The sequence below is a fragment of the Tasmannia lanceolata genome, unplaced genomic scaffold (assembly GCF_043159265.1).
Source record: "Tasmannia lanceolata isolate RefF3 unplaced genomic scaffold, GAP_Taslan_0.1 ptg000012l, whole genome shotgun sequence".
Taxonomy (NCBI): domain Eukaryota; kingdom Viridiplantae; phylum Streptophyta; class Magnoliopsida; order Canellales; family Winteraceae; genus Tasmannia; species Tasmannia lanceolata.
Genome location: NW_027518689.1, coordinates 37,795,712 through 37,865,296, shown reverse-complemented (window position 1 = coordinate 37,865,296; position 69,585 = coordinate 37,795,712). Strand labels below are relative to the sequence as shown.

The window sequence follows — 69,585 nt, the reverse complement described above, 5'->3', positions numbered from 1 at the left end:
GGACACCCTATCTAGGTAAGGGACTTTCAAATGAATTGTTTGGATCACCCAAACAATGTGGGCCCCCACTATATTTAACTCGACCGAGTAGCAACACTTTTCCGTAAATTAAATTAACTAATTTATAAACAAACAATTGGAGTCTAAAAGACATGCACGCTAACGTCATCAAGTGTCTCTAGTCTTTTATAGATCCCAATCGTTAGGTCATATTTGAATTGCAAGAAAAACTTTTCTTGAGGAAATTTTTTCATATGAAAAGTTATTTATTTCCACAATTTAGAGGGGATTGATAAATTTTAGGGATATCGTTATAATTTACAGGTCTACGTAAATAAAAGTTGTTCAAATCACTTTTTCATATGTAATCAGTATAAAATTTTGGGAAAGTTTTCCATTTGGAAATTGCAATCCAAACAGGCCTTCGAGATTAGTTTATGTTGTTTAATCTTTATAGATGCCTACAAAGGGTCCAATGCATAATCAATGATGGATTAAAATTTTCACAAAATACAAAAGGCAAACATAATAGTACCTTATCACTGAAGACACATCACATGAAAGAGGTCAGATAAGAATTTTCTAATAAAAGTTTTAAAACCATTAAAAGATACGCTAATACTAAAAATACCATCGCTAATAGTAATAGCGACCTTTTTTTTTGTCGTTGTGTGGTCGCTAATTCGAGGGTCGCTAATAGTCTGTAGCGACCCAAATTAACATGAGCGTCGCTAAATGTTACTCATTAGCGACCAATCAAACCGTTGCTAACGACATCATACAACCGTAGCTAAAGGTTTATAGGCAACCAAAAAAGACAACCAAATCAAGCATTAGCGACGAAATATGTTGGTCGCTAATAGTGATTATTAGCGATAAGAATAAATTCGCGACGCTAAAACTTTGTTAGCGACCAACATATTGCGTCGCTATTAATAATTAGATCTTTTTAGCAACCAACTTAATTTGGTCTCGACTATCTTCAACGTATACATGTTCTATTAGGGACCAAAGCAATTAAGTTGCGAATAATATTTTCACCGTATATGTTCTTTCTACAACCGAATTAATTGAGTAGCTAATACTCAATTTTAAGATTTCTTTTCGAAAATTTTATTTCATTATATACATATAAAAAAAACGGTTCCTACACATATGTGTAGAGAACTCTCTACACACTAGCTTAAAATACAGTGGGGGCCCACATTGTTTGGGTGATCCAAGCCATCCATTTTAAAGGCCCTCACATAGATAGGGTGTCTACAAAAAATCAGATCCATAGGATCATCCCAACCCTACGATTTGTGGAGGTAAAATGGATGTCTTTAAACCTTCACAAATTATTTCATTTTTTGCCTCCAAAGTTCGAATGGTTAGATGATCCTATGGATCTTATTTTTTGTGGACACCCTATCTATTGAGAGGGCCTTAAAAATGAATGGTTTGGATCACCCAAATAATGTGGCCCTCACTGTATTTTAAGCTAGTGTGTAGATCACTTATCTACACATGTGTGTAGGAACCGTTTTCTCTATAAAAAAAACGGTTCCTACACACACATATATATATATATATATATATATCAAAACTTACATAAATATCCATAGTCATAACACACATTCAATATTAAAATTGAAATGACATAAATCAAAACTTACGAAAATATCATTACTCGTTACATAAGTTCAGTATTTAAAGTAAAAATTAATTGTAGCCATGTCCGTACACCGAACACCCTTTAAAATTCCAAAAAACAAAAAACTGTCATTATTCATGTGTGTGTATTATGAGCTCTAGTACTCATCAACTCCGTCAACATTTTCTCCATCAACATCTTCCCTGTCACCATCCTCATCATCAGCATTTTCCCCTTGCCGAGTTATCGGCTGCAAACAAAATGCGAGAAATGAAGTATGCATATAATAGAGCTAAAAATAACATCAATTCATAAATGCAGTAGCCACTTGTTAAAGCCCACAGAGATATCTAAACAATTTCGGAATTAGGTGCAAATGAAATGAAAAGATATAAAAGCATTTATACTACAAATAAATAACTTTTGAATAAAAGAAAGCAAAGGTGATCACATTAAAAAAAAAACCCAACGACTAACCTGTAGGTAATATGTTGACACGCTCTTAAACATAGATCTTTCACTCCGAACATCTCTTCCATCTATCGCTCTTAGTAAGCTGCATCACTATTAGATCATCTCTTGATCCTCTGTATAAAATTATGAACTAAAATCAAGAAACAAATAATAAAAGAAGGACATTGATAGGCAAAGTTATTACAATTCCCAAAAATGATAGTGCCCATATCCAAGCAAACAAATGGTCCCTATGAATTATCCCTGGCAAAAAAAGAAGCAAATAGTTCAAGAAACCAAGAGATCATAAATAAAAAAGAGAAAAGCATGGGAAGAGGGTACCTTAAAAAATGTACTCACAGACAAAATAAGAATGTATTACCTGATTATCAACCCACAATAACATAACAATTTCAAATTGGGAATCAACACATCGTAGAACCAAAGTGGTTACAGCAGATCAAATTTTCACAGTCAGCATTAGCAATAAGGTTACAATAGCATAATTTCACAATTGGTTAAGCGCACATCTCAACTGAAGTCAAATCCGAAGCACAAAATTCACACAAATACTCCATCAAACACTCAAAAAAGTAGAAACATAACATACCAAATAAAAACATAAACATAAACTAAGCGTATAAAAAGAAGCACCAATCTATAAATAACCTTTTGAAACCATCAATCTGTCTAGTTCTACTTCTCAACATTAAAAATTGGGAATTTGAAGTCATATTACTCATATCTGCTCAATAAAGCATTAAATTCTAAAGTCAAGTTAAAATCATATCACGTGTCTAAATCAAAGGAAAAAAGTTAAATTTAAACAAAGTTGTTGAAATAGAAGAGGCCCTCCTCTTCCTTATGTCAAATTAAACATGCATAATTAAAAAACATCTACTGCAGCCCATCTCATATGCCAAAATCCCATTTAACTTGTTATTATACAAAGAAAGCATCCACTGTAGCCCAATCTGGAAAAAAAGAAAAAAAATCAATCAATACATATAATTGTTTGCAAGAAAATTTTGAAGCCGAAGTAAATAACTGAGAATGTTTTGAAAAAGAAAACCCTTTGAATGGATTTCGATATTGAGAAAGAAAAAAAAAAGATTTGGTTTCCTGGGTTTTAATCTGCTTACACAGATTATGGGAGAGTCTCTTGGGTTTCTTATGTTTCCCATAACATCGAAGAACAAAAAATTAAAGCTTGGCTGAAGCAAATGAGTTTTGGCAAAAGAAAAACCCATTTGATGGGGTTTAGACACCCAAAACCCCATCACGTTGAAAACATGCTTATTTTTTTAAATTCTTATGCAGTAAAAGTAGAACTAATTAAAGCTTGAAAGTGTAAGGTATTAAATAGCAACAAAGAAACTTATAGGCCATGTCTGGTGAGCATGAAAAATTATTCCATGGAATAGATGTAGACCCAACTGTGAGAGATGGGCAAAGGAGGGAGAGGAAGAGACATGAGGGGGAAGAGGAGAGAGCAAAAGATATCCTCAAAAACAGTGGAAAAAAAATTAAGCTACTTCAAATTTGAGTTTTTTGCCCTACTTTTCAAGGCCTTTTCATTCTCCCTTCAATCCCACCCTCTTAAGGCGTGTTTGGATCACTGGATTAGAAAACAAGAATCAATTTTGGTTCTTTTTTCAGATTCAGGCGTTTGGTTCCAAACTTAGTAAAGGAGCCGGCAGTAAAACTCAAGGTTGCCAGAGTGGGAATCAAAAACGGGAATCGAAAGCGGGAATCGAAGGCTCCCAGGGAAGAATCCTACTCAAGGTCGCCAGAGTGAGAATCGTAAGCGAGAATCGAAACGGGAATCGAAGGCTCCCAGGGAAGAATCCTGCTTCCTTGGTAAAACTCCCCAAATTTCGGGCGGCTTTTGTTATTCTCCCAAGCTGGTACCCCGTCTCTCTCTCTCTCTCTCTCTCTCTCTCTCTCTCTCTCTCTCTCTCTCTATTTCTTCAAGCCTCTTCTAGTGAATTCTCACCGGTCCCCTTTTTTGTTTGTTAGTTTATGGGTGCATATTCGAGTCTTATTATGAGATTTTTGCGAAAGAATTTGTGGGTTTGGGTTTTTCTTAGGGTTACCTATCCTAGTTACAAAGATGTCAAACAATTTGTGGGTTTCATTTTTTCGTAGGGTTTGCTCTCCTGTTTACAAAGATGTCAATACTGATTCCTCCTTTTCCCTGCTTACCCAAACACTACCATTGGAATTCACATTCTTATTAGCAGGGAATTGGAATATGAATGGAATGGAATTTCATCTCAATACCGATTCTTTGATTCTTGTAATCTAATCTAAACGCACCTCTCTAACTCCTCTCCGCACATCTCTCGTAACCATAGTTAGCAAAGCATAATTTTAAACGGCGTTTTTTCTTTAAAAAAAACACATGTTTTATTGGTTTGTTGTTTAATACTTAGAACACGTTTTAAACACATTTTAAATGTATTAAATGTTTTTGACGAAATTTCAAATTTTGATTAACCATGCTATATTTTGCAAATGACAAATTTTTTTGGAAAATGATACCCCCCGCACTCAAACCTTATTTGTTAAGTTCCTTGCCCCAGGGTTAGATGCGATGGGCATGTTTGCCAACCATGAAATAATATGCTCCTTGGAATATTATTAATGGGACCAGTTACGGGCATAGTTAGCAAAACATGCTACGGAAGAGGAGAGATGATTCGAGTCTAATACGGTATTGATAAAATATCCTCCCCCCCGCACCCTCAAACCCAAAAAAAAAAAAAATTGCGGGTTTTGGGGGGGGGGGGATATTTTATCAATACTGTATTACATTCGAATCATCTGTCCTCTTCCGTAGCATGTTTTGCTAACTATGCCCCTAACTGGTCCCATTAATAATATTCCACAGAATTATTCCATGGAGAATATTATTTCATGGTTGGCAAACATGCCCATCGCATCTAACCCTGGGGCGAGAGATATTTTTTTGTGGGTTTTGGGGAGGGGGGGGGGGCGGGGGGGCGGGGGGGCGGGCGGGGGGAATATTTTACCAATACCGTATTACACTCGAATCATCTCTCCTCTTCCGTAGCATGTTTTGCTAACTATGCCCCTAACTGGCCCCATTAATAATATTCCATGGAGAATATTATTTCATGGTTGGCAAACATGCCCATCGCATCTAACCTTTGGGCAAGAGATATTGGATTTTCTAATAACGACGGTTGGAGTTATGTTAGGCGATTTGCTTAGGAGACTCATTTCCCACCTACTATATTTTTATAATAAAGGCACCACTCACTTTGTTTTACTCTTTTCTGATTGGATGTTGATAGCAGCTTTAGTATTGTAAGGAAACTACTATAAAAAAATTGTAAAAACAGAAATGAGTTTCTACATGTGTACATGATGGTCCAGGGGTGCAACTCGGGTTGGGTCGGGTTGGGTGACGTTGAGGCCAACCCGAACCGAGGAACCCATTTTTCCAATCCGAACCTGACCCAACCCGATTTCCAACCCTACCCGACCCGAGGAACCCATTTTTCGAATCCGAACCTGACCCAACCTGATTTCCAACCCTACCCGACCCGAGGAACCCATTTTTCCAACCCGAACCCAACCCGACCCGACTTCAACCCAACCCGACCCAACCCAAGTTTTTAAGCTTTAAAAAATAAAAAATTATAAAAAATGTTGGGTTTCACTCTGGTCAGGTTGCCAAACCCTCAACCTGAACCCGACTCGGGTTGGGAAAAGTCAACCCGAACCAGACCCGAACTCAACCGGACCGACCCGACCTTTGTTGGGGTTCAACCCGACCCGAGTTGCACCCTCACTGTTCCCAGCATTCTATTTTAGTTCCTCCGGAATGATGTATCTGAAAAACTTACATAATCTTCTTAGTTAGGGGTTTGGTAGGCAATTTCGCAGAAAAGCCATTTCTTGGCTCACTTTTGCAGGAGGGAATAGCCGCACATGCTCACTCTTTAGTAGATTTCTTCGTTTCGTTTCTCGTGCAAAAAAGTTAAGTCGATTGCTTTCCGTAAAAATTGCTTAGAAAATCAAAATCCCTCTTAGATAAGAGCAAAGAAAAGTACAAGCCAAACATCGAAACTCCATCTCATTACCGGAGTGGAAGCGATTGATTAGAACATGAGGTGGCAAATGAGGTGTTTAGGGAGGAGGGTTGGAGGTTGTCAACACGTTTGTACAACGGCTAAGATAAGGGTCTCTTGGCTATTCTATTGGACCACATGTAAAGTGATCGAGCCAAGTTAGCAAACTTTTATCTTTAGAATATTCAGCCTCTCATCGTGTTTAGTTGTTGAGAATTTGGAACTTTCTGATTGGTTTGTAGGAATTTTCTGGAAATTTTCCTCATAAAATATTAAGTTACTTTTCACACAAAATGCTTATCCCTCTTAGCCTACTTCTAATGCGTATTACAAGGAGGAAATTGTCTTATAGGAGCATCACTCACAAAAACCCAACTGGAACCAAATCAGTATGATCCAGACCGTTCATTCAACAACATACATCATGGATTGGCCTGCAAAGTAGACTAGTAAAAGGAAAAGGAGCAACAACCGACATTCAAAGGGAAGCAGGTACTGCAACTCTCTGCTACCAAGCTTTCAACTTGACAACAACGGGTGATGGTTCTTCATCAAATCATCATCCACCTAAAGTTCCATTTTCAGTTTTGTTGGTGTAAACATAATCTAGAGTTTTTCAACCTAAAAAAGATCAGGGTGTATTGCATTTGCACCATTTAAAGAATTCACGCCACATCTGCCTCCCAAGTACCACCAGGGAAAAAAGGTCTATCATTTGAAATTTCTACTTGCAATAGTTTTCCTTTCCTTGATCCCATCACTACAATTACTAGATTTATACTGTGATCAACATACAAGAGTACAACAGCCATTACAGAGGATCCTTCATTTGCAAGGACAAGTGGTTAGCCAGAAGTTCCTCACACCCATGTTCAAGTTTCAACAGATGATAACCTTAATGAAGTTTCATCATGAAGAATGCTTAACCCAGCGTAGAATGTTGACACTAGCATATTGTTGGATTCAGTAGGGTGAATGCAAACTTGTGTTACGGTGTATTTCTTTACAACTGGCAGCACTGTAAATACTTGATGTTTTTGTTAGCATACAAATACAATTCAGTGATTAGCGATGTAATCGATTATAAGATACAATTCAATTTCAAGCCCTGCAACCAACTAGGATCTCTCCTCTTTCTTCTCATCAACATCCACTGTTTCTCTCTTATACATCAGACTATGAAAGATTTTGCATGGAATCAGAGCAAAGCTGATCAAAAATTTAAGACGAAATTAATCTGATAAGTACTTGCAAGATAAAGCGAGGAAGAAGAAAATTCGGTTTGTTTGGGAAACCAGTCCCTCGTACAATAGCACGAAATTAGGTTGAAATCTTCTCTACGTTTTCATTAAGATATAAGAAGAAAATATAAACGTCTACAATGATCTCAAGTTTCAACACAACTAGGACTCTACAACCAATCAGAATTAAGAATAATAAAAAGAAAACTAAAAGATAAATTCGAAAGATAGCTAAAACTAACTAGACATCCCTAAAAATTGGGGATTCAACATTCCCTTCCTGAGCAAAGGACATACTTCTTTCTTCTCCTTCCAAAACCCCCTAAACCTTTTGAAACTTTGAAACCCTAATCCATAATGCAGTTGCTCAAGCTACATTTTCTTTCTTTCATGCAAATTCCTAAATCTTTCACAGCAAAATTTTGAAACCCTAATTCCCCTCACCTATTTGTGAAATGCTATTCTCTCTTCTACCATAATATACATATGTTAGCCCGAAACCATCAAAACACTGATTTCATAACCCTAACTCCTCCTCATCTCTCACTCCAAAGCCTAATTTCTTATTTCACTCTATTTACAATTTGTAACAGTCCACCCATATGACTTCTTCCACCAATACCTTCTCTTTCTCATTTGTTGCCAACTTGTGACTGTTAAATTAGTTCATGATAACATTCTTCTATGGAAGGGGCGCATTACTCCAATTGCTTGTGCCCAGGCATTTAGGTCACTTGAACAGGATCTTTGTATCTCCTACTGAGTTTGTAAGAAAGGCGGAGGTGATTCTAGCTCATCTACTTGATCTAGTGTCGGGGTAAAATCCACACTTCCTATAAGCGCACGACACGTGGCACCTAATTAAAATAGGAAACCGAACTTGCCTCTTAGAGTATGAGTGCAAGTGGGATTCCCCATTTCTCCGGATTAGCAACGCCGCCCAAACAGGAAAGTACTCCAAAGGGCCCTATTGAGAAAGGCCACTCTCCTATAAGGTCGGTGGAGCAATGTAGAAACCAATTCTCATGAGGAAACATGGTTTATCAAGATAAGAATTGAAATTAAGGGAAGTTGACCACTAAGGCTCCAAGTCTCCTAAACTGCCTTGAACTCCTCCTCTATGAAAGGACCCCCACGCTCAAAGGTACGCATATCGAATCACCTTCCTCTTCATTATTTTCAATCACTCCCATTGTTTTCTAGTTTCAATGCTTCGTTCTCCTATGCGCAGATTTCTGACTTGAGCGTCGGAGTCGTCTTCCAGAGTCCACACTTCAGGGCTCCTAACGTGTGTTCTGTGAGCACAAGTCAAGCACAGATTGGAGCTTTAGCATCCATCAGCCCTTGAATCGGATTTTGGCATCAACATCAAGTACTTGATTTCATCTTCATGAGAACTTTGGAGAGCACTACATGAGTCTTATTCGCAACAATCTGACTCTCGAATCATGCAACTTCACGAGTTTCATAGTTGTTGCAGAAACAAACTCTCTATCTCGTTATGAAACAAAATCAAGGGTTTTTTTTTAAAAAAAAATTTGACCAATTTAGTGCCATTCGGAAGTCTCTCTAAAACATGATAAGGATCATCACACTATCAATTATTATGCGATGTTCAACACTTGGATCCTCAGAAGCCAAACTCCGCCTAAGTTTGCTGATTTGGGCATGCTTCTAATTCAACAGGAGGGCCTTCTACTCGCTACCGAAGGAATCTGTGAAGCCTCCCACACCACAAAACAACAGCTAGTTCGATAGCTCAGAGCACTATGAAAGAATGGAGCTCCCCCGGTCACAACCATAATTACCACAACAATGAATTATTATTAAACGGTGGGTGAATTCCAGTCGGTCCAAATGTAATTACAGGTATTAAATGGTGGGTGAATGCCAGTCGGTCCAAATGTAATTATAGGTAACTTTTTTTCACTATTTTTTCGGAGTTTTCTATGCTCTCTCTCTCCTCCACTCCGTGAATGGCTGAGATTAAAAAACACTTTTTCTGTTAGGCTAATCTCAGCCATTCATGATTTCGGATCGACGCACTTTAGTCGCGATGGAGATGAAAGGAGTCAAACGTCCAAAATCCAAAAGCTTTGCTTCCAGGGTATTTTAGTAATTCGGTACGAACCCAAAAATATCAATCCACGGTGCGTCATCCTCACCTTTAAACGATATTCGAGCCCAAAAATATCTGGAAACAACGTGGCGACGCCTCAGATATTTTATACCGGGGGCGGTGAGAGAGAGAAAAAAAAAACAGGCAAAAAGCTCAACGACTTTATAAAACGTGGAAGAAACAAGAAAAAAAAACCCCAAACTCTCCACCAAGAAGACCGAACCTGGATATTTTTTTTTTAATTTTTTTTTTTTTGTGATTTTCCATGGATTTGAAGGCGAATGGTTTTTGGACGGACGAGAAGCACATCTCATTCCTTAACCGGATTGAGGCTTTGTTCGTTCAGAGCATGCTCCAAAACGACCCACGTTGCTCCTCGCTAACGTACGCCCACCGCCTTCATCCTCCTCTTGACCGTTATCTCCCTGACACTGCTGAATCCACCCTCGATTTTAAAAATACAAGACATGATAGATTGGAAATCCACGTAAAACGAGGTAAAAGTCTCTCTCTCTCTCTCTCTCTCTCTCTCTCTCTCTCTCTCTCTCTCTCGTATTTGCTAACATACGCCGGCGGTGCTGTGCCGGAGTTGCACGATCTGAACGGTTAGATGCGTGTGGAACACGTGGCAGGTAGAGCAATAGTGCAGATCACGGTCTTGGCGCATGTTAGATAAAGTCTACGGTTTACTATTGAAATAATAGAAGTATTTTCGAAAATTGACTTGAAATGACGAAAATACCCTCAGATATTCCCACGCGTCGGTTAGTGCAGATATTTTTGATTTATTTATTTTTCCTCTTTTTCCTGTTTGGTGTTCTTGTAGAAATTGGGGAAACGAAGGTCTCGGGCTATGTTCGATCCAATAAGAAGACGAGGAGAAGTTCACCTCCATCGTACAATGCTTCTCAAGATCAGGTTGGTAACCAATAAAGGCTCAAAGATAAACAAATTCGGGTTGATATTTGCACCCCTACCTTGCTTCTTTTTTTTAACACTTTTTTGAGACTTTTCTCGTGTAGTTGTTAAAGAGCCAACTAAGGGAGATGATTTTTTTTCGCCCCACTTTAGGATTATGCGTCCCACTTTTAACGTGAATTGTGGCAGACTTTTACGCTTTTTCTCGTCAAATCACGTTAAAAGTAGGGGCGCATAATCCCTAGGGTTGGGGGCGAAAAAATCATCGCCCCAAACTAAATAGCCCCTTGTCCATAATTAGGGGATGATAGTCTCACCCCCTTGTTTTGATAATTGCGTCCACCTTTAATTGCATTTTAATTTGCAGTAAATAGCTTTTTTGTAATTACAACAGCCTCTAATGCTAATTAAGGGATTTTTGCTGATTAGTCCCTGCATGGCAGAATAATTGCTTATTAGTCCCTAAGAAAAGCATATTAACGTAACGGTCCTACTTGTAGACAATATTTGCTAAAAGGTCCTTAAAACTCACGAACATGACAAAATAATTGCTTATTAGCCCCTAAGAAAAGCATATTAAGTAAGAAATTTTAGGAATATTTTTTGTTTCTAAATTTTCTAAGAAATTCCTATCTCGTATGGATTGCAAGAAAATATCTGTGATAGAAAATTATTTTTATGGAATTTTTTTTTTTTATTGAGGAATTGTCTGATTAATTTAGAGGAATAACATTATAAACCGAATGTCCCTAATTGAAAAATTGAATAGAGTTGTTTTACTTTTTTTTTTTTTTTTTTTTTTAAATGTGTATGAAATAAGTGATTTTAGATTTATTTTTTTTCCTTTCCGAACTTTTGTTTTGGGAATAAGAACCAGGGTTTGACTTCTAATCCTAGAAGAAGAAGTGAGAGTGTCAAAGGGAAAGTCAATATTAGAAGAGGTAAAAAAAAAACGCTAAAACGGATTAAATGGGTTGGGGGAAATTTGCTATTTTAAAATTTTTAACGGAGAAAAATAAAGTTCACGACTTTCAGCGACCTTTTAGCTAATATTTATTTTCTAAAAGTAGGACTATTCAGCCAATATGCTTTGCTTTTCTCAGGACTGATAAGCAATCATTTTGCGAGTGACTGATCAGCAAATATCCCTTTAATTTATTAATTATTTATTTCATGCGTGTGGAAAATGCTATTTCCACTACCTTGTTTTGCTTTATCACCTTACTCTAAAAACTCATTTGTTTGGTATGGCCACTTTCAAAATGAGTGAGACTCACATTAAAAAACAGGGGATATAGAACGTAAACAATGACGGAAAATGACCAAAAAGGGTCTCTCCGCCCGGGCATTACGTTTTTTTTTGTCTTCTAGGCCACGTGTCGTCAAATTAAAGCACTGTTTTTATTATGGCAGGCTGGCTCTTGACGTTGGGGCCAAACAAATATCTAGAACTGCAACTATTTATTTTGTATTTTCTGAAAGGGATTTGGTTTTGATTTAGGTGGTCCCAGAGCTTGGAATTAAAAAGGGGGATAAAGATGAGAAAGAGGAAGTTGAAGTGAGTGGTGCGACCACGAAGCATGACTGAAGAGACTAGATGAGTCTGTGGGCATCTGCTTTTTCCATGAGGCTTCTTTTTGGCTGATGTGAAGAAAATATAAGCAGTGGTAATATCCATGTTGCCCGTTGAATTTCTGGTGCCAAGTTTGATTAGGTTTCTGATAACTGCTTTTCCATTGTTGGTTGTTGCAAATGGTTTGCTTATTCAGCTCCAGTTAGGAGAGGAGGGTGAGGGGTTCCAGTCCCTTATTGTTGTTGGGTTTTAGTCAAATGAGAAAAATAATGGTTATTACACCTTATTTTGACAATTCCTTGACGGTGGGAAAATCATATTGATTTTGAATTCTTTCTTAAAAATGCCTTCAATGAATATTTGGTGTTTAATGTGGGAAATGATTTTAGCACTCCGCTCTTTTGATATGCAGCGAAAACTTCTTGTCTTTTAGTGTTTAAATGGCTGTCGAAACACCAATTAAAAAGTAAAAGACAAGAAGCTTTAGCTACATATCAAAAGAGTGGAGTGGTAAAATCATTTCCCAGGGGGTTGAATTTATCACCATGCTCACAGAAACCGTTATGGGGTGGGAGGATTTTATCCGCTAGGGGGAATATCAATATCCATTAGGGGGGATAACGGATTTTATCCGTTTTATGCTCTGTTTGGTTGCCGGGTTTTTTTTTGGTCCTGAGAGTTATGTGGGAGAGTAAGTTAAATTTTGGTCCCATCCCATGTTTGATTGCCTTTTAGCACTAGGTTTTTTTTAATCCCACTCTTGTAATGATTACTTGTGGGGTGAATTTTTTAATCCCACTTTTGTAATGATTGCCTTTTTCATCCCATCCCAAGATAACCCCAGGAACAAAAATAAACTCAGGAACCAAAAATAAGCTTGAGAAGAAATTTTTTCTACCCAACAGTTCAAGCAACCAAACAAAGGTTTTTTTTTTCCCACCATATCTCCCAGGGTATTTTTTTTCTCCCACATAACCAAACATGGGATTTTTATTTTACCAGGATACTTCTAGGACTTTTTTTTTCCCACCTATCTCCCATGGTATTTTTTTCTCCCACATAACTCCGAGGAACAAAAAAAACCCGGCAACCATACAGAGTTGGGGGGGGGGGGGGGGGCGGGGTGTGATATCATTTCCCTTTTAATCCGGTTTTCCTAACCGAAACACATTACGTTTGGTTGTCGGAAGTTTTTTGATTCTTGGGACTTTGTGGAATTTCCGTAGGAAACCTACGTTTGGTTGGCGGGCCCAAAATAATCCTAGGAACCAAAAAAACCACGCGCGAAACCCCAGGGCAAAAAAAAAAAAAAAAAGCTCCCATGAACCAAAATAACCCCAGGAACAAATAATAAGCTTGCAGAAGAAATTTTTTTTTCTTCACGACAATTCAAGCGACCAAACAAACCAAAACATGGGATTTTTATTTTACTGGGATACTTCTAGGGATTTTTTTTCCCACCAATCTCTCAGGAAGTTTTTTGTTTCACAAAAATCCCAAGATCCAAAAAAATTTCGGCAACCAAATGGAGAAAAATTTCATGAAGAAGGTGAAAGGAATCTACCCGGCTCTAATCCTGACTCTAGTTGGGTTCTTCTACGTGGATCATTTTCTTCCATTCTATCCTATCCAAGGTCATGTTCTCTCTTATGTTCATTTAGCCGACCCCGACTAGTTTGGGACAAAGGCTTTGTTGAGTTGTATTCCCATAGGTGATTCTTGCATTTTTTATGTCCCTGTTGGCTATTTTTTCTTTTGTGAAAAATAAAAGGCATAGGAGCCACGGCCAGTATAAGACGAAAGAGGACAAATCCGTATAAAGCAATAAATACATCTTGAAGGTCAAATCAATGGTCTTGTCACTCAGTTTTTATTTCCCACACAGAATCCCATTTTTGAAGTGTTTTCCGAAAAGGCAAAATAAGTTTGTTCCAAGGTTTTAAATTTCAGTTTCGGTATGCATTTTGGCCTTCACCGAAATCGAAATTTCGGACGAAATCCAATACACCATTAAAAAGGAATATTTTATTTAATACGAAATTTCCACGGAAATTACCAAAATTTCAGGAATTTTGGTCGATTTCGGAAAATATTAACAAATCTGAGACCATATGCATCGAAACTCTATTGAATTCACGCGAGTGCCCATGGGCCCACGTTTCACGTTTGAGCAATCTTTTCCCCGACATACACGACTAGTCTCTCTCTCCACGTCTCACCTTTTAACCATCTGTCTCCACGTTTCACCTTTTTACCATCTTCTCTTGACATACACGGCTTGTCTCTCTCTGTCTCTCTCTCCTCTTTAATTTATTTTAATTATGACCACCCACTTAAGGCCTGAAGCAATACAATCTAGGCTTAGCTGAATTAAAATCAATGATATGAACCTTCCTCTCCCTTTCAATGGCTTCTAGAATTGCTTGGTTTGACAACATAAATGCTAGAGGCTGAGGTTCATGTTCTCAAGGTTGCCAGCAGCAACATGATTTGCACAAGAAAGGATGAGCCCACCCGTCAAGAACCCAACAATCATCCCTAAAATTAACCTGATGAGTGACGACGACAAGGGTTTGCAACCATTTGAGAATCCATCAGTCAAAAACATGCTCATTCTTCTCCGATGGAAACTACGGCTATTAATCTGATGAATATGAAATGAAGAAACTCTGCTATTAATATGAAACAAATCATTGAATTCAACACAACCATTGGGTTTGGCAGGGTTTCTTTATAAATTTGTGTAGCTTCCGATGACATCTTATGAAAACGAAATTTCAGCCGAAATCCGAGACCATTTCGGATATTGGCGGTTTCGGTTTCGGTGTTGACCGAAATCCAAAATTTCGGTCCGAAATTAGGGATTTGCTAGCGTCCATAGCAAAAGGCATTTCGCAGACCATCCACGAAATGCCTTTTGCGATGGATGCTAGCAAATCCCATAAAAATATGGTAGTCTCTATATCACTCCCCAATCTTAGGCCATGTTTGGCAACCATGATTTTTTGTTTGGTTTTTGCTAACCCGTATCCTTAGGGCAACTTTTGGAAATGATATTTCGCACATCGTTTGATAATAAATTCAGAGAATATGAGTATTTTTATCAAAAAAAATGGGTAAAATAATTGTAAAATATCATTTCCTAAGCATCTTAACGGGTGCCATAACGCGTTAGCTAAACCCCTTTTTTCCCTTGGAATATTAGTATAGGTGAGAAAAAGTGCAGGGGATGGTGTGTTAAGAGGATCAGAAGTGACTGAAAAGCTGGGAAAAAAAATAAAGGATTACATTCCAATAACCATGTTTTGATAGTGATACGGAGTTAACTTGTCTTTTATTATTTAACCCGCTGTCAAAAGCTATTACAATTTTCAAAATGATCTGATAAAGTAATTAAATAAGAAAAAAAAAGAGAGTTTGTGCAATTATGAAAACATGATAGTGCCCTTATAAGTATCCTAATTAAATAAACAAATAAAAGAGTAGATTCAAAATCAGGACAAACTTGCAATGAGATCCTTCATAGTTCAAACCCAATTCGGATAAAATTGCATGGCTTTTTCATGGTTTAGGAGCTTTTCATGCTCGCCTTACTGTCACCCTCTAAAGTCTCTCCCTCTCCACCCATCTCTCACTACAGGCACCATTAATATTCTATTGGTTACCAAACGTACTCTACAAGCAAACCTCAAGGTTGAGAAACAAAACCTCAACCATTGAGCCACAGGCCCAACCTGTGAGGGAAATGATATCAACAGAACCATGTTTTGATATTTTCACTAACTCATCTTGTCTTCTATTAGTTTTTGATATTTGCACTAGGTCCTGTTATCTTTTATTATTTAAAGAGCTGTCAAAGGTTATTTTAGTTCCCAAAAAGTTCTCACACGCCAATGAACAGAGAAAAGACGAGCTGGGTTTTTGCAATCATTGAAACGTCGTCGCGTTGATATCATTTTCCTTTTGGCAATGTAAGATTGATATAGTCGGAGATTTTGATAAGGGCGATGATATTTTCCTCCCCCTTTCAGTACGCATGCTCCCCCCCTTGTTAAGGTGATTTGACGCCAGATAGAGTTAAAGTTGGTCACTGTTCACATCAAATCACTTTATAATTATCAAATTAAAGACGTATGTGAAAGGGACTGATAATGGCACTAACTACTTTGTTTTACACTTATTTCTGATTATCTGTTGATAGCTTTTCTTGAATATCGTAAGTGGCCCATATTTTGATAATGGCACTGACCCACCTGTCAAAGGCCTAATACAATTCCCAAAAAGGTCTAAGCCGCCAGTTAAAAAGTTAAAACAAGTGACGTTCGCGTCATTATCATAATATCATCGTGCATATATGATTTATATTTTGGGGAGTGATTAATCGCCCCCTATGCGGCTATCTCGCCTCGACCAACCACAGACTTTTTCGTAGTTTTCTGAAAGAGGAGGGATATTTTGGTAATCTGCCTTACTGCCGAGGTAAGAGATATATGGCAATGTAAATGTTCCCCAAAAATCGAAAAAAATAAATGGCTTATCCTCCTCCCATTTCCTCCTCTCTCCCACAATCTTCTTCTAAACTTCATTCCTCAATCTTTTTAAATCTCTCGCGAAATCGTTTCCCTCCGACGACGAGAGCGAGAGAAACCGGAATCTCCCGCTTCAGATGTTCTGCCGGTCAGACCGGGTTTTTCACAAGGCTGGGCCGTTTGATAAAAGAGAAAGCCAAGAGCGATGTGGAGAAGCTCTTTTCCGGTTTTTCCAAAACCCGAGACAATCTCGCCGTTATCGACGAGCTCCTCTTGTATTGGAATCTCTCCGAAACCGACCGTGTCTTAGACGAACTCGAAGAGGTTTTTTTTTTCTTTCTTTCTTCTCTTCTTATCGCATTTCTCTTGAAACCAGGGTTCCGGATAAGGAGGTTGTTGCAATTTGGGAATTCTTTGCCCTAATCATAATTAGAAGCTTTTCTTTCTCTAATCAAGTAATCAATGAATAAACAAAGAAAAAAGATAGAAAGGGTTTTGGTTGCAAATTCTCTACCTTTTTTTATTAAGATACAACTCCTTAAATACAAATACACAAGGGTGTGCCACCCATGAAAAAAAGTAAATGAGAGTCGCCCTATTCCTGTGCAGGCTTTATTGGTGTCTGATTTTGGGCCAAGGATCTCAATCAAAATCGTTGATACCTTGCGAAATGATATATTGGCAGGGAAGCTTAAATCTGGAAAGGAAATTAAGGTTTTTTATTGTCAATTTTCTATTTCATCTTAAATTGTGAATGGTTTGCTGGGTTAATGTTGTTAACGAATCGGGTGGGGATTTGTTTTCTCCAGGATGCTTTGAAGAAAAATGTTCTTGATTTTCTAACAAGCAAAGGAAACAAGACGGAACTTCAACTAGGATACAGGTTTAGTTTCATAATTTTATTGGTTTTGGATTTTTTTATTTTTTTATTGGTACTTCCGACTTTGTTTGTTTTTTTAACTGTCAGAAAACCAGCTGTGATCATGGTTGTTGGAGTAAATGGGGGTGGGAAGACAACATCTCTGGGTAATATGTTGAAACACCATCTTTCTTAATCATTTCCCCAAATAACAAACTTAAGACCACACTGCCAAATCATTTTGTTGAATTGGAGAAGATGATTTCTTCTGATAATTTTTTGCGAATAATATTTGATGATTATGAAAAATGATATCTTCATGTTCCTGTGATTGGAATGTAAAGGTAAATGGTTTATAGTCTGCATATTTTGGTTCTTCTCTGAAATTTTAATTGGAAGGGAGCATGAAGTCCTTTGATAATCTGTGCAGGAAAGCTCGCTCATAGGTTAAAGAATGAAGGGGTAAAGGTGAGACACTCTTAATTATATTGCTTCATACTTTCATGTATAGAAAATTTAGTTTTGATATTTCATCATCTTAAGTGATGCTTTATTTGTATTCTGGTCATGTTAATAGGGTTCTCAGTTTGTTTAGCTCGTGTTATTCTTTACCGTGTCTAAAGGCTAATTCTTTTCCCTCAGGCGTGTAACCAATAGGAATTTATGCATCCAACTCGACTCTTATGTTGTTGGCTCTTTAGTCCTTTTTTAGCTTTGCAATCCTTGAGAAGCGAAATGCAGCGCATTGAACAGATTATTTACAAAAAATGTCCATCAAACCTCATTTGTTCTGTTTTTTTTGGCAATGCATCTTATCTTCTTTGTTTAATGATTTCCTTTCTGATAACCAAGCACACAGTGACTTTGGAAAATATGATTTATTAACCTGAGTTTCAAGGCCTAAGAAAAAAACGGCTCTGTGATATGAAATGCATTGAAAGATTTAGTGGTATATAACATGTGATGATATATTGTGTTTGAAGAAATGCAGCATACAAGTCCATCAGGACATGTTCCTAACATATGCATTGACACTTGAATTATATGTGACGATATATTGAATATAAAAAGTTTCTACTTTGTCCAAGTTTTCCTATACTTTAGTGGTACACACATGAGATTTGCAAGTTTGGCTTATTGTCACCAAGCCAACTGGAAAACTCCTTTCCCTTGTGCCGTCTCACATCATGCTTGCAAATTTGGGGTCGTGCAAGTATGGCAGATTAGGGAAAAGATTAGAAAAGAAAGTAAATAAGGTATTCACTCAAGCTGGTGAACCAAGCGTGCCTGAATGAAGCTGTCATAGAAGCATGGGGAAACAACAACTCAAAAAAATATTATACTCACTAGGTACCAGTCACATGTATCACTCTGTTTTTTTTTTTTTTTTTTTTTTTTTTTTTTTTTTTGAAATGCCAGTCACATGTATCCCCCCCACCATGAAAATCTACAAACAATTGTGGTTGGATCTCATCTTATTGGGTATATTTTATACATATTAATTCTCTGATATAAATGCACAACAGAAAGACTATATTGAGTGAAATAAACCTTTATAATTCTTGTTTTACTTTGCCTAGAGCTATAAACGTGTTCCAGTTCATGCACTACTTCATGTTTAAGGGTCAGAATTAGGAGTTAGGGCCATGCACCATATAATGTGACATTATTTGGTATTCCTTATGTAATTTCTGCTGTTGAAACTATACCAGATATTAATGGCAGCAGGTGACACATTTAGAGCAGCTGCTAGTGACCAGCTGGAAGTATGGGCTGAGAGGACTGGGTCAGAGATAGTTGTTGGCGAAGGAGAGAAGGTTAAAGCATCGTCGGGTATACCACTATGTTACAAGATAACCATGAAATTGTTTCATTAACTCTTTTGGAAATAGGATAATCCTTGTAGGTTTACATAAAATGGTTGTAGGTTTACATAAAATGGTGATGATATGCCATCTTAAATTGGTTTATGGACAGTTCTTTCTCAGGCTGTAAAAAGAGGGAAAGAAAAGGGTTTTGATGTTGTTCTATGTGACACTTCCGGGCGTAAGTATCAAAGAATTCACGGAATATGAGTTTCTAGGCTCTTGTGTCCTCTTATTGTTTCCTACTGGCATGTTTTCAATGTCAAATTTATTTCAGGTTTGCATACTAACTACAGCATGATGGAAGAGTTGGTTGCATGCAAGAGAGCTATTACTAAAGTCATTCCTGGGGCACCTAATGTATGCCCTTAAGCTATCAATTGATATGCATTTCTTACTTTTTATTTGCAATTGATGTATTGCATGCCCCCTAAATTGATACTAATGACTTTATCACTTTGGCCCAATCTGGATGATATTTATAAGCATGCTATTTTCAATTGGTAATATGATTTGATGACTTGTTGATTGCTGGATTCCATTCCTATGAGGCCAGTTCATCCATGAATCTTTGAGAGAACTATGTTATTGGTTGATAATTTAAGAAGAATGAGTCCTAGTTCTCTCTTATCTGATTGTCCCAACTATGTTGCATTACCATCCACAGCGCATAATGGCATATACACTGGAAGCTAGTTTTGACTGATCACAGTTGTCTTGCTAGGAACGGTAAAAGCCTCAGCATGAAGGAAAGAACTGTGAAACCCTCACTGAAAAATGAAGTTGTTAGATGTAAAGTGCTACAGTCAATGGCTTAGAAATGATCTTTGCAATAGCATCTTCTAAGATACAAAATAAAGAGCAATTGTTAAACATGATAAGGGAATGCAACAAGGTTGGACTTGTTGTTGCCCATCATACAACGCGGAACGTGGCCAAGGAAAAAGGGCGTCGACTCGGGGGAGTCGATGCAGACAGACACGGGGGAGTTTTAAAACTATGATTTAAACCACAGAGTATAGTTTATAATAAGGCATTTGCTAGGGACCATCGCAGAAGGCATTTCGCGGTTGGGCTGTTGCATGTGAGAGAAGCCACACGGGCTCACTTTTCAGCAGATTTTGTCTTGTTCATTTAATCTATATCGTATAAAAAGATTTACATTTATAAGTTTGTAAATAACCTAGGGGCCTGTGCATGACAACCAGTTTTTCCCATTTTATTTGATTTCCATTGGTATTAAATATTCTATGGTTGATCATGCATTATTCATTTATATGTTACCGTTAAAGAGACAGTTTAGTCTGGAACTGTGGATAACCATCAGCCACTAACTAAAACATACAGTTAGTGGCTGATGGTTAGCCAGATCTGATAATTCTATGACCTTGGTGTGGATACATCGGAGCATATCTTCTGTCTCAATTTTCAGTTTTGCTGTAGCTAATTTTAATTCTATGTGATGCATTGAAGTTATCTTGTTTGTTTTGTTAGGAGACATTATTCTTGAAAATTAAGTTTGCCTGAATATTCCTCTTCTGAGTTTGAATGAACAATAAGTCTTTGTTTCTGTTGTTTAGAACATAGTTATTTGTGGAATGCTGCTGGTATAATAGGACATTTTTGGTTTCTAATCAGATGGATGGATTCAATTCTGTTCCTTGATTACCAAATCCAAAACCTTCACCTTTAGGAGTATTCCTAATAGTCTCTGTTTATCTGATACAATTTTACAATCTTTATAGGAGATTTTGCTTGTTCTGGATGGGACTACTGGTTTGAATATGCTCCCGCAAGCAAGGGAATTCAACGAAGTAATATTTCTTCTGTGAAAAACTTACTATAAACTCTCTTTTCTTTTCTTCTTTCTCTAGAGCTCTCATAATTGGTCTCCCTTATCTTCCTGTACCATCAAAAGCTTTAAACACAGACAATTTCTGTGATTTTTATTAGTATCAATAACTTGCTTTTTACTTTTGGGTAAATAACTAAGCTATTTGTTCCATGTTACTGATTGATTATTAATGATTCTAAAGATTTAAATTGGAAGCCCAGAAGTGTATGTTTAATTCAATGAAGTAATCAACTGTCGATGAAAATTGGCTTCATCTCTTGTTTCTCTATCTGGTTTCTTTCTTACTTGTCTGAGAAGCTTTTTGACATGTTTATATTCTGTGGAATTATTTTAGACTAGAAAAATTTTAAACCCTGCAGATTAACTTTTGTTAAAGATATAATTCAATTAATGATGCACTTCAGCTAAACTCTCATTACAATTGAAGAATACATGCACAAACATGGTCAATGATACTCTAGTCTGAAAAAAACCAACAATTGAAAATATCCTTTCATTATGTGTAGAATAAGCAGATCAACTACTGAAGTGCATTGCATTGACGAATATAAATATTTCAAAATTTCTTCTCGTGTAGATATTGTGCCAAAACTTGGCCCCATTTTTCTGTTTGAGCCCTTAAGAGACTCTGTGAAGGTCTCAAGTAGCTAATAGGCACAATGGATTTAAAACTCTGCTTTGAAGAACACATACCTTCATTCAAATGCAGTGATAAAATACCTTGATTTGATCGAATTATTGCGGAAAGCTATATAAACTTCCAGGTATCATATCTGTGTTTGTTTTATTTAATTAAGTCTTTGTAAGCTTGTATTACTATCTTGTAACAATTAGAGGGTGTCATGGATCTATCTCTCATTAAGGGAGAGCACTGAAGTAGTCACCTAAGTAGTTATATCCTACAAAAACCACACATTGCTACACGTCGTTCCCTCTATTAAAGAAAGTCCCAAGTAGTTATGTAACTACCATAATCTCCTATCTCTTAAAAGAGAAAGCCTTGTACATTTTGGGAGGATGATGGAATGTGAAAAAAAAATATTTGTGCTCTTGCGTGGATGTGAGTTCCATTGCTCTTAGGTATGGTTGTGATGCTCATGATCTAGGCATTGGTGTGATGCCTTTGGTTAGTTAGTGGTGTGATGCCTTAGCTCGTATCTTTTCTTTTTAAGAAGTTTTAATTTTTTTCTTTAAATTACTATTTCTCTTGTATTTCACGCATACAATCTTTGTTCATCAATATACCCTCAAGCTGCCCTATGTCGGGGGCGCTGGTTGACTTGCATCAAGGGAGGGGACTACATTCATATCTTTTCCTTGTAATATTTAATATGCACGCATGTGTTCATATAATTTTTGCTTTATTAGTATATAAAATCAGAAATCTGATTTACGTCTTCCTGGATTTTGTTCTCAGTTGATTTTCTTCACAAGCATGGTTATTTCCAGCTTCATATGTTATCTTGGCTTCATAACAGGATTGTATATACAACCCTTTTGCTAAGAAACTTATGGTTTTACTGTAACTTCTGGTTTGAAAAATTCTACAACAGGTCGTTGGAATCACTGGTTTCATCCTCACAAAGCTCGACGGTTCTGCTCGAGGTGGTTGTGTGGTAGGCCTGGAATCTTTTGATGCATTTTCTTTTCATTTTCCTGTGGGAAATGCAACACTTTGAATTCCATCTAGCATATCATAAAAAGACGAGTCTCTGATTCTACTTGCAGGTGAGTGTGGTAGATGAGCTTGGGATTCCTGTAAAATTTGTGGGTGTTGGGGAGGGATTAGATGACCTTCAACCATTTGATGCCGAGACCTTTGTGGATGCCATTTTTTCATGACCCCTTAAACAAAGTTGCGATTCCATTACCATATCCCTAAATATTGCCATGTACAGTTAAGTATCTAGGAAAATGGATTTCCATCATCTCATTCACTTTGTTCTTACCGCCTCCTTCAGAAAGTTTGTTTTCCTTGTACAGTCCATACAAAACAATCCTGGAATACTGCTTATCCAAGATTTGAGGGTGATCGACTGCCGGCAACATGCTTGTGAATTTGATCAATATATCAGTTGGTAAGTAGATTTGGTTTGAGAAGGGGCATGGGTGCATGTTTCAGATATAGAAGAACCAGATTGATGAATCCAATGTCAAGCGGATGACATGTCCTCAGGCTGCAGACAAGGTAGTTGTATCTCCTGACTGCTCGAAAGAACAGTAACAGCAGGAGCTAATTTTGAGAAATGCATTTTCTTTCTAGATGTTTATTCTTATCAAAATGTCATGTTGAGTGTTCCCAACAGGAATTGAACCTATGAATTTGCCAAATTCGACTACAGAAATCCTCTGATGTGATCAATTTTTTCATAATGATATTGAAATGGTTACAAGTAAACTATCCGTGTGGGATAAGGTAATATCTTATTTTCAATGTGTTACTTGTTTCTCAAACATTAGATGGAGCTGCCTTAAGCCCTGTTTGTGCTACGAACCTGAATCGGTTCACAATGGAATTGAACTTCTTAAGAGGGAAGATCAGCAGGGTCGGTCCTCATTGTGCTCAGCACACAATTTCTGGGGTAAAATTCTCCATTCAATAATCCTATTCCAATTACAATCAAGAAATATATAGTGGACTCTATAGCTACCAATAAAACAGGAAACAATCCTACCTAATCCGTCGGAGAACTTCTAATTAATAGCAACAATCAATTCTTATAGAAACTTACATACCAACTTTATTCTTCTAATTAATAGCAGTAACATGTCAACTTTATTTTCCTAATTAATAGCAGCATTCAACCGAAGCAAACCTTCTAAAATTATCATGCCCAACATAACTTCTCCATCTTACGCCTTAAGTGGCATCTTCCATGAAGGTAACAGGTTGTTAGTCCAAAACCTATCACTGGACTCAATTATATTTAGGCTATATCTGTTCTTTCTTGTTCATGAAAACGGCTTTGAGAAGGATTTCACAATGAGAAGTGAAAGTTACTAGTGTGGGATTGGGTTAATTCTTTTGCAATCACTTGTCCTTTCTTCGAAAGCGAAAAATCGGTTCTCGTCCGGTCTACGTGAGAATTTCTGCCCGAACTATGTAAGTAAATCTTGTATCTGACTACATAGACTGGGTTAATCCCCTTGTAATATTGTTTTCTATCTTTAATAGTAAAAATTGGTTCTCGTCCTGTAGATGTAAGCATTTATGCCGAACTACTGCGATAAGATCTTAATCTTGTGTTTGTACATCTGCTTCTTTTCATCATATCTTTTGCTTTACGCATGATCGGATCAATTTTTCGCACGAAAGGTTAAACCAAAAGCAATAATAAGATCCAGTTCTTTAGACTTTGATGTTGGAAAAAGAGGACACGTAGTGTCTCATGGGCGTGGGAATATCAGTACTCTTCTTTAGGGACATGACATATTCGCCCCTTTTTTCTTCCCTGTGCCACCCACTTGTTGTGTAGGATAGTAATAAATGCACTAGAAGAGCTGGCGAGGGAAACAAATGGGGTGAATATATCTTCTTACCTATTTCTTTTCAACCATTTTTCCCCGCTTTTCTACTGCATATTCTCTTTGTTTAGAACCTTCTTTATTTTAACAAATACGTTTTTTTACCGCATATTCCGTTTGTTTAGATCCTTCTCTCTCTTTTTTTAACAAATTGTTTACATTGTTTACTCTCTCTCTCTCTCTCTCTCTCAACTATTATAATTATTCTGTTTATGCATAGAAGCACGGTAACATTATAAAGTTCATTTTAATCCATTTCCCTTGGAAAATGACATATTTTTGGTTCCAACTTCCAAACATGTGTATCTTACGGAACTTGATGGTGCAACCTACGTAGTAATGGTCATTCCATGTGTAAGATAAAAGACTACCTAAATGAGGCTTGATGGATCAACGGCCTCGATGACCCAATCAAGGTGCATCTGGGCCGACTTTTTTTCGGATCAACTGATATGATCATTTACAGAGGCACATGCGAGGTCCAATGGCCGTCTATTAGGAAGTACCGTATAACCACTTTCAGATTATTTTTATTTACAAATCACTAATTTATCATCAATTACTACATCACTAATATCATTACCCTATAAAATGCATGTAATTTTAGATAATAAAACACAAATTTTCCCAAATCCAGAATTAGTAATTATGCCTAGTAAGTAATTGGTAATGTAACAACAACAGACCAAAAAAAAAAAAAAAAAACACCCAGCAAGCAACATTTTCCTTTTCCCAAACAAACCCACGAGGCAAACTTTTTTTGGGTAGTTGTTGTAAGACAGACAAAAAGTAATACCAAGTGAGTAGTCATCTTTCTAAAGTCCAAAGCAGAGAAAGCTAGAACTAACCTTTCTTTTCTATTTTCTTCTAAACGTTTATTCTCTCCTCGCTGTAGAACTTGGGCCCCCTATCTGCAGAAAAGGAGAAACAGGCCCTCAGATCGTATTACAGTCATTTAAAATAACAAGTAACGGTCAACAGAAATTTGAAAATTCAAAGTCCAACACAAAAATGCCCGGGAATATTGTTACACGATTTCTTTCATAGATAATTTTATACATTAATAACAAAAACAGTCTATCAGCATAATTATCATGACAGACAGTAATTTTGAAGATCAATACCAACACAAGGTATATAGATTGAAAGGAAACATAAAAAGTGATTACCTAGATCATTACTCTTCTTCAATCCCTTTTAGAAACTTCAATACATGAAGCATTGTGGGCCGATTTGCCGGATTACCCGACAAACAGATCAATGCAATCTGCACCATTTGCAGCATCTTCTGTGTCGAGGCTGTGTTAACTATCGCAGGATCAATGACGTCTGTTGCCTCCCCCTTCTCAACCTTCCGAAACACCCAACCCACCAAATTCCCACCCTCGACCTCTTTGAAGTCGGGCCCCGTCGGTTCTCTCCCAGTAACTAGTTCAAGTAGAATCACACCGAAACTGTATACATCGCCCCTTGTTGTAGACTTCCAACTCTGCCCATATTCAGGTGGAATGTACCCAAACGTGCCCGCAATGTCAGTACTAACATGGGTCTCATAAGCACTGATCAATCTCGCAAGCCCAAAATCAGCAACCTTAGGCTCAAAATCTGCATCCAATAGAATGTTGCTGGCTTTGATATCTCTGTGGATTATATGGGGGATGAATCCATGGTGAAGAAATGAGAGTCCTCGAGCAGCACCCACTGCAATCTTGACGCGCTTGGGCCAGTCTAGAACTTCAAGAGCACCAGCTCTAGATCTTAACCAGAGATCCACACTCCCATTTATCATGTACTCATAAACAAGAAGTTTTTCTTCACCGAAGGAGCAGTAACCGAGTAAGGGGACAAGGTTTCGGTGCTTCACTTTCCCTAAGGTTTCCATCTCCGCTAGGAATTCCCGATGACCTTGCGTTTTTGCTTCGCTTAACTTCTTGACGGCAACTGTCCTCCCATCAGGAAGGGTAGCTTTGTAGACAGTACCAAACCCACCTTCACCAATGATGTTTGCATTACAAAAGTTGTTGGTAGCTTCGAGTATGTCCACCAAGGTAAGTCTCAGAAGTGGCTGTTCAAACGTTGCCACGTTGATGCTGAGGGGTTCTTTCGATCGGCTGGTACTGAGAAAACAGATGTTAGGTTCAATTGAACTATTCAATTTGCTCTCATCTTCAGCCTTTGTAGAAGTTCTATTGTCACCGCCACTGATTTTCAACTTTGAAAACATATAAACCATACTAATAGCCACAAACAAACTCCCACCAATGACCAGAACCAGTCCCCACACATTTAAGATCCGTGGTCTTAAACTCTTCATTTCACAATCCAATCCTGAAGTCCCTCCACAAAGATCTTTGTTACCCAAAAGTGACATCTTTGTAAAATTAAGGCAAATTCCGCTCGTGGGTACCAAACCTCCCAACCTATTCTCTGCCACATCAAAATAATCCAGGTTGATAAGGCTACACAACCTCTCTGGAATCTGCCCACTAAGCCTATTCTCCGAAACATCAAAGTACACCAGCTGGGATAGGTTTCCAAGTTCTGAAGGGATCTCTCCTGAAAACTCATTTCCATGAAGATCTAAATACATCAAGTATGAGAGATTCCCGAACGAGCTTGGCACCTCACCATTAAAAAAGTTTCTACTCAAGTTCAGTGTCTCAATCCTCCACACCACAGAGTCCGAAAACAACTCATCAATTGGACCCGAGAGCCTATTCTGCTGAACATAAAGGCCTACAATGTTCACCATGCTAGAAAGAGACGCTGGCAGCTCACCGATCAACTCGTTTGAGCTCAAGTCCAAATGTGTAAGCCCATTCAAGTTCCCAAAACTAAATGGGATCGAACCAGAGAGCTTATTGCCAGTTAAATTGAGCTTAACTAGACTAGTTAAATAACCTAAGGTGTCAGGGATTGTGCCAGTAAGATGATTATTCGCGAGATACAGACCTTGTAGCTTGATGGATGCTCCAAACTCGGGAGGGATTCGACCCGTAAGAAAATTATGTGACAAATCAAGCGTAGTTAAGTTTATAAGATGTGAGAGGGATGTTGGAATTTCACCTGAGAGCTGATTGTTGCTAATCAGCAGATCAACTACCACCACGCAGCTACCAAGCTCTTCTGGTATCGGCCCCGTTAACATATTATAAGAAAGATCGAAGACGCCATGGTGTTGAACGAAGCTCGATTCGGGGATGGTGACCTGTTGAAAGTATGACATTGTCTTTGATGGAATCACTCCAGAGAGCTCATTGTGAGACAGAACAAGGCACTGCAACTGTGTCAGATTGCCTAAACTTTCAGGGATCGGTCCATTTAGACGATTGTTACCAAGATCCAATGTCGTCAGTCCAGTACATTCACCGAGCTCGAGCGGTATTTCACCTTCCAGATAATCCGAATTCAGTGACAGAACAGAGAGAGCTTTGAGCTTCCCTATCTCTTTGGGTATCCTCCCTTGCAACATATTGTTACTAAGAACTAGTCTCTGAAGCGCCACCGCATTGCCAATCTCAACTGGAATTTCACCCTCTAAAAGATTATTTGCTGCAGAGAACTCCATGAGATGGATTGAATTCCAAAGATTCAGTGGTATTTTACCGGTGAAATTGTTCGAATCGAGGTCAAGTACCATCAAAGGAAGCTCTGATAAGTACTCCGGTATCCTACCGCCTATCTGATTATTCACCAAAACTAACTGAGACAGCTTCCTACAGTTTAAAAACGTGTTCTCAATAGTCCCCCAAAGAAAATTACTATCCAAATCGATTTCTTGGATCGATTTTCCATTACAAATCTCCGAAGGGATCGACCCACTAAACAAATTGTTTCTCAAACTAATCTGATTAAGCAAAGAACAATTACCAATCTCTGGAGGGATTCTTCCAGTAAAACTGTTACTGCCTAACATAATCGAATTAATTTCCCGCCATTTCCCTATCCATGCTGGCAAATTCCCAGAAAGCTGATTCTTTTCCGCGGAAAAAGAAATCATAGGAAGGTCAAAAATCTCTTTTGGAAGAGACCCAGAAAGGGAATTAAAGGAAAACATCACTGTCTTGAGATTTTTACACTTTCCAATCTCCGGTGGAATCGAACCGTTGATCTCGGACTGCGCCAAGTTTAAAATCGTGAGATTTTGAAGCTTTCCAATCGATTTAGGTATTGAGGATTTTAGAGGGTTATTAGAGAGGTCTAACATTGTTAGAGAAATAAGGTCCGAAAACTCTTCAGGTAAAGGTCCAGATATTGAACAAGAAGCCGAGAAGAAGTTTTGAAGCTTCGAAAGTCTCCCAATTTCTCGCGGTAAATTGCCGGAAAATCGGTTGATACCGATAGAAAGATCGGTGAGATTCAAAAGCCGGCCGATTTCCGGCGGTAAAGCGCCGGAAAACGAGTTATTTGAAACGTCGAGAGAGGTGAGGGTTACGAGGCTAGAAATAAGGTTGGACGAAATTACCCCTGAAAGAAAGTTATTTGCCAGGTCAAGGAGTAGGAGGTGGGAAAGATTTTGAAATTCCACCGGAATATTCCCAATCAGAGAGTTCCCGCCGAGGTCTAGATATTTTAGCCGAGTCAGATTTCCGAGCTCCGGTGGGATTCTTCCGGTGAAAAAATTGGGCCCGAGTTCGAGAGACTCCAACTGGGTCAACTGACCGATTTCAGGTGGGATTTGTCCAGTGAAATGATTATCACCCAATGAGAGCTCTCGTACACGCCGGAGGTTGGAGAGTGTGGAGGGGAGTTGGCCGGAGAGAAGGTTTTGGGAGAGGTCTAGGAGAATGAGGTTAGGGAGGGAAAATAAGGTGGGAGAGAGGGGGCCTTTTAGGGAAAGGGAGGGGAGAGAGAGGGAAATAATGAGGTTGTTTTTGCAAAGGATGCCTTGCCATTGACAGTGAGGGGTGGATGGGAGCCATGAAGGGAGGAGGTCTGGGTTTTCAAGGGTGTTTTTGAAGGAAAAGAGAGAGGTTCTTTCTGGGTTTTGTTGGTCTTGGGTGGGAATGGTAGGATGGATTGAGGAGAGGAGAAGAGAGGAGACGAGGAAGAAGAGTTTTGTTTCCATGGGTTTTGGTGTCAATGGTGAAATGAGAGAGGAAGGGAGAGGTGGGTCTTTGTTTTTTTATTCTGAGGATTGAGGAAATCTCTCTGATACCAGGCGGTTATTATCTTCTGCAGGTCTGGTAGTACTTACCAAACACCTGCCACCCGGGCTGGGTTCCTCTAAATTTACAATGACCAAAATGCCCTTATAACAAACAGCCCTCTCTCTCAACAAAGTTTTCTGCAGACTATCCAACCCTACTATTTGTAACACTCCCCAACAGAATGTGAAGAAATCTCTACAAACACAAGCCAATGGTGGGGATTGAGTGAATTTGCTGATTTTGTTCTAGAGACAATAAACCTGTGTTTTGAAACACATCCAGCGGATGTGGGTCAGAACTTGACTGAACCAAATTGTAGACTCAGCACAAGATCGTCATAAATTGGGAGAGTCAAGTGAGTTTTGATTGACTCTGTAGGGCAAAATGCGGACTTGTAAAAGAGAGCGGATGTGGGTCAGAACTTGACTGAACCAAATTGTAGACTCAGCACAACATGGTCATAAATTGAGAGAGTCAAGTGAGTTTTGATTGATTATGTAGGGCAAAATGCAGACTTGTAAAAGAGAGTCGACTCGGGAAGTCTAGGACGATAGTTTTGAAACTATGCAACCCTACTATTTAATAGTTTATGATGGAGATTTATGGAAGTGGAAGAATATAATATTGGGTGGCTCTAAATCATAGTCTTTCGGCTTGGAGTGAAAGTGGAACTAGATGTTGTTTTTGTGTAATCGAATGCCTAGACTCTAGTGACTTTTTGTTCTTGATGATGGGTTTTTTTTTTTTTTTATATCGGAGGTACGACTACTTTGAAAGGGTGTTTTGGGGATTTTATGGTTGGGGTCTTCGTCGTTTAGAAAGGGAGGAATATGTAAAGATGTCTCTTGCTTTCAAAATTTTGTCTTTTGTGCATATAGGTGTTGGGCTCTAGGGATTGAGATTGTTTTAGCCGGTAGAGAAAGCGAGGAAAAGATGGGAATAAAGGTACGTCCAGTGGAATAAAGGAGGGCTTTTAAACGTGAGCAGGAGGTTCCTTTCACGTGGGCCTGGTATACGCCCCCCTGTTTTACGGAAGGAGAGAGAGAGAGAGAGAGAGAGAGAGAGAGAGAGAGAGGAGTTTTATAATGAAAAGTTCGAGCACTATCAAAGAAGTTCGATTCTGCATTCGTGCCATCCTCATTATCTTCTTCAACAGATTTTAGGAAATGGATTTCTTGAAAATTGCTCTTTTTTTTTCTTCCTAGTACAACTATCTCCATTGAAAAACTATCCACATTGGGAGATTTTATATGGTGTAAGCACTTATAGTCCCTTATTTTTCAAAAAATCATTTCCATGCCCTCCTATCTTTAGAGGATATAGATTGGAGGGCGGGGATTATCCTATTGAAATGATTTTTGGGGAACAGCCTATTTTACGATATGTTTCATCTTATGGACGGTTTGGATCATCCCATGATGTGGTCCGTACATTACTTTTTGAAAAATAAGGAACTATAAGAGCTTATAGCCATATAAAATCTCTCTACATTGGAACCGTATGCTCGATTGTTTGGAAGAAGAGCTGCTTCTGAATAGCTTCAAATCAAAAGTGCCCATGTGATTAGCATGGGAAAATGTCGATCATATCAGACCTTGTTCTGAATATAGCTTGAGATGAGGTTTTCTTTCTATTGTTTTAGTATTATATTGATAGGAAATAGTGCTGAAAATCCCAAAAATCTACCAATTATTATGAAATATCAGCCTTTGACTTGAGACTCCTGAAGAAGGTAAATGATGTTGCCAACTGCACTGACTTCAGCTCCCAAATTATGACTCGTTTTTGCTTGTTTGGGTCTTTCATCTCCATCCACCATCATAGCGATTAAATTGGGACCAGCTACCGTATCACTTTGTCCTTGAAATACATATATTGCTTGTAAATCAAGTACAAGGGGTAGCAACTATTTTGGGCATCTTTGGATAGGGGTCTCAACGGATCTATATGTCTTAGTCATGAGTCAGGACCCGTTCAAATCTCTTATTTGTTGGATTTGATTAAGAAGTATTCTTCAGATACTATTTCTTACTTCTTGGGTCTATGTGGCAATCCATTTCAAATCCGACTGTCCATTAGAGTGTTCTAGCAGGTCCTACTTACATTTTACACAATTAAAATTCTCAAAAGAAGGCAAGCGGGTAGCTGCGAGAGTGAGCCATAGCAATGACGAAGCAGAGGGCTAGGGACTTAGGGTTAATGGTTAGAGAAGGAAGAGAAGATGCTGACTCGATATTTGAGAGAGATGATCAGATGAATGACAAAATACTAAATGTAGGAATAGTTAGAAAAAATGAAAATGACTTTTTTTTTATACTAAAATACACCTGAAAAAATACTAAAATTAAAAAAAAAGAAAAAAAAGATGGTACTTCTGCAAAATAGCATAGTAAAATCGGATGTAAGACTGTCACATAAGCTTTTGTTAGTTGTCTCGATCTTATTGCTAATAATTCCGGATGCTATAAAATGGTTAGGTTTGGCAGTTTCACCCGTAAAAAAGGGGATCAGCCTCGCATGGGGTGGGGATCCTCTGATTTGGGCAGGTATGGGGATTTAAAAAATTCCCCGGAGTGGTGACGGGGATGGCTCTAGGCCCACCTGCCCCAATTAAATACCTTGCATTATGCCATTATCAGTACATAATTTGAGTTATCAAAAAAATTTATATTTTTAAAATTCCAAACTCCCCTTCGGCCTTTGCCTTTTAGTGTGCGGGGCGGGGATCGGGATTAGATATTCTCTGCTGGGAGGGGGAATGCAACATTTGTTGCGTCCCGTCTCGTTGCTAGCCCTAAACCGGGTCTTGAAATGTGTCCATAAATCCTAAAAACATGTCTAGTTCTTGTCTGTTCAAGTTCGGATTCGGATGGCCCATCAAACTGTCGGGTCCATTGACATCTCTATCTTTGTATGTCACTAAAATTGGTCTTTATTTGTAAATAGTATTAATTTTAATTTAATCTTTATTTGCAAATGGGACCCTAAGGCCTCTGAGGGACTTATTTACTAAAATGATATATTTCCCCCTTTTTCTAGGTTGGGCCATCCACTTGTTGTGTAAAAAGTATGGTTTTAAATTTCGACCGAATCCAAAATTTCGGTCGAGACCAACACCACCAAAACGTACCGAAACCGAAACGGATGAAACTTACCAATTTTTTGCCTAAATTTCAGAAATTTGGGTCGAAATTTCGTAAAAGGCAATTTTGGCAAAATTCGGGAAAAAATATTAATTTTTTATTCCTTTACCGATTTTCAGCCGAAATTACCAAAATTTCAACCCAAAAATCGACATTTCATGCGCCTATACCAAATTTCGGCCCAAAAATGACATTTCATGTGCCTACATGGGATTTCAGCAAAAATTTCGGTTTCAGTTACCATCGAAATTTTGGCCCAAACCGAAATTTAAAACCTTGGTAAAAGGTAGTCATAAACACACGTAGGGTGCTCGTCCAGGGAAAAAGGAGGCAAATATATCACTTCCCTTTATCATTTTCAAAATTAGAACATTTTCTTTTGCAGAGATCACACTTAATTTGCTTCAAAACCACTGGGATATAAGATTATTACTAAGAAACACACCGGGTAACAAATAAAGTGTAAATAAACAATAAAGTTTGCTTTGACAGAGAAAACGTGAATGAAGCTTATGGATCTTCAAAAGTTGAGAAAACTAAGTAGATGCAGCCATGGTTTTAAATTTCGACCGAAATTTCGGATTTCGGTGGAGACCGACACCGAAATTGACCAAAACCGAAATGGTCATTTATTTCGGCCAAAATTTCAGTTTTTCTGAAATTTGACCCAAAAAATATGTTTTTTTAATATTAATTTATTATTTCACCGAAATATGGTATAAAATTTCGGGTAAAGTACCAGATTTATACCAAAATTTCTAAATTTCGGTCGAAATTTCAAAAATTCACAGTCCGAACCAAAATTTTAAACCTTGGATGCAGCTTCTGAAGGATACATAATAGGGAACGGCAGTTACAGATTTTCTGCGGCAAATTGCAGAATACAATTTCACTTAATTACATTACTCAAAACACAACTTGTGACATCCTTTCTAAGGAATTTGCTAGGACCATCACAGAAGGCATTTTGGGGGCCAGCTGTTGCATGAGAGAGCAGCCACATAGGCTCACATTTCAACAGATTTTGTCTCATTCATTTATTTCATCTGATGTTGCTGCTCTCTCATGCAACAGCCCACCTGGGAATCCCCTTTCCAATGTTTATAGAGTTAAACCGAACAGTACTTTTTTTTTATGAACAGTACATTGAAGATGGGGATAGGGACGGAGCCACGTATAGCGTGGAGGGGCCGCGGCCCCCCAATGACTTGCAAATCTGTAGCAGAGAAAGGGTTTTTACCCGCGTTCATGAACACCGCTAAAAGAAATATTCCATTTACCAGCGCGTTCAGGAATGCCGGTAATATTAAGCGGCTCCCCAAGACCAGTGCACTATTAGTTTGGCCCCCAAGTGTAAATTCCTGGCTCCGCCCCCATGGGGATCTCTTCTGATGGGTCAGATAAAGCCACAGCTGGAATCTACTGTCTCCTGCAGAAGGCCATAGCGCCATACCAAGAAGGATACTCCATGAAAGCCTTATAGGCATCAAGTACAAGCTGATAGACCATAGACCACCCCATTCCTAATCCTAATCATTCATAAAACCTTCATCATTACCTATATAGTGCTTAGGCCAATGTACATGGCCAACACTTTTACAAAGGGGTGAGCTTTCTAGTGATCTAGGTCAATCAACTTGTTGGCCCTGATGGATCATGCGCCCAACTTCTCTAGCCAGCAGATTGGGGTTCTTTTTCTTGCAAATAAGGATTTTGCAATGCATTTTCAATTGTCTGATAGATACCCATAAACAAACAAGAAGAAGATGAAATAGTGGTTCGTTTGGAAACCAGTCCCTCGTATACGAGCGCGAAATTTGGTTGAAATCTTCCTGCTTTATTTCATAAAAGTTTAAGGATATAAATAAGACTACAAAAGACCTCAAAGCCAGGACTCCTCCATCAACACAAAATAGATAAGAATAACTAAGCAACAACCCTATGATTGAGGGCTCCTAATCTAAACTAACTACTTGCTTGTTATCTGGGATTCTAATTGAAGCTAACAAATCTCTAAAAATCTAGAGCTTAACATTGTCCATTTGCATTCCACCAATATCAGATGGGCAACATGATCAGGAAGGAGGGATTTTTGAAGTCATAGTGGGGGGCACCACAAGGCCCCTATTATGTGCCCCCGAGCAGGAGCGTCATTTTGATCACATTCCTATTCTCTTTCACGGCCGCGGTGGAAACCCTTCACATCTATCCCGGTAATCTCCCCTTCCCTCCCTCTCTTTTTCTCAACTGGTCCGAATCAAAACATATTTGACGAGATTTGCGTTTTTTTTTTTTTTTTTGCTTATGGATTTTGACACCAGAGATCCCAAAACCCACTTCAGTGTCGGCCTCTCTTAGGTTAGAGATTTTTGGGGATTTCGTAGGGCTCCGAGCAAAGTGACTTCTATTGCGTCTATCTCTCTCTCTCTCTCTCTCTCTCTCTCTCTCTCTCTCTCTCTCCTTATTTTAATTTGCTCTGTCAAGCTAGGTTTTCTATCCTCTCTCTCATTGTATTCATGAAAATTTTCCTCTTTTCGTCTATGTGGAATTTCTTTATTATGTTTAGGGTTTCATGCGTCATTTTCCTATTTCTCACTGCACCATTTTATGTTTTTCTGCATAGGCTACAATGTAGATTCTCAAGATGCAGAATTCATACTTACGAGTTGTTTTAGCTATTATTGGTTCTAGGGTTCTGGGTTATAGGTTTTTTTTTTGTTCGCGTGACAAATTTATCAAGTTTTAGAGATGGTATCTCACAGGCAAGTTGGAATTTGTGCTATAGTTATTGAAATGTAGGTTCAAATTGTTACAAACCCAAATCGGTTTGTAACGTGATTGATCTTTTTAGAGGGATGATTAGCTTCTTGACCCACTTTGAGGGAAGGGTCGGTCCTCCTTTGTGCTAAAAACACAATTACTCAGCTGCATCAACCGAGTACTCGACCGTGTGCTGCTGAGTCAACTAGGGTTTTCTTCCGCCGCGTTCTGCTCTGCATCCGTGTTTTTAAACACTGAAGTGAGCCATCCAAATAGGGCAGCAATTAAATTACAATCTATTTAAACAGTGCTTTATTGAATTCCAATTTAATCACAATTGCTATTAAAATTCACTCGTGCATCTGTTCCGTTGGACCAAATTGTAACCCCCTCTCTCTACATAAAAGTATGTGTGCATCCACACGTGTGTGCTTGTGTCATACAACTGTTATAGTACCCTTGAGCTTTTCCATAGTTGTGTTTCATACATCTGTTGTATTGCCCGCTTTTTCATGGGTGCCAGAAAATCCCTAGGCTTCTTAAAACCGATTATATATGCTTGAAATGATGTGAATTAGGTTTTTTTTTTTTAAAAAAAATTCTTTGCAGAGCTAGTTGTCTATATCGACTTTCGATTTTTTTGCTCTTGGTATGCTCAAGATGTCCGGAGAAGAGGAAGAGAATGCAGCAGAGCTAAAGATCGGCACAGGTGCGAGTTTTGTTCCATTTGTTTGATGCTTGCATGTTAATATTTTTTGTTCTGTTTTCTATATCAGTTCCCTTATATGATAGTGCATATCTGATTCCCCCTAGTATGACTGTAGTAAAATTCTTATCAATATTGTGACTGTTGTTAAATTCTTAGTTAGCAATTTTGTGTTCATAGTTACGTTTGATATACTTAATCATGTTGTAAATTCTCCCATTTGCTGACTTGGGCTACCACTTAGCTACTAAAGAGGGGATTCAAATACTTGCTAAGTGCTCCAGTGCATGAACAGGAACCCAAACACTTTCTTCGGGTATCCAGCTTTGCGTTGCATATAGTATACAAAGAGAGGTTTGAAGAAAAAGATAAGATGGAAGCAGCACTCTTTTTTCGTAGGTTAGCTGGGATTGAACCTCCGACCTCAGGGTTGAATAACAGAGTCTTTACCATTGAGCTGGAGGCTCAACCCCATGGAAGCAGCACTTTAGGTTAGCTGCAAGCAAACTCCGACGGTAATGAGCCCCTTTATTAGTAAGGTTGCCGGGCTCCGCACATCCACACTTTTAAAAAAGTCAAGTTTTTTTTTCAGCTTCTACGTCGAGATGTCAGGAAATCTACTCCTTGTTGGATATGACTCGGAAATCCTTGCCTATTCGCTACCTCGGCCTCATTACATTTTGAGACATTGTTACTGCTTCAAGGTGTGTTTATATGTATACGTAAATTGCAGAGAGTTCATGTGGGGTTTTCTAGATTGTAAATCTAAGTTCAGTTGTATACACATTGCGAAACGTTTGTTGGACTTGGAGCCAGAAAGAGATGGGGCTTATGTACTCATGTCTAACATGTATGTATCTGCAAACCGATGGGGGGATGCAGTAAAGGTGAGAAAGGCAATGAAAATGCAGAAGTTGAAGAAGACTCCAGGGTGCAGCATGATCGAATTGGATGCTGTTGTTCATGAATTTCGTGCGGGTGACAAAGAACACCCGAAGATCAAACAAATATACATGATGTTGGATGAAATTGTCTGTCGTTTAAAGGAGGAGGCGTATGTGGAACATAATACGAATGTATTGTTCGATGAGGCAGAGGAGGAGAAGGAGCATGCTCTGTGTCTCCATAGTGAGCGGTTGGCGATTGCTTTCGGGTTAATTAGTACAAGGCCCAAATAACTATATTATTTCTGATAAAAAGAGGCAACTTGTAAGTTTTCCTTTGCTTTCCACAATGTGGAATCATATGAGTTTCTTCTAGTGTTCTTTCTTGGTATCGTATTATGGTTGTGGTGGGTTTTCAAAGCTATGAATAATGTGAGTTGAGGAGCACAAGGGTGCCGATTTATGGTTTGTTTTGGAAGATCAGAAAAGAGTACAACTTGGTTTTTTTGTGGCCATGTCTCAGTGGAAAATCATGCTTGTAAGAATTCAGTAAATATTTACTAATGTATTCTTCTTAGGATTTATGTATGTCTTTTTTAGGCATTTTCAGGGATTCCCTTTCCTCATATTTTAGTTTTGGCGTCATTCTGTCATTCACTCCGTGTCAATATCTAATGTGAAGGTGATTTCTTGCTGATACACATTTTGTGTGAACTACTTCTGAAACTTGAAGTTTAAATGCACATTTCTTGTATATTGTATAAGTTTTGCCCCTAGAGGTAAGTCTATAAATTGCTTAGAAAAAGCAAGAAAGTCCTCTGCAGAGCTATTCACATTCAATGCGTGCAATCATTTTGGTATATAATGTTCAGGTGAACCCAAATGTTTCTTTTCTTGGGAAGGCGGTTATCTATCCCATGTAAGGCATAGAACTGGTGGGCAAGGAATCAGTCATTCCTTTACAAGGAAAACATTTTTGGACGTCCATGGAGTAATCAACATTTTAGACAATCTCGGTGTCCAATGTCCAACAAAATCCATAGGTTACAGATGGTTCAACACCCATTTTCAAACATACAGGGATCCTTATTGGTGGTGATAGTTAGAAGTATGGACTTGATTGTTTGGAAATTGGCTACAAACAAGATTATAGTGTGTGATTTCAGTAAGTGTGTAGGGGTGGGAACTTGGAAGCTAGGTTTAGTTTTGGGAATATGTATGGCGGAGACACATGGCGTAGATAAAGAGGGTGTGGCTCAGGGATTGTAAAAGGCGAGTTTTCTTTCAACCCTTTTTTTTTTGGTGGGAACATTTTCTTTTCCCTTGTTTAATGTGTGAGGTGCTCCCATTCCCCTAAAGTGGAAACTTTTTATCAGATGGAAGCAGTTGATAAATAAGATTCTAATGCGTGACCACCTCCACTGTATAAAACTCAGATTTTCGAGCATGTGGTTTGATAGAAGAAATGATAGAACTTATTGGGACAGCAATGCTTTTTGCATGCATATGTGTTGGAAGTCACCATTGGCTGGCTCCATTAAGTTTAGTTTTGATGGCAGATCCTTTGAGAACTTGTACCATGCTGGTATTAGGGGTGTTTCTTGATGTGGTATGGGTGACATCGTGTTTGCCTGTTTTGATACATTGGGCATTAGAGAATTGAAGGTGGTTCGTTTGGTTATGGAGATTGCTTGTGGAAAACCATCCCTTTCACCACCCCCTAGGATATCTGATAGAAAGAAATGATAGAACTTATTGGGACAAAGCAATGTTTGTGTGTTAGAAAGGTGTGGGTTTTGGCGTGGGGCGTGCAAGAATGGATGATGCTGTGAAATGCTGGAAGGATCTATTAAGTTAAATCTTGACGGCAGCTCCTTTGAGAATTTGGACCATGCTGGTATTGTGGGTGTTTCTTGAGGTAGTATGGGTGTCATCGTGCTTGCCTGTTCTGTTATGTTGGGCATTAGAGAATTGAACGAAGTGGAGACTTGTACTCTTTTGGAAGGTCTGCAATTTTTCAGATCAAATATCTAAGGGAATCTCTCTGTGGAAGGAAACTCTTCTGGCCCTTCGAGATTAGATCAATGCGATCACATACATTCATAAGAATCTGTATGTCTCTTTCCAACATATTCACAACGAAGCAAATAAGATCACAAACAATCTTGCTAGAGAGGTATCTCGACCTCTCATGTGTCTCGGGTACGTCTTTCCTCATAAAGTAGCTTCTTTTAGGTGCAAGAAAGGGTGCTGTTCTGAAACACTGGAAGGCACCCCTGGAAGGATCCATTAAGTTATAGTTTATAAAGTAGCTCCTTTTTGTGTTTCTTTCTTTCGTTTGTCTCAACCCTCTCACTCCTCTTCAATTCTTCTTTCATACTTTCATCATTTACTTTAAAAGACAAGGTCAGGTTGAAACTTGCTGCTTAGGTGGTGAATTTAATACAATTAGATTTGCGACTAGAAGGCAAGAAGGAATACAACTAGTATGAGAAAATTTAACAACATAATCAATAGGTTAGAACTGGTGGACTTGCCACTGGAAGGGTTGAATTATACAGGGTGGAGGTAATTTTGAGAAGGCTTGACAGATTCTTGCTATCTTCAAAATGGGAGGTATAGTTCCCTGGGTTGATACAAAGAGTACTGTCAAGACTCAAGAGTCAAGACCATCTCAGATCAATCCCTGATCTGCTTATTCCAAAAAATGAGCGGTCAACACCACACCCCTTTTGGTTGAAAAATGTGTGGCCGAAAGTATTGAGATTTATTGATAAAATGAAAGAGTGGTGGGACGAGGTGGAAATGAAAGGGTGGGAGGGACTTGAAATCACGAAGAAGCTGCAAATAGTGAAGAATGTAATAAAGGAATGGAAGAAAGAAAGCTTAGGATCAGTAGCATCAAGAAAAGATGAGATTAAAGGGGACCTTGAAGCAATAGATAAGGCCATTGAAGAAGGGAGGGAGAACCCCCGGGATACTGACCGAAGAGACTCAAGACCATCTCAGATCAATCCCTGATCTGCTTATTCCAAAAAATGAGCGGTCAACACCACACCCCTTTAGTTTCAAAAATGTGTGGCCGAAAGTATTGAGATTTATTGATAAAATGAAAGAATGGTGGAATGAGGTGGAAATGATAGGGTGGGAGGGACTTGAAATCACGAAGAAGCTGCAAATAGTGAAGAATGTAATAAAGGAATGAAAGAAAGAAAGCTTAGGATCAGTAGCTTCAAGAAAAGATGAGATTAAAGGGGACCTTGAAGCAATAGATAAGGCCATTGAAGAGGGGAGGGAGAACCCCCGGGATACTGACCGAAGAGCTAAATTGTGCCAAGAGTACAAAAAAATTCTGCAATGGGAAGAAATCAATTGGAGGAGGAGATCGTAACATCTCTTTCTTCTACAAAATCGTGTCAGCTAGGAGAACAAAAAATCATATAGGTTGCTTGATGATTAACGAGGAGTTGGTGGAGGATGAGGTAAGCATAGAGGAGGAAATCATCGGATATTTCAAAAAACTGTACAATAGAGGAAAGATGGAGACCGATGCTAGATTGGGTGACATTTAGACAGTTTCCATGGAAGATGAATGAAATAGTATAAGCAAATTTGAAGAGGAAGTTAGATCAACAGTGTTCTCTAGGGAGAGTCACAGGGCCCCAGGTCCAAATGGGTTTGCATTCTCATTTTTTTAGGAAATGTGGGGTGCCATTGAATGAGATATCATGACAATAAATGCCTTTTTTGATGCGCAGATTTTAGAATCTTGGATTTCTTCAAAATTGTAGATGGGAGACAAGAGAAGAAGGAGACCAGCCATCATTTTCTGATTTCTCGCCCTTCTTTCCAACAGCAAGAGAGTAGGAGATCATCCCATGTTTCCATGTTTTAGAAATCTCGGGATGGGGGAGGGATTTCTAAAACCTGGATTTCTTACTTAAAATCCAAGATTCTAAAGATAAGCGAAACGGTCGGTCTCCTTCTCTTGTCTCCCATCTACAATTTTGAAGAAATCCAAGATTCTAAAATCCGCGTATCCAAACGGCCCCTAAAGGAGGAATTCTATAAAAGGAGTATCCTCAACTCCAACATCAAGTAAACATTTATTATGTTGATTCCATAAGAGGGGATTGGGGACTTTAAAGATTTTAGACCGATCAGCTCGTTGGGGCGCATTTATTGGACAATAATCCTTCATGGACTAATCAGCCATCATCTCACTGTACCCAGATGACTTGTTGGATGGTTGAATGATCCAGACCCTTCGTATGGTCCACCATATCATGGATGATTCACAATGCAAGTATCACACCTATCCAATTGTACAACCACATCACTAGGTTTTTTAGGTAATTTCTCTTCAATGCAGATTCTGAGGTTGCTTGGGTGTAAAAAAAAAGAGCTGCTAAGGTCCCCTGGGCATGTAAACAAGGAAACATGCACTTTGGGTCAATCACGAACAACACTGTATTAAAATAGTCTTCGTAAAATTGGAAAGTGATTTGCATCAACATTCATTCTCTCTGATTGTTGGGAGACTGTATTCCTGTCCACTGAAATGAAAATTCTGCTGTTATTGAATGACTTTCTCTTTTCTTTTCCATATTATTAGTGGCAGCCTTGGATTAGTTTGGTCATGGCAGGGCTTTGACAACTTGTTGTTTAGTACATTACCGTAGAACCTCTTTGAATTTTTAACACAGAGACTGTTTTTCAGAGTTTGAGAAGGCCAAATGTTTGATGAATTGTGAAGTTGCACTGATTCTTGATCGGAAATATGAGCAGCTTCAACAGATGTCTGATGATCCTATGAATCAAATATCTCAGTGAGTATTATTAAACGCATATAATCTCCGAGTCATTTCTTTAATCTGTAATAAATTAAATGTCATGAGTATTGCAGTTCATTGCATAGATTTCCTCAGTAAATGTATCTTAAACTTTATGTTGCATTGATGCCTATATTGGCCTTCCCTCAATAATAGGGAATTTGGTAATGTTTCTGTTCTCCTTTCAGAGTTTTCGAGAAGTCCTTGCAGTATGTAAAACGCTTTAGCCGTTACAAGAATCCAGATGCTGTAAGGCAAGTTCGAGAGTATCCTTTTAATTTCCAGAAAGTGATGCTTCCTTTTTCTCTTCTTGAGGGCGATTACATTAGAATATCAATCTTATCTGGAGGTCACCAAAGCCTTATAGACCATGTAAAAGTTGTGAAATTTACTGAAATTATTATCATTTTTTTTTTCAATTTGTCTAAATAGTTAAGAAAACCAGATGAGTTCTCATTGGATCTGTATTTATCTGGTGATATTCAGATATTCTTAGTATGCTTCAAATAATGAAAACACAACTCTTAATTTTGGTGGCATTCATGCTTGGAAGGTGGCGGCAGTCACTAATAAAGATCAACTGAAGAAAATCTGTAGTGCTAGAGAAAGGGTAGCTTCTGTTAATTTCCTGGAAATGTGGAACATATTTTCTTTACATCCTTACATATAGAAATTTGTGTCATTTGCATTCTATCACCTGTGTGATTCTTAACTGCAGCATTCAGAATCCTTAGTCGAAACCAGTTGGCCGAATTTGAGGTAATTTATGCGGAAAATCTTTCAACAAACTCAATCACAATATATTTCTTGACCAAAAACTAGATGAATTTAATGCACAACTTTTTTTTTTATGTCTTTGTCTTTGCAGCTTTGTGTTCTAGGCAATCTTTGTCCTGAAACTGTGGAGGAAGCTATAGCTATGGTCCCATCTCTTAAGGTAAATTTTTACACACATGCTCTGGTAAAACACTAGTATGTGTACTTGACAAACCAACCTCCTAAAGAGGGGCAAGTTTTGGTAGTTATGTGAGAAGGCTTTTTGGGTAGGACTCTGTTCCCAGGATTGGGAGGAAGAGGCAAGTAGACACCAAAAAATTGAACAGAAGCTATTTCATGGCTCAAAGCATTGAGGAATCATGAGATTCCAATATTTGAATGGCACCCCTAATAGAAGGTTCCTGCAACCATATAGGACAGGCTCATATTTATTTAAATAGAGCATGGTGGCATTTAGTCCATGCCTTTGCCATGGCACTCTGCAGCTTAAATTATCCATTTGTTTAGTTTCTCAAGGGTGAGTTGGACACAAGCTAGGCATTCCATGATATGTGGTTTAGTTATTTTCCTTTGAATCTTCTTCTCATTTCTCATATATTTAGCCCAACTGATTTGCAGGCGAAAGAACGGATGCACGATGATGATGCGATTGAGAAAATGTTAAACGATCTTTCTCTAATCAAGAAATTTGAATAGGGTGAGTGTGTTAATGACCTTTTTAATTTCCTGTTAGTCTTGTATTTACTACATGCTTTAAGGAGTTGCATCAGAAGTAGGACATTGCAACCCAACTATCCTTGTGTTCAATCCAAATGTGATGATATTATTATTATTATTATTATAATTATTATTTGAAAATGCGTGATGATATTATTTTACATTGTAAAAGTATTAGTACTTAGAAACACCATGAATGTCAATGGTGGCATTTGTGAGTTCTAAATTGGGGTCCAATAGCATAGAAAAGGGCCATTTTCCTTTGGGGAAATGATACCTGCACACCCTCTTATGGCAATAGAACTTTTTGTTTGGTTTTTAGGTAACAAATGAAAGGTTTGTTGGGCGTACTGTAGCAAATTTGATAAGTTCATCAAGTCTGAAAAAAGGTCCTAACCATACATCTAGTCATCGGGAATATGCCCACAAATCAGATGGCTAGGCTTTTCCTGATTCTTATCTGTATCCACAGCTTTGCCCACTTGTTACTTCAGGCTAAATGAAACTTCACAAATGTCTAAAGCATCATACGGTGTCTATTTTTTTTTTGAATGGCTTATTTTTTAATGATCTAATCAATTCTTTGAGCTTAAGACACATTTAGGAGAAGCATGCACAACTGCACATGGGCAAACATTATTGACTCCTAAAAATACTTGCTCTTATGACTAAATTTTAGTGAAGTAACGATGATAACAGAGCTTGAAAATATAAGGTATTTAAATTTATACTGAAATTTACATCTATAAAGTAGTTAATAGCTATAGAGATATTTACATGCAGACTATATATAATTGGCCAGACAAGAATTGTCATTTGTAAGGTTTTAAATAACATAAGGAGCCACCTAAGATTATAGATGTTGTTAGCCTCTTGAATAAATGCAAATTTCTCTCTAGCTATTAAATACCTTAGTTTTTTTTTTGCTCTGATCCATTTTAACATCATAAAAGTTTAGTCATAAAAGCAGGTATGTTACACATGAATGATGTGGGTGTGCAGTTTTCTTTGAGAGTTATATTTTTTTATTAACAACTATATTTTTAGAGAAAAGTGTTTCTGCGCAGCTGCGCAGGGAGCTTCCCTGCGCAGCAGTGGGTTAAAAACCCTCCCATTGGTTCGTACAGCGGGCCCACCTTTGCGGGTCCACAAAAATCGACCAATGAGAGGCTTAATAAGCCACTTATGCACACAGGAACACTTTCCTCATATTTATATGTTTGCTCTGAACTATATTTTTTAAATAGCAGATGATATTTTCACTCCCCCTGCATTACGCATGTGCTCCCTTTATTACATGATTTGACGTGAATGGTGGCCAACTTTAATGCTTTTTGGACGTCAAATCATGTTATAAGGGGGTCGCATGCGTAATTCAGGGGGGTTGAAAATATCATCACCCTCACCCTTTTTATATTTGGTTTAGCTTCTGATTTCCACGTGTCAATACACAGCAGTACAAGTTGTGGTCCGTTTTTCAATGACCCAATTCATTTGGCTGTTTGGATACGCGGATTTTAGAATCCAGGTTAAACAATGTAAAAGAGGGTTTATAATCAAGCTGTTGTATGCTGTCCTTGTATGCTGTCCTGACAGCATTTCTTGAATTTTAAGTGAGAAATTCAGGTTTTAAAAATCTCTCCCGCATCCTGAGATTTCTAAATCCTGGAAATATGGGAGGATCTGCTACTCTCTTACTGACGGAAAGAAGGGCGAGAAGTAAAAAAAACGAGTAAAAAATGACGGCTGGTCCGCTTCTTCTCTTGTCTCTTAGCTCCAATTTTGAAGAAATCCCGGATTCTAAAATCCGTGTATCACATGGGCATAAAACAAATATTACATCCATTTTTTTGTACTTAACAATGGGGCGTAAAACAAATTTTATGCCCATGCAACGTAAAAAGAAAAAGAGCCATTAGGCTTTGCTGTGGATGCACCGTATACCAAAATTCCCTCTGCTCAGTCAAAACTAATCCTCGTATAACAACTCTCAACTCAAACTAAAAAGAATACTCCCAAACTATGATTCTCTTCCATTGAAGATTAAACTCCAAGGAAGACTAGGAGGCAAAAGAGGGGGTTTTTACAGGTTGAAGCTTTCAGATATATTTTTGTTGGGACGTTGCTTTCTCATAAAAATAATGATTTTAGGGGATTAATATATTACTATAATGGTCTTGGGCCTCTTGGCTATACACGGAAGCTGGAACTATAAGGAGTCTGATTTAATTTAGGTGAACCACCCCAAGACTAAGATCTAGATGCTCAACTTATTTTAGTGGAATATAAAACAACGTGTGTAGTGGGTTTGATTATTAAATGAGGAATTGTAGTAGTATCATGTTTGACACTTGGGCAAATCTCCATTGTACGCATTGAAAATGTTACATTGATCTACACCGTCCAAGTTGTTGACTCAGCAATGGATGAATAACACCCGAAAATTCCCATCAATCTGTTGATCTTAGCCGAAAGAGTGGAGGAGATAAATATAGAATGATCCTACTCTAGTTTGATCCCAATCTAGTGTAGTTGCCACATCCACCACCTAATTAATCTTATCATCTCATTACTCAACATGCCCCCTCAAACGTATGTTGATTGTCAATTTACATACATTCGTTATGATAAGAAATAGACCGTTCCAAAATGTAAATGGAAGATGTGGATTTAATGCAAACTATCTAAGGTTGATGGTGAATATCCACTAATGATTGTGACTAATGCTCATTGCTGATGATACTGCACTTGCAAGATGTAGTGGCATGAGCTTACAGAAAAGCCATCTATGGAGTTGATTGCTCAATAGTATGGGGCTGAGTGGATGTCTAGATCGCCCATCCATTGAGATTGTGTTTTGATTAGGAGTTAAGTCCAATCGATCTGCTCTAATACCATGACAGAGTTTGATGAAGGTAATAAAAGTAGGTTAATTTAATTAAAATTGATTGATTAAAATATAAGTTAATAAAAAGATTATATAATACTTAATGGATAAACATTGTAGGAGATAAATATGGAATGGTCCCGAGGGACGGAGGTGGCTAGGTTAGCCGAAAGACAGTTATCAGTTCAAGAACATAAGGTGACCTTGCTTTTTAGGGCAGGATAAGAAGGGGAGAGAAAATGGCTCGAGCCAATGTTCAAGTACTAGACGCTATGTAGTAACCCAAGCCATACTCAAAAGGGTATCAGTACCCAAAATCAACACAGGTGAGTAGGTAGAATACCTAGGAGCGTGAAACAACTCTATGTAAGGAGCTTGGCAAAATAGACCGGTAACTTAGGGAGATGGGTGCCTTCCTCACAAATATTTTTGTGAACAAAATGTACTGAAAGAAAGGTAATGGGGAGATGATATCCACACTTCCCTGTTTCCTGTTTTAATATTGGCATTCCTATCTTTATTTTCACTTTTCTCGTTGGCCGTTTCACTTAGGGGTGCAACTTGGGTCGGGTTGAACCAGAATTTTGGGCGGGTTGGGTTCGGGTCCGGGTCCGGGTTGGGCTTCGGCAACCCGACCAAAATTCAGGTTGGGTTGGGTTGGGCATCAGGCAACCCGACCCAACCCGCAACCCGGCAAAGAATAAGATTAACACGTTACTTTTTGACATTTTTAGTTTTTCACTTGTTGTTTTTTCTAGGTTCTAATTTTCTATCCTTGAAAATATAATAGTGTATACTTTATATACTTATCAAAAAGTAAAAAACAAAGGCAAACCCTAACCTAGAAAGTAGAAATCCTTATTCTCTATTTCTCTTTGAGAGAAGCCAGCAGCCTCCAATCCTCCATCGGACCATCTCTCATTCTTCTTCGGATCTTCCGCCATAGGACCTACAAGGTTCTCTCTCTCTCTCTCTCTCTCCGATTTTTTTCATTAAGAATTAAAGTGGCATTTTTTTCATTAAGATTTAAAGTGGCATTTTTTTCATTAAGATTTCAGCAGAAACCCAACCCAACATGGGAAATCGGGTTGGGTTGGGTTCGGGTTAGAGAAAAATCAATTTGGGTTGGGTTGGGTTAGCCAAGCTGAGTTGAAACTCGGGTTGGGTTGGGTTAGGGTTGGGGGTTGAAGTTTTTGGGTTGGCCCCAACCCTACCCAACCTGGCCAACCCAACCCAACCCGACCCGAGTTGCACCCCTAGTTTCACTCCCAATGGCAATAAAGAAGTTAAAAGTAAAAGAAAGGAGTGCCAATATAAATAAGGGAGCGCCGTATCATCTCATGAGGTTATACGGTATAATGTCTTTAAAAGGAGTGCAGTAACAGTGGTATGGGTTAGACATTCTCTTGCAATGTAAGGCAAATAGGGAAATATGTCCTAAAGCAAAAGTGTGTATTTTTGTTTATGGCAAAGACTCTCAAGGGCGGGCGTGGGCGAACTAGCTGATGATTGACCAAAAGAGTGTGTCGAGAAAAGCAAGACATGGGATGGCCTTCCTATTCACTTTTTCAGGAAATGGAAAACATAGGTGGAAGCTTCTTTAAGATAGTAATAATGTGAGGGCTTTCAGTGTATCCTCTCTTTGTCAATGGAAGGTTCCCATGACTTATCCACCATCTTCCTTTGCGTTTGGTTGTGTGGTTTCTCTGCAAAGTGTTTCTTCAAATTAGATATAAAAATCTTAGTAACTAATTAGCTATCATTTGCATTAAAGTCAAGGCTATTATAACATTGTATTTAATATATAATGTTAAGATAGAGAGTTCTTTCTACAGGGAAAATTAAAGTGTATTGGGGAAGCTGGAAATGAGTCAAAAGGTATTATAGAAAGGTGAAAAGTTGGGAATAGTTGACCAAGGGTGGGCAGGAGGAAATGGAAATGGTACCCCAACCTTCCCCCACATTGAATAATCACAACCCAACACCTTATTATAACGAATCCATGTTAGAGGAATCATGAAATAAAATAAAGGTGGACCTACTCTATTTTTTCTCTGCTTTCACCACCAAAAGGGTCCATTTAAAAGGCCACACCACCCCTCCACTCCTCCTTCAATAGACTGCAATGGTTTGCTTTCTTCTGGGGGGCAGGAAGAAATGAAAATGGTACCCCAACCTTCCCCCACATTGAATAATCACAACCCAACACCTTATTATAACGAATCCATGTTAGAGGAATCATGAACTAAAATAAAGGTGGACCTACTATATTTTTTCTCTGCTTGCACCACCAAAAGGGTCCGTTTAAAAGGCCATACCACCCCTCCACTTCTTCTTCAATAGACTGCAATGGCCTGCTTTCTTCTGGGGTTAATGCTCTTATCCTACGCCTCCCATGTTTCGGCAAATCAATGGCCTGTGGGAGGATCGACTAGGTTCTATGATTTCAAGGTCTCTCTCTAAAACAATATATGTTAAATGCCTTGGGTGAATTATCTATCGAAGTTTGTGATGTATTTATGTATTGTGATTGTTTTCAGGTTCAAACTACGAGAATTAGGAAGGTTTGTAAGAGCAAAGATATTGTTACAGTAAATGGGATGTTACCTGGACCTGTTGTTTACGCCCAAGAAGACGATCGAGTTATTGTCAAAGTAACCAATGAGACACCCTATAATGCCACCATCCATTGGTAACGTATTCCTTCTTCCTTCTTCCTTCTTACTATATTTTAGAAGAGTGCTACCAGGACGTCCCATGAGAACGCTACGGTATTGTTGGCCTCCGGCCGCCTGTTGGCCCTGCTCTTGGTGTCGTCAAATGGACGCTTGGGTCCACATGCAGATTGATCGTCAAATGGAAGCTGTGGGTCCACGCATGAAATATGGGTCTAATCTTTGGTTGATCTGGGCCGTCCATCTCCGACACATTGCTTTGGATCCCCTACTGTAGCATTCCCTATCTTAACTAGGAGGAATGCTTTGGTAGGGCATGCCCTCGTTGTGGAATATCTTAACTAGGAGGAATGCTTTGGTAGGGCATGGCCTCGTTGTAATACAAGAGGTATGCTCACTATGATGCAGTGGGTCCCACATTTAGCTGAGCCCTTACGGCCTAGAAATCAAGTAAAATGCATATTATTGGCTCTAGACGGTTCAGATCAATCAAAAATTGGACTCGTTGTGACATAGTGGGCATGGCCTACAATGAGTCGGCCCCCTACTGAAACATTCCTCTTAAAATGTGATGGTGAGGGTATTTTGGTCATTTTAAGGGTATTAGGCAAACGAGAAGGTAAGTTACCTTGACTCAATATAGGGCCCTGTGTCAACCAATTAATAAGCCCCAAACCTATTATTTGACTGAAAATTACATTTAATTTTGGGCAGTGCTATTCCCCCCCCCCCCCCCCCCCTTATGTGGCTATCCCCCCCTAAAGTTTTCGTTAACTTTTATGATGGGGTGGAGAACCAACCGTTAACTCCAAAAGCATAAAAGTTAACGATTTTTGTTAAAGGTGGGGGGGGGGGGGGGGGGGGGGTGTGGATAGCCATCAGGGGAAGGATATCACTCCCCTTAATTTTGAGTCCAATAATAGGTTTGGGCCTCACAGTCAGTTGCACAATCTCAAACGAATAGGTATAGTGACCTAGTTCTTTTTTTTCTTTTTTTTTTTATAACCTATTTCAGAGTTTTTATATGATGCCCGACCGTAAAAATCACAAGGTGTCAAAACCCTGCCCCTTGATTTTTTATCTTGGTCAAACCACATTGTTTGACTTCCCACTTAGATAAAAAATCAAGGGGCAGGGTGTCACCCTGCCTTTGTGATTTTCACAGTCGGGCATCATATAAATCCCTATTTCAAACGACTTTTCTGTTCGAAACATATGGAAAAAATGCCACGAAGGGAGGTCATGTGTTTGGCTTCCCCTCTAGAAACACGGGAGTTCCAACATTGACTAAACTTATCATGTGGTCACGAGTTAAATTTTAATTACTATTAATTATAACAAATTAAATCATCATCATCATTTCCAGGCATGGTGTCCGGCAGAGACTGTCGTGTTGGTCGGATGGTCCAGCGTACCTGACCCAATGCCCCATCCAAGCGGGCCAGACCTTCACGTATGAGTTCACCCTGGTGCAGCAGAGAGGAACCCTCCTATGGCATGCTCACGTCTCATGGCTCCGGGGTACCGTCTATGGCGCCATTGTCATATATCCCAAAGTTGGCGTTCCTTACCCCTTCACTTACCCTCACGAGGAGCACATCCTCATCCTAGGTAAGTAAAAATTAATCAACAATAAACTAATTCAAGAACGGATGTATATGCCATTCAGCAACGGCGCATCTTGATCAGATGGTAAAATGGTTGGCGGAACTCATCGCAGCCGTGAGATTGTGATGAACATAGTGATTAGTAGCATATAGACTGAATACCCATTGCTACTTGCAATGATAAAATATACATTCAAATTCGGTTTTTTTTTTTTTTTTTGGTGCTCTTTAAATTAGAATTTCTAAAATTTTTCAGGTGAACACTGGTACAAGGACGTCGTGAAACTTGAAAGAAATGTGCTAGCGAGCGGTGGAGCCCCTCCCATCGCTGATTCTTATCTCATTAATGGCCACCCTGGTCCCCTTTACAATTGCTCCAAAAATGGTAAATATATATATTACTAGCACACAAATCCTACAAATTACGGCATACGGCGAGCGCACGCTACAAATTAAATTACTAAAATGTTCAATTATATATATATATATATATATATATATATATATATATATGAGGAAAAGGATTGTACGCTCGAGTATACCAAGCTTATGGTACGCTCGAGTGCCCAATCACATGTGGGCCCACTTTGTTAGGATGATCCAAAGCATTCATTTGAAAGGCCCTTATATAGATGGGATGTGGAACAAAAATCAGCTCCATAGGATCATCCTAACGCATCCATTTGTGGAGGTCAAAATAGACAGGCACTGTTTGTCCACAAATCTGCCCATTTTTGCCCTCCATTTTTGGAGGGGTTAGAATGATTCAATGGAGCTGATTTTTAGTACACACCCTATCTATGATAAGGCCTTGCAAATGAATGCTTTGGATCACCACAAAAAATGTGAGGCCCATGTGATTGGGCACTCGAGCGTACAATCCTTTTCCTGTATATATATATATATATATATATATATATATATATATATATATATATATATATATATATATAAGTGCACCAAACTCTTGATTTTATTACAAAAGTGCGCTTCAATCACTTCTAAAATCATGATTTTTTTGTCTTAAAAATGTGAAGCATGGTTGCTTCTCATATATGAAACTGATCAAACCATAAGGGCGGCACCTAGACTGAATACGTGCAGCTACACACACATATTTGTGGGCCATCGATAATTGCATGCACTACCATGTTTTGATTATGCACCGAAGCTACCTCATCATTTCTTTTTTAATTGGCTACGGAGAGCGTTTTGCGAATTGTAGTAGCCTTTCACAGTTGGTTAAGACAAGCAAAACAATGTGAGTTCGTCCCCTTTATCAAAACATGTTGCCGGATGTCAGTTCCCAATGGCTTCGTCTCAATATCAAAACATGGTTACTATCATTTTTCTAAGGGATTTTTGCCGATTAGTTCCTAGATGGCAAAATAATTGCTTATTAGTCCCTAAGAAAAGCATATTAGTTTAACCGTCCTACTTTTAGAAAATATTAGCTAAAAGGTCCCTAAAACTCACGAACTTCAAATTTCGCCGTTTAAAATTTTAAATTTTACAAACCCTCCCCCCCCCCTCCCATTTAATCAGTTTTAGCATTTTTTGATTTCCCTTCCAATATTTTTAGAAAAAAACTAAGAAATAAGCAACAATATTATCTCTTCCAATATTCTCGTCAAAAAATCATTTTATGAACTAAATAAATTGAAAATTCCTCTAAAATAAATTAAATAGGGTCGGTTTAAGTTATCTTTTCTTCATAGATAAATAAAGTAAGAAATTTTAGGAATGTTTTTTGTTTCTAACTTTTCTAAGAAATTCCTATCTTGGTTGGATTGCAAGAAAATATCTCTGATAGAAAATTATTTCTATGGAAATTTTTTTTCATTGAGGAATTATGTCTGATTAATTTAGAGGGACAACATCATAAACTGAAAGTCCCTAACTGAAAAATTGAACAGGGTTGGTTTACCTTATCTTTTTTTATGTGTAAGAAATAAGAGATTTTAGATTTTTTTTCCTTTCGAAACTTTTGTTTTGGGAATAAGAACTAGGGAGAAGAAGGGAGAATGTCAAAGAGAAAGTCAATATTGGAAGAGATATTGTTGCTTATTTCCTGGTTTTTTTTCCAAAAATATTGGAAGTGAAATAATAAAAAAACGCTAAAACGGATTAAATAGGTTGGGGGTAAATTTGCCATTTTAAAATTTTAAACAGAGAAAAATGAAGTTCGTGAGTTTTAGGGACCTTTTAACAAATATTTTCTAAAAGTATGACTGTTCAGCTAATATGCTTTTCTTAGGGACTAATAAGCAATTATTTTCCGTAGGGACTAATAAACAAAAATCCATTTTTTTCCTAAATATAAATAGAAAAAATAGCGCACCACATAGGATTCTCATCCCAATCATTATTTTCTTTACAAAGAGTGAAAATATCAATTGAACCAAATTTATTAAAAAAAAAACGGAAAAAAGAATTTCCCTCAGTCGACCTGATTCCTAATGGGCCCTAGCCTTACCATGCGTGATATCCAACCCCAGCTTTTCTTTTGTCCTTTACAATGAGTACCAACTACCAAGAATCATGGTGAGACACCTTCATCTTCCAGAAGCTATTTGTAGAAGAAATTGACACTCCAAAATCCTTGTTGCTCTTTCAATATGCTGACCTTAATATGTTTAGTTGGAAATTATGTTCACGTTAATTAATCAATATGACTAACATCAATTTTCTTTTCAGATGTTTATAAAATCGACGTCGTCCCCGGGAAGACATATTTGTTAAGGATAATTAACGCAGCGTTAAACATGGAACACTTCTTTGCCATTGCTAATCACAATCTAACAGTAGTGGAAGCCGATGCCGATTACACGAAGCCATTCTCCACCGATCAGATCATGCTTGGGCCTGGCAATACCGTCAATGTGCTTGTCACCGCCGACAAACCCATCGGAAAATACTCTATGGCCATGGGCCCCTACCAGTCCGCCAGGAACGTCTCCTTCCAAAGTGTGCCCGCAATTGCTTACTTCCAATACCAAGGTGCTGTGAAACAACCAATTACTCCAAAAGCTTATGCTGTTGGAGATGGCATTATTTAATATTTCATATTTGAGTTTTGCTAACAAGTGATTTTAGGGCACTGTTAAGGTGCATTGGAAATGATATTTTACGATCATTTTACACATTGTTGGATAAAAATACTCATATTATGTGAATTTATTATCAAAAGATGTGTAAAATATCATTTCCAATGCACCTTAGCGGGTGGCCTCGTTAGCAAAACCCTTTATATTTTAACACTCTCCCTCACTTGTGGCCCCTCTTTGTTTAGTGTTGGCCTACACGTGGCACATGTACCCTCCTTTTTTTTATGGGTCGGCCATTACATGTGGAAGGAGTTTTGAACCCATGGCAATTACTCTGATACCATGATACCATTTGAAACAACCAATTACTCCAAAAGCTTAAGCTGCCTAAGATGGGGTTCTTTAATCTTTTATACTTTAACAGGTGCCACCCCCAATACTGTTGCCCTCTCAGCTTGGCTCCCCACCTTCAATGACAACCTTGCCGTAAAGGTTAACATGGATTCTCTTCGAAGCCTAAATCCCGTTGGCATCCCCATAGAGATTGACACTAACCTCTTCTTCACCGTCGGATTAAATGTCCAAAAGTGTCGTTCACGGACGCCCAATAAGAACTGCCGTGGGCCCAACCGTGGGGTCTTGGCGGCATCTACGAACAACTTCACCTTTGTTAGGCCAAAGGTGTCACTCTTACAAGCTTATTATAACCAGATACATGGTTACTATACTGAGGATTTTCCTGACGTGCCCTTAAGGTCCTATGATTTTGTAAATGGTGCACCTAATAACATCCCTAATGACACTCAGTCGTTGAATGGGACTAGGGTTAATGTGCTTGAATATGGGTCGCGGGTCCAGTTAATCTTGCAAGACACTGGGACCGTGACCACCGAAAACCATCCGATCCACTTGCACGGGTATAGCTTCTATGTGATCGGATATGGTAGTGGGAATTACGACCCTCGGAACGCCACATTCAACCTGGTCGATCCCCCGTACATGAATACGATCGGAGTCCCAGTAGGAGGATGGGCTGCAATCCGATTCGTCGCTGACAATCCGGGTACGTATATCTGCTACTGCCCCACCTAGGTATGGGACTAGATGGGACCTAGCTTGGTATGGGGCATGTTTAAACGGCCTAGCCTAACACATTTCATTAGCTCCGAAGCCTTTGGCGTATTAGTTAGGTACTTAACATTTATGCCAAAAGCTTCAGAGCTGATGGAATGTGGGTTAGGCTAGGCCTTTTAAACCTGTCCCATACGAGGTTGGGTCCCACCTCATCCCATACCTAGGCATGACCCCACTCTAGACCGTAAGAATGTTGAAAAGATTTGGTCCAATTGTACACTTATCTAGCTTATCTTCCTAACATTAAGATTGAATTTGTGTAGGTGTTTGGTTTATGCATTGCCATTTAGACATACATTTGTCCTGGGGGCTAGCCATGGCGTTTATAGTGAAGAATGGGGAGGGGGTTTTAGAGACTCTTCCTCATCCTCCAGCAGACATGCCTCTTTGCTAGTGGATGAGGAGAAAATTCAAGGCCGAAAGGAGGGAAATGTTGTGATTCTTTTATTTAAAGGCAAGTGCCTCTCGATTTAAATATGTGTATCATTTGTTGAAGAAGATTTGTGTGAAGGAAAAATAGACATAAGTCGAGTCTTTGTTTATTATAAATCAGTCTTTCACCAAGCATGCTCCCAACATTTTCTATTGCTTTTTCTTTCGCACTGATTATTTTCTAAAGTCAATAGGCCAGAGTCAATGAATATACATCCATCATTGTACTAAAATTTGCATATAAAACTTAAGCATGGCAGTAATTAAATGAATGTAAAAATAAAGCGAAATGACTGGATTTCCTCGCATTGGTTGTTTTTTTTTACACTAAAATGGGTGATATCATTTCCCTTCATATGGGTGTGTTTCTATACAGTACAGTATTTTTCAAGGCAAATAGTATGATCCAAACTATACGGCAGACTTCATACCACTTCATAAGATGATCCAAACCGTCCATTTATTGGGCCACAACGTAAATAGGTTGTTCACAGAAAATCTTTTCCCTAGCTAGGACGATCCCAACCCTCCGATCTATAGATGAAGATGATTCAAACAAAAAAATAAAGCCACAAACCACAACCCTTTCTGTTGTCTCAAACAAGATCGTTCACAAGAGTAACCTGAGAGAAAAATTAAGAAAAAAAAACCCACAAGAGAAAACCAGAGAGGAAACTCGGTCTCTCTTTCTCACTCTTCTCTCTCAAACCCTATCACTATGCAGTTGCCACGCCTCAGGAGAGAAAAGCCCTCTCTCTTTAAGTCGTTTAAATGTAGTTTCTCTTGCGGAATGGGAACAGGGCAACTTTCCCAATACTGATTTTTTGTAGCCCTTTGCTTTATGCATGACTTGTCATTTAACGAGAACAAGACCATGTGGGCCATCCCATGATGTTATGCAAGATCAACGGTCCCGATTTTACATATACCCCTGACCCTACTGCCAACCTTACCCAAAATTTGCCTTTACCATTGTTCGTAAAAGTGAGCTTCTGCAGTTTTTTCATCCTAAAAAATAGGTCCCGTTGGCGTGTTCGACAACCAAGACAAATTGATTCCCTGGAATATTCACTGGCCCTTCCAACCTCTCTTTTTCGTACTTACTGAACCAAACAATCGAAGTAATTTTCAGAGTCCTCTCCTTTAGTCCTTTTCATACTTATTGAAGCAAACAATCAAAATAGTTTTCAAAGTATTGAAACTGATAAGGTGCCCTTTCTGTGTGGAAAGACTTTTCCTTCTAACCAAATAGGCCCTTATGGTGCGATGACAACCATGAAAAATTATTCCATGGAATATTGGTTGGGCCAATTGTGAGATCAAAGCTAAAGATGGAGGGGGGAGAGACTTGAGAGCGAAGGCGTGGAGAGAACATGGAGAGATCCAAAAAAAGAAAAAGAAAGAAAGAACAGACAAATATACTTATGTTTTTTAGTGGCTTTTTATGGTCCCCTCACTCTCACTCTCACTCTCTCAGGTCACTCCTCTCCCCCTATCTCTCAACTGCTCCCAATAATATTCCATGGAATAACATGCCCTTGGTAATCGAAATCTAAAACTATCATGTCACGCATCTATTGAGTTTATTTTTCTGAAGGCTCTGTTCACTTCTTTTCCCTGGAAAGGAAAGGAAAGGAAAGGATTTCGGTTTCCTTTCTTTTCCAGGTGACATGGCAGAAGGAAGAGGAATCCAGGGAAACTGTCAAGGAAAAAGGCTTCGTTTCCCTTGGAAAGACTCTTTCCGATATATTTAATCGGAAACCAAATCTCAAGTAACAGGGAAAAAGTCAATTTCCACATCATTTTCAGTTTTTAAATAAGAAATTCCACATCTAATAATATTTTTCCCTGAAAAAGAAGTGAACATAGAAATTATGTCTTGTCAGGGAAAAAAAGAAGCTATTTTCTAGGGAAAACAGCACCAGGGAAAAGAAGTGAACAGAGCCGAGAGGTAGGAGTTCAGTTTCATTTTTTTTGTTAGGTGAGCAAGATTTGACAAGCCATTTCATGGTGACGTAAGTTTGCCTTGCAATTGCTCAGTCTTCCATTTAGATTTTCGTACTTACTCAGAGAATGCCAATCATATACGACATTCATCGACTATTGTAGGTTGATGATAGATTCGCAGGATAATTCGTACCACTTTTAACGTCAGTTGATGTCAAAAAGTGTTAAAGTCTGCCACAATTCACATCATTAGGGGTGCGAATTATCATCTCGCTTACTGTATTTGAGGAAGATTCTTAACTACATTCAAACTAAAAATTCCACATCACGCGTGCTTTTGCATGTCATAATCCTGTGATAATGTAAGCCTATTTTTCCATAATACAATTCTTTTCGGCTACTGATATTTGCACTACCATAATTGCACAAACTTAGCTTGTATTTTCATTTTTAATTGGCTTCAGAGAGCTTTTTGGGAACTGTAATAACCTTTGACAGCTGTTTAACTAATAAAAGATTAGTGCAATTATCAAAACATCGTAGTGCGAACATCAGTAGCCTTCTTTCCAAGTAAATTTTATAGGGGTTGATATTTCCACTCCCACATTTTACCCTTCAAACCCGTTTTTGTGTGCCCCTGATGGAGGCTCTCTCTCTCTCTCTCTCTCTCTCTCTCTCTCTCTCTCGTCAAGATAGAGAAATGCAAATAATCAATGGCTTGTAGACATTATCAATGAATATCTTTTTCATCACGTTTATCAAGCAGCTATAATCATTTGATTAGATTTTTCTTCCCACAAAAAGACAAAAATCAAGATAATACAAAATCACTAAACACTTGATCACACTTTTACATTTCACTAGTAAATGCCCTGTTCTAACGACATGGAGAGAGAGAGAGATGTATGCAACTTACCCACTCTGGGGTAAATGACGGGCGAAGGAGGAAGCTACTTATAAGTTATAACCTTATCAAAGATAATTACATTGCACGACTCATGGCCACTGGAACAACCAGTACTTTTTTGTAGGGAGTAATTGAATGTTTTACCCCCAATTCTCCCTATTTAACCCCCACTGGGACATATTACTCACAAAATATAATGAACTCCGTAAATGTCAATCTTGTGTTCTTCATCTTGTTTAATTCTCCCTTATTTTAACTTTCCATGGTAACAAATTACCATTCAAAAAGAAAAAAGAAGTTTCAAATTCAAGCTGTTTTATGCCCTGCTCATTTGAGATTATGACAACTGATTGTACGCCTCAAACTGGGATTAATATTACGTTTAAATTGAACCCAATAATAGGTTTGAGGCCTTCAATCAGTTGTCATAATCTCAAACGAACAGGGCGTTAGTTATTTGACCTTTCCATGGTATCAACTTTTAAATTCAACTTATATATACAAAATTCCTTGTGTTCAAGTTGGCTATTGATGCCCGAGATTTTATATGGTGTAAGGGCTTACAACAATACGGTAGGGGTACCGCCCTTATATTTGATCCAACAGCAGCTCACTTTTTGATGTAAGTTCCACCGTACAAAGGCCTTATTGTTGTAAGCCCTTACACCGTATAATTTCTCTTGAATTCTTGATGCCCAAACAAGTAAAATATTATTATGTCACACTACGAAATTTGACTTATTGATACCAAACAAGTAAATTATTATTATTTCACAATACGAAACTTTGACCATCCATCTTGCTTATTTATATAGGGAAAGCGAGGTGCAAATTGAAAATGAGATGGAAGAGAAGGTAAGCACGTGGAAGTACTAGATCTTTCTCACCATTCATGCCCATAATGACTCAGCAAAGGAATCTAGTTGAACTTGCTCTTGTGCTTTGAGAAGCTCTAAATACTCTTCATAAAGCTTCTCAAGCATCTCAACTTCCTCTGGTGGTTTTCCCAATTGAAAATCACCATCTAAACCAAGATCATGATCATCACCATCTCTGAAATCAGGACATGGGAGATCCAAACCGTCCAATATAATCTTTCCTTTTCCGTCTGCATGGCTAGACGACCCATTTCCAATTTTATCACCAAACCCATTACTAATTTCCATTAAACGTGACTTCCATGAGTTTGGAAATGATGCCAATCTAATTGGTTTTGGGAGATGGACCTTGATTTTTATTGTCTCTCCAATTTCTTTGCTCTCCTTCGTCGTTGTCTTTTGGTTCTTCTTCTTCTTCTTTCTTTTATGCAACTCTTGAGCTTCTAGAGATGCTGGTTTGGAGAACCCATTGGGGTCACTTTGTAGCCTTTTGAGTTTTTTGCTGAGATGGCTATTCCAATAGTTTTTAATTTCGTTATCTGTTCGTCCCGGCAATCGCCCGGCAATCAGTGACCATCTGTTGCCTAGTAATGAATGGAGTCTGATGATAAGGTCTTCTTCATCTGTTCCAATGTTTCCTCTCTTGATATCAGGTCTCAGATAATTCATCCATCTTAGCCTGCAACTCTTTCCACATCTAAGTAGACCTAGATGCTCAAAGAAGTAAAATGTTAGATTCTTAGAAGTAAAATGTTAGATTCTTTCTTATCTTTTCCTTTTTGGGAAAAATTACAAAGGACTAATGAAACCCTCCCTTCATTTTCAGTTACTAAGACTCGTACATAAGAAGAAAAAGCAAAAATAAATCCCAAAATGATTGATTTAGTTTTTTTTTAATAGCAAAGAATTGATTAAATATAGAAAAAGATACATGAGGAGGACCCCGGCGATCGATCGAGATATTCAAGAGAATACAAAGGAAAATAACAAGGAAAAGCTCACAAAACAAAGGCTCGTTGGGGGAAGAATTCGATGGATTCCAAAGCCGCACTAGGAACTCTCTCCCTAGCAAGCCTATCACTAATTGATGTAGTCTTTTTTTCATGAATAAGAAGACTGTGCCAGAATAAGAATAAGAACAAGATCACTCTCTTGAAGTAGTAAGATGGACATGCAATAAAAGATCACAAGCCCATCACAGTTTTCTTTAAAACAGAAACCAAAAAAACTGCGTTGACCCACGAATCACTTTTTTATTCTTAAAGCATCACAAAAAACAAAGAAAACAAATGAGAGAGAAAGAAAGAGCAGCATTTCTTCTACTATGTAAGCAAGAAAACTAAGACATATGAAGCACACCGTCTGCATCTTCATATGAAGAGGAAAAACAAATGAATATTATATTAAAATTACCTGCATTTTTTGGCAAAGATCTCCAATGCCCTTCTCCATGAGTCTGAATGTAGTTGGTTAAAATTTTGTCTTCTATAGCAGTCCATGGACCCTTGTGCAATCCTACCTTAGAACAACAAGGGGCTCTTCCCATGAGAGAGAGAGAGAGGGAGGGAGGGAGGGAGAGATTTAGAGAGAGAGAGATGAGGCTCCTACGAGCAGAAAAGAATACCACCTTCTTCCCCTTTTATATTTCTCCTTAAACTAAGCGTTTCTGAAGATTTCCCACGAAGTTACAAATATTATGGTTCCAACATCTGTTCTTGGCAAAATATCTCATATTTTAAGGGTTATTTTCGTAAGCATGGTTAAAGCAGAATGCTCAACGACCCTTCTCCCTCACTACTATCTGCCCTTCTACGTGCCATGCATACGTCATTGCGTCTACGTACAGATTTACCTGAAAAATCGGCCAATGGTAACAGAGTACCAAATACGCAAGGAGAACCAATTATTTGAATCCCCAATTTAACTTTGATATCATTCTTATATTTGTAAATCTTTTGTGGTCAATCATTAGCTATCTTTTTTTATGTTGACGTAGGGGTGTTGAGCCGGGTTGAGCTTTTGCTAAAAAAAAACCCGAACCCAACCCGATTTTATGGTAAAAGCTCAACCTGAATTCCTTAAAATCGACCTTAGGGGGTCCAATTTGGGTCAGATCCAATCCTACCCCGGCCAGTTTAACCCAATTTTGGCTCGGGTTTGGGTAGGCGTTCCCTCAGGTTGGGTTGGGAAAAGCCAACCCGATTTTATTACGGGCTGGGTTACGGTTAGTCATTGGGCAACCTAATCAGATCATGTCCCATCATTCCCCTGATTTTGTCTTGATTTCATTACGACACGAATATTTCCCGACCCAAACCCTATTTCATTTTTTTGTATTTTTTTCTATTTTGTCCCCGGGCAAACTGACCGGAATTGATAAATCGGTTTAGACAAGTCGAGAAATTTAAAGGTAGGTTGGGTTAGTGTTGACTCTTGTCAACCTGAGGTTCAAGTTGGGTCAGGTTAGGGTCCAAGTTATGCTACTTTGGGTTGTGTTAGGGTTGGCCTCGAACTGACCAAACCCGAGTTGCACCACCAATTTGTGGTGATCACCATCAGGTTGTTTGACAAAGTGTCTCGCAGGAAAGCAGCCTTTCAATTTTTTTGTATAGAGCTGAGACTAATCTCACTAAAAAAATATTGTTTCTAATCTTAGCCATTCACAGAAAAAGTGAAATGCTGATTTCACTTAGTCACGAGGAAGGTGAAATAACCATTTTATTACACCCAAAACCAAAGGGTTTATAATTGCTGGTGCCAGTTTTTTTTCCTTTCCATCTTTGTTACTGCCTATTTCGGTGCAAAGAATCCCCTCAACTGAGAAAATGGATCGTGTTGTTTGATTTACTGATTAGGATGTCCCTAATGTTAGGTACCATACCGATAGGCCAAAAGCTTCAGAGCGGATGGAACGTGATAAGCAAGGCCCTTTAAACCTGTCTCATACCATGCTGGGTCTCATCTAGCCCCATAACTAGGTGGGCCCTCACTTAGGACCGTAACACGGCCACTCAGTTGCATCCCTTCGGGCCAAACCACCTGCTTGGTTCTTCCCAGGACGCTCAAAGAGTGGCAGTCCGGGCCCCACATCCTCTTCTCCTTGTGCATATTTATATTATTTTTTTCTATTATTTATTGGGATTTGCTAGGGACACCGTATAAAGCATTTTACGGGCCAGCTCTTCCATGAGACTGCAGCCACCATGAATTAAATGAATAAGACAAAATTTGTTGAAAAGTGAGCCTACGTGGCTGCTCTATCATGCAACAGCCGGCCCGCAAAATGGCTTAATGGTCCCTAATAAATCCCTTATTTATCCCTAGTCTTCATTTGTAAGCAATCTTTACTTGGTAATTAGAGAAAATGTCTAAATGTTCAATCAATACGAACGGTTTCAGACAATAAATTTTTGATACAGAATAAAGTGATATGTATACTTCTAAAGAAATTCTTGCTGCCGACGCAATAATTGCAGCACACCACACACGCGTACACGTGAAAAACACACCTAAATTCTTGGGTTGAAGACATTCAAAACAGGAAATTGTCTATTTTTAATAGAGCAAGAACGTCATATGCAAATTTCTAGACGCTATGCTCCGTTTGTTTTCGATTCTGAGAACCCATTGTGTGTCCCAAAACTGATTATAGGACTAAAATTAAATTATAGATTTGAGTCCAATAATCAGGCCCTGTTCGGTTTAGATTTCTTCAACCGATTGTGTGCCCTAAGCCATAATTAGACTCTAAATTATTTAGGCCCTCTTCATTTTATATTATACCAACCGATTGTGAGTCCAAAACCAATTATTGGCCTCAAATTTGTGTTTAATTTTGAGTCTAATAATTGGTTTTGGACTCACAATTGGTTGTCATAATCTCAAACAAACAGGGCCTTAATTTGTAATAATCAGTTTGGGTCCACAATCGGTTACAACAATCTAAAACGAGCAGGGCCTCAGTTTTGGACACTATTCTCAAAATCCAAAACAAACTGGGCCATGTTTGTGGCACATAAAATTTGCCTACATTCTGCGCCCAAGACCGTGCAGCATTGCAAATTTGGAACCACCCCCTCTCTCTAAAGTTGAATTTTGATGGCCGGCTTTAACAACGGAAATCCAGGATCCTCGGGGATCTCGGGGATCGTAGGTGTTCTTAGAGATGAGAACGGGGGAGTTAGATGGGCTTTCTCAAGACCAGTAGGAATAGCAGATTCAAGTGAAGCTGAAGTGTCTGCCGCCCATTAAGGAATTACGCTTATTTCTAATGAGGACTTTGAGAAACTTACTGTGGAAAAAGATTCACTAAATGTTATTAGATGGCTTAGTGGTTGTCACCCTTTCCCTTAGCATTTTGCCCCCTTTGATTAAATTTTCGATGTGGCGAGAGAATCCCCTCCTCCGTCTTCCACTCATGTTAGGTGATCGGCTAAAGGGGTAGCTAATAGGTTAGCAAGGGATGGAGTTTCGAGGGAGGTCTTGGAGCTTCTTGATTTTTTGCCCCTTGATGTTTTGTAAATGACCTATGTATTTGGATTGTTTCTTTGGTTCGGTCTTCTTTTTATCTGTTGTAATGACCATCTCGGTCTTCTTTGGTTTTCAATGAATTTTCTCCCATTCAAAAACAAAATAAAAAATAAAAATAAAACTCGCCTATAAAACTTCTCCTAGATTTTTGGGTTGAAGACATTCTGAAATACCTCACATATCCCTTGCACGTAAATTCATTTAAAATAGGGGTATTTTTGCCAAAAAAAATTAAGTAGAGATTAGGACTTCTTAAACTGGAGTACAAATATTAATTCTAAGCTAATTCTCTCTAGAAGAAATTTGGAAAACGTTTTGGGCTCAAAAAATCACAAATAGTGGTAAGAATCCGGTTGAAGAAATTTATTTATTCTTCCCTTGTTTGGCTTCTACATGGAAGATGGAAAATTTTCTCATGTTATGTCACCTCGTCCGGCAAGATTCTAACAATCTGTCTAGAGCCCTTGAAATCTCCTTGTCATAGGGGTTCCATCGAGCCCGGACGTGATCATTTCCGACAATCGGTTAGGAAGTTATTTGATTTTGAGGCCTTTTGCCTTTGTTTCACCACAGTTTGCCGACCAGCGAGTTTCCAGCGACCGAGCTAGACTTGCTGGAATCCTCTCGCTATGAGGGTTCCAACAAGTCGTGCCTCGAGCGATTCCAGTGAGCAATCAAGGAGTAATGAATATTCGAAGATGAGAAAAATCATGCACAGGACAAAATAAAACCCAAGTCAACCTAGGGTGATCGACCGTGCCAGTGGATAGTAGACTGTCCTATGGTTCCGTTTTCGGGGTCGGTCCGGATGGTAGACCTTGCTAAAGGATGGCTGACCATCTAAAGATTCTGTTTTTTGGGTTGTTTGCCTCCAAATAAGTGCTATGTATGCACTCTTTGCATCGAAACATAGTGTTTATGCGTACCCCATTGTATTTTTTATGATTGGGGGTTTGGATAATATGTGATAGGAGTTTGGATTCCAAGAAGCTTTGGATTCTCATTCGAGGTAAGTGATATTTTTCGCCCTAAGCCCAACCATTATGAACTGTACATCGTATAATATTCATTTTGTGTTAGGTATCTTGTGAGGTTATGAACACTTCTAATTAATGTTGAGCTTCATACAATAACCCTCTACTTAATAAAAATCGAGTCTAGCATGCCTATTCTTTTTAGTGCTTCAGTGATATGCATGGTCTCATTAGTGCTTCACCACTCCTGTTTAGCGCTCCGACACTCTTGTTTAGTGATGCTGCGCTCCTGGCACTTTGGTGAACCTGCCATCTGGTATTACGGTACCCATGCCCATGATTCTGTGATATGGTCTACGCCTACCCATGACATAATTTTGATTTCACATATGCAATGTATAACCTTGCATCGGTTGTTGCTTTGATGTGAAAGGGAGTATTACGAAAACACGTTTCTCTTCTTTACCATTGGATAAATGTGAGAATCTCCGAATATGTGTTTTTATGTCTTGCATTTTTTATATTACTCCAATAGCCTGTTTTGGCCTTTCATGCTTAGACCCAACTATAGCAATGCTATATTACTTGCTGAGTGTTAAGCTCACCTGTGGTTTTCATATTTTCAGATCATGAGACTTGAATTACGTGGGACCCTGGTAGAGCGGTCGTGTAGTCTAGTAGTTGGAAGACTTAGTTAGTTTTCACTTACTTTTCTTCAGAGTGTGTATTTTGATTTTTAGACATTAGTGGTGAATTGTATAGACTTGGATTTTATTGTGGGATTGGATTGAAGCTTTGACAATTATTACTATTTACGTATGTAAGGACCTTAGTTGCTCTAGTTAATGCCATGATCTTTTCTTGAGTGCTTGCAGAGTTTACTTTGCAGGCTTGTGGTGCCTATCACGCCACCGGGTCGGGTGCAGAGCTACATGTAGCATAAGGGGGCAGCTGCCTTGTTGAATTGGGCCAAAATCCTTAATAGGCCCAACTCAATTGGGCCTAGCCCCCTTTAAAATTTGAAGCTGCCCCCCTTATGTATAAACCTGCCCCCATTATGTAAAAATCCTGACTCTGCCATTGGGCATGACACATTCAAAACTAATTATTTACATGTGTATGCTCATTTGACCTATTGTCTGTATCATACTCGAAATTATATTCTTTGAAATTAAAACCAACCCAACCCATACCCTCCTAATACGTTATGATTTTCAAATACCTCCCGTGAAGATCGGTGCAAGAATCCCTGGGTACCTACAAATAGGGTGGCTGGATCAAGTTGATGGATGCTATAAGGGAAAATAGGACATAGATAATTAGTGTTTCTTTTCTCAAGTGAGTTCTTGTTCTCTCAGGAGGGTGCAGACTCTTCAATCCTCCTTTTTTCAGCACATATGTCACACCGGATAACTTTTCTGATTTCTAGGGTATTTATACCCCATGTGGTAGCAATTGCTTTATTTTTTTAGCAACTTCCCCATATAGACTTTTCCATCTTCTTCAGGAGAGGCTTTTCCATTTCCAGTCATCGTCAGTGTATTAGGTCCAAACATGGAGCAACTTTTTATCTCTATTGTCGCCCACCACAACAACCTAAGACAACTACTTTCTCACTGGGTGAGATATTGCCAATAACCTGATAAGTCACCTATACCAAGCTGGGTCACCAACTGATGTGGCGGGCATCCTCTCCCAATACTCCTGATGCACATGTAAAGGCCTGATTGGTACGCACTAAATGAGAGCCATAGGTGATGGCAAACTAAAACCCAACGGACAAAGACAAACCAGTGAAATGAGTGTTTCTTTATGACCAGTTTTGATTGCAGGAAAAACATTTCTTACACAGTATGGTTAATTCATAAGGTTATTATCATAAATTGAAAGTAGGTCGAAGTAAAAGTTGAAGAGGAATGCTGAACTCATGGGCACCCTTGCAAAAATCAGATGCAAGGGGGCTTGCATTGGTTGCTCGTCACCGAAGTGCATTAATAATAATACGGCAAAATGAAAATGTCAAAGTGCATTTATAGTAACACCGGCAGAATGAAAATGTCAAAGAACATTAAAGGTCCGTTCAGTTGCATGACTTTAGTGGGAAAGGAAAAGGGAAATGTGCTTTTTTTTCGCTAAAAGACAAATAATTAGGTGTACTGTTGACTTTTCAATGTGAAAAGGTAAATGACGTGGATTCCATCCTTGGTGACGTGGCCATCAACTTTGGGCGCTGATATTTCCCCTACCCCCCACCCACCCCACGCAGGCCGGTAGGCTATCCCCCTCCCTCCGGCTGGCTAACGTATTCCCACCATTTGACCTCTCTCTCTCTCTCTCTCTCTCTCTCTCTCTCTCTCTCTCCACACGACAGGAACAGTTGGTGGGCCCAACAGAAACCATTGGTGGAATGGTGGGCCCATCTTTGAACAACGTAGGCCCCGCCCATACCACACCATAGGATAATCCAAACCGTCCATTTTGATGGGCCATAAACGTAAATAGGTTGCGTCTCAAAATATCTTTCCATAGGCGGATCCTAGCCCTCCGATCTAAATAGAAACTACATCATATGCAACCTCTATAGATTGTAGGGTTGTGATCATCCTACGGAAATGATTTTTGAGGCATAACCTATTTACATTGTGGCCCATCAAATGGACAGCTCGGATCATCCTATGGTCTGGACGTACACTTCATTTTCAAAAATATGGGTGGGGCCTAAATTGGTACGAACCACACCACAGGATGATCCAAACCATGGACGGCTTGGATCATCCTATGTTGTGGATGGTACGCTTCAATTTGAAAAATATCGGTGGGGCCTACGATTGGGCCTTAATGTTACTGTACGACCAACTCCATAGGATTATCCAAACCATGGACGGCTTGGATCATCCTATGTTGTGGACGGGCCTTAATGTTACTTTACGACCACAGGATGATCCAAACCATTCATTTGATGGGCCAACCCTTTTGGGGGCACAACCCATTTACGTTATTGGCCCATCAAATGGACGGCTCGGATCATCCTATGGTCTGGACGGTACACTTCATTTTCAAAAATATGGGTGGGGCCTAAATTGGTAAAAACCACACCATAGGAGGATCCAAACCATGGACGGCTTGGATCATCCTATGTTCTGGACGGTACGCTTCAATTTGAAAAAAATCGGTGGTTCCTACGATTGGACCTTAATGTTACTGTACGACCAACTCCATAGGATTATCCAAACCATGGACGGCTTGGATCGTCTTATGCTGTGGACGGGCCTTAATGTTACTTTACGACCAACTCCATAGAATGATCCAAACCATTCATTTGATAGGCCACAATGTAAATAGGCTGTGCCCCAAAAATCATTTCCATAGGATGATCACAACCCTACAATCTATAGAGGTTGCATAAGATGTAGTTTCTATTTAGATCGGAGGGCTAGGATCAGCCTATGGAAATGATATTTTGGGACGCAACCTATTTACGTTTATGGCCCACCAAATGGACTGTTTGGATTATCCTACGGTGGTATGGGCGGGGCCTACGTTGTTTAAAGATGGGCCCACCATTCCACCAAGGGTTTCTGTTGGGCCCACCAACTGCTCCTGTTGTATGTGTGTGGAGAGAGAGAGAGAGAGAGACCGGTCAAATGGTGGGAAAGTGACATATCCTAACGTTTACGTTAGCCAGCCGTCAGGAGGGGGGGGGGGAATTTCAGCGCCCTTAACTTTCCGCGGCTTCCGCCTACCAAAGTCCGTCTCCCAACAACGGATTTTGGTCATTTTCCATCGATATTTTCAGTTTTCATTTTTGCAACACATCCATTTACCACCAGTTTAAGGCAGTGGTTCTTACCCAAAGATCGAAGCTTCAAAGAGGGCTGCCCTAATCTCTCTCTCTCTCTCTCTCTCTCTCTCTCTCTCTCTCTCTCTCTCTCTCTTTGTTTGCTGGTTTTTTGGGCGAAATTAGTTTAAACCCTAAAATCTGAAGCCGGAGATGTAAATCCATGTCCCTAGTTCCTGAATCCCAGAGTTGAGATACAGAGATTTATAGTTTCATCCTCCCAGAAATCTCCAAGTTTATGGTCTTTGTTACTTCGATTTTGATAGAAGGGAAATCAAGCTATTTTGGATCTCATCAATCGGAGAACCATGGCTTTTTGGATTTCACTCCAAGGTTTAATTCAGGTACCATTGGTGATCTGGGATGAAAAAGGAAAATCCAAATGGGCTCCTAATAAAGAAGGTCATGGTTGTTGGTTTGGGTGTGTTCTGCCCTAATTTTGATATGCTTTCATCTTTGCAAGAAACAGCAAACGAACAGAGATGATTTGCTTGTCTGCTGATTTGAGTGTGTTATCTGCAAGAACCTCCGGAGAAGTAATGTTCTTGTAGAGATGAAATTATAATTTCCTTCCACCCACGCACCCAAAGCTTTTTTTCCCACTATTTCCCACCACCCAAAGCTTACCATCAACTGATGCTGATAGGTAATGGACCTTGCCTCGATTGACACCTGCCGGAGATAAACAATTGGTGTCTGTGTGATCACTTCCAAAAGAGAACCATATTACTTCATATCTTGTGTGAAAAACTGTTGTTGGCCTAAACATCCATGCTACTATGCCCAATGATATACCCTAACTTCACATGCTAAGTACTGTACTTGGTATCTCACTTGACATCACAACTCTCTTTCTAATCCACATTTGCTAATTCTAATCCAGTCTGTAGATGTTCTCACGTGCCATTTTGGAATCCAATTACTCTCTCTCTCTCTCTCTCTCTCTCTCTCTCTCTCTCTCTCTCTCTCATGAATGAAGAAAGAAATTATCATTTAGGTACCACAATTCCAAAACCCAAACATAACATGATTCCATGAGAAACCAAACAAACCATGTTAACCAAGAAAAAGCCCCCAAAACAAGACT

At 38.8% G+C, this 69,585-nt stretch overlaps 6 protein-coding genes and 1 long non-coding RNA gene across 16 annotated transcripts; 4 read left to right on the top strand and 3 right to left on the bottom strand.

Moving 5' to 3' along the window:
• Positions 1-1,645: 1,645 nt before the first annotated feature.
• Positions 1,646-4,456, bottom strand: LOC143887298 (uncharacterized). The gene is made up of 2 exons (XR_013254125.1): positions 2,114-4,456; positions 1,646-1,886 (listed from the first exon to the last, which is right to left on the bottom strand). It is a non-coding gene; the product is annotated as an uncharacterized LOC143887298 (long non-coding RNA).
• A 4,103-nt stretch (positions 4,457-8,559) lies between these two features.
• LOC143888112 (uncharacterized) lies at positions 8,560-12,326 on the top strand. Of its 2 annotated transcripts, XR_013254481.1 has the most exons (5): positions 8,560-8,574; positions 8,662-8,802; positions 9,117-10,046; positions 10,376-10,467; positions 11,969-12,326. XR_013254481.1 is itself a non-coding variant. In XM_077392422.1 (3 exons), exons 1-3 carry the CDS (start codon positions 9,815-9,817, stop codon positions 12,053-12,055), a joined length of 411 nt encoding a protein of 136 aa, XP_077248537.1. In that variant the 5' UTR covers positions 9,638-9,814; the 3' UTR covers positions 12,056-12,326. The 2 variants fall into 2 exon arrangements, 1 of the variants encoding a protein (XP_077248537.1); XM_077392422.1 differs by lacking the exons at positions 8,560-8,574; positions 8,662-8,802 and having other exon boundaries at positions 9,638-10,046.
• Positions 12,327-16,549: 4,223 nt separating this feature from the next.
• CPFTSY (signal recognition particle receptor protein, chloroplast (FTSY)) lies at positions 16,550-23,546 on the top strand. Of its 6 annotated transcripts, none has more exons than XR_013254479.1 (11): positions 16,550-16,893; positions 17,179-17,283; positions 17,379-17,595; positions 17,859-17,896; positions 19,141-19,261; positions 19,406-19,474; positions 19,571-19,653; positions 21,039-21,107; positions 22,702-22,764; positions 22,877-23,045; positions 23,132-23,546. XR_013254479.1 is itself a non-coding variant. In XM_077392420.1 (11 exons), the coding sequence occupies exons 1-11, from the start codon at positions 16,570-16,572 to the stop codon at positions 22,988-22,990; spliced, it is 1,119 nt and encodes a 372-aa protein (XP_077248535.1). In that variant the 5' UTR covers positions 16,550-16,569; the 3' UTR covers positions 22,991-23,546. The 6 variants fall into 6 exon arrangements, 4 of the variants coding, with proteins under 4 accessions (XP_077248535.1, XP_077248536.1, XP_077248533.1 ...); XR_013254480.1 differs by having other exon boundaries at positions 23,110-23,546; XM_077392420.1 differs by having other exon boundaries at positions 17,379-17,452; positions 17,537-17,595; positions 22,877-23,546.
• A 1,630-nt stretch (positions 23,547-25,176) lies between these two features.
• Positions 25,177-29,976, bottom strand: LOC143888110 (uncharacterized). 2 transcript variants are annotated; one of them, XM_077392416.1, is made up of 3 exons: positions 27,740-29,975; positions 25,843-27,100; positions 25,177-25,584 (listed from the first exon to the last, which is right to left on the bottom strand). In XM_077392416.1, exons 1-2 carry the CDS (start codon positions 29,739-29,741, stop codon positions 25,851-25,853), a joined length of 3,252 nt encoding a protein of 1,083 aa, XP_077248531.1. In that variant the 5' UTR covers positions 29,742-29,975; the 3' UTR covers positions 25,177-25,584; positions 25,843-25,850. The 2 variants fall into 2 exon arrangements, with proteins under 2 accessions (XP_077248531.1, XP_077248530.1); XM_077392415.1 differs by having other exon boundaries at positions 25,843-29,976.
• Positions 29,977-34,489: 4,513 nt separating this feature from the next.
• Positions 34,490-43,783, top strand: LOC143888108 (DNA-directed RNA polymerase II subunit 4). Of its 3 annotated transcripts, none has more exons than XM_077392413.1 (7): positions 34,524-35,179; positions 36,387-36,435; positions 42,037-42,145; positions 42,337-42,414; positions 42,874-42,907; positions 43,017-43,085; positions 43,544-43,783. In XM_077392413.1, exons 2-7 carry the CDS (start codon positions 36,387-36,389, stop codon positions 43,619-43,621), a joined length of 417 nt encoding a protein of 138 aa, XP_077248528.1. In that variant the 5' UTR covers positions 34,524-35,179; the 3' UTR covers positions 43,622-43,783. The 3 variants fall into 3 exon arrangements, with proteins under 3 accessions (XP_077248529.1, XP_077248528.1, XP_077248527.1); XM_077392412.1 differs by having other exon boundaries at positions 34,556-35,179; positions 36,336-36,435; XM_077392414.1 differs by lacking the exons at positions 42,874-42,907; positions 43,017-43,085; positions 43,544-43,783 and adding an exon at positions 42,635-42,799 and having other exon boundaries at positions 34,490-35,179; positions 36,336-36,435; positions 42,337-42,520.
• A 5,091-nt stretch (positions 43,784-48,874) lies between these two features.
• LOC143888107 (laccase-6-like) lies at positions 48,875-55,653 on the top strand. The gene is made up of 7 exons (XM_077392411.1): positions 48,875-48,980; positions 49,070-49,221; positions 50,571-50,815; positions 51,068-51,196; positions 53,509-53,811; positions 54,283-54,921; positions 55,256-55,653. The coding sequence occupies exons 1-7, from the start codon at positions 48,879-48,881 to the stop codon at positions 55,384-55,386; spliced, it is 1,701 nt and encodes a 566-aa protein (XP_077248526.1). The 5' UTR covers positions 48,875-48,878; the 3' UTR covers positions 55,387-55,653.
• Positions 55,654-58,974: 3,321 nt separating this feature from the next.
• Positions 58,975-60,857, bottom strand: LOC143887296 (uncharacterized). The gene is made up of 2 exons (XM_077391407.1): positions 60,570-60,857; positions 58,975-59,863 (listed from the first exon to the last, which is right to left on the bottom strand). Exons 1-2 carry the CDS (start codon positions 60,700-60,702, stop codon positions 59,169-59,171), a joined length of 828 nt encoding a protein of 275 aa, XP_077247522.1. The 5' UTR covers positions 60,703-60,857; the 3' UTR covers positions 58,975-59,168.
• Between the last annotated feature and the right edge of the window lie 8,728 nt (positions 60,858-69,585).

Coding starts and splice junctions, on each gene's coding strand:
- LOC143888112 (XM_077392422.1), top strand. CDS start 9,815: ATGGATTTGAAGGCGAATGGTTTTTGGACGGACGAGAAGCACATCTCA. Junction 10,047..10,375: donor GGAAATCCACGTAAAACGAG/GTAAAAGTCTCT, acceptor GTGTTCTTGTAG/AAATTGGGGAAACGAAGGTC. Junction 10,468..11,968: donor ACAATGCTTCTCAAGATCAG/GTTGGTAACCAA, acceptor GTTTTGATTTAG/GTGGTCCCAGAGCTTGGAAT.
- CPFTSY (XM_077392418.1), top strand. CDS start 16,570: ATGGCTTATCCTCCTCCCATTTCCTCCTCTCTCCCACAATCTTCTTCT. Junction 17,897..19,140: donor TAAAGAATGAAGGGGTAAAG/GTGAGACACTCT, acceptor AAACTATACCAG/ATATTAATGGCAGCAGGTGA. Junction 19,475..19,570: donor TCTATGTGACACTTCCGGGC/GTAAGTATCAAA, acceptor AATTTATTTCAG/GTTTGCATACTAACTACAGC.
- LOC143888110 (XM_077392415.1), bottom strand. CDS start 29,741: ATGGAAACAAAACTCTTCTTCCTCGTCTCCTCTCTTCTCCTCTCCTCA.
- LOC143888108 (XM_077392412.1), top strand. CDS start 36,378: ATGCTCAAGATGTCCGGAGAAGAGGAAGAGAATGCAGCAGAGCTAAAG. Junction 42,146..42,336: donor CCTATGAATCAAATATCTCA/GTGAGTATTATT, acceptor TTCTCCTTTCAG/AGTTTTCGAGAAGTCCTTGC. Junction 42,415..42,873: donor GCTGTAAGGCAAGTTCGAGA/GTATCCTTTTAA, acceptor TGCAGCATTCAG/AATCCTTAGTCGAAACCAGT.
- LOC143888107 (XM_077392411.1), top strand. CDS start 48,879: ATGGCCTGCTTTCTTCTGGGGTTAATGCTCTTATCCTACGCCTCCCAT. Junction 48,981..49,069: donor CTAGGTTCTATGATTTCAAG/GTCTCTCTCTAA, acceptor GATTGTTTTCAG/GTTCAAACTACGAGAATTAG. Junction 50,816..51,067: donor GGAGCACATCCTCATCCTAG/GTAAGTAAAAAT, acceptor AAAATTTTTCAG/GTGAACACTGGTACAAGGAC.
- LOC143887296 (XM_077391407.1), bottom strand. CDS start 60,702: ATGGGAAGAGCCCCTTGTTGTTCTAAGGTAGGATTGCACAAGGGTCCA. Junction 59,864..60,569: donor ATCTTTGCCAAAAAATGCAG/GTAATTTTAATA, acceptor TTGAGCATCTAG/GTCTACTTAGATGTGGAAAG.